Below are 72,089 nucleotides of genomic sequence, written 5' to 3' on the forward strand. Positions count from 1 at the left end.
TCAGTGACAACTAAAATCTGCCTGAAGGCCTTTTGGTGTGTCAAAGCTGAGCTGATCTGCACAAGATCATATCACAGTGTCCACCCTAGCAGAGGTTGGTAGTCAAAGATGGGTAAGTTTTCTCTGGGGTGTATGAAAATTCATGTACAAATATTGACCTAAAAATGGGAACATAAATAAAAAATATATACCTTTCGAGAAAACCTAAGACAGGCACAATCTTCTGCTCCATAACTATTAAGTTATGGCCAATTTTAATAATATAAAAAAGGGGGACATGTCGGGAGCCGTGACTCAACGGCCTGCTTTGATATTTAAATCTCAGCGGAGAGATGGCTTTTAGCAGGTCTTTACTAATGGCAGAGGAAAACTTGCAAGTCCATCTTCTTTTGTTTGTGACAACAGGTGGGATAGCTTGTGAGGGTTACACCTCTTCCTCAGGCCCCTTGTGCAAATTAACCTATTGTTCTGAGATGTTTTACTGGCTAAAGTAACTCCTCAAAAAATAAAGTGGTCAGAAGGCTGGAGGCAGAGGAGGAGGCAGAGTCTTGAGACTGGCTGCTGGCACTGCTTGCTGTAGCAGTCTGCCTTTTGCTATGGCTGTCGAGTCTGGATCTTTAAAAAGTTTTCTGTGTGTTGTGTGTTTATTTTATTAATATTAATCCTCACACCCGACTCAAGAACCGTTCGACTCTGCCCGGCTGGCCCCGGCACTTAAGCCTGATGCTTAACACAGTACCATATGCACGCGATCCTTCTGGTCCAGTTAAGGAGCCAGGCTTAGGGATGTGACTCAGAGACCCTGTGATGAGGCTTAGAGACCTGGTAATGCAGCTTAGCTGAGCACTCATTTTACATGAGCACTCACTCATTCTGTCTCCCCGTGTTTTGCCGTTTCTTTTTCTCCTTGAGATTGATAATAAATTGTAAAAAATGTGTCCTGGGCTTGGAAAGATGACAGAAATTGAGAGTGCTTGTACTTTCTTTCTTTCTTTCTTTCTTCTTTCTTTTTCTTTCTTTCTTCTTTTTCTTTCTTTCTTTTTTAAGGCACTTTATCTTTTTATTTCTTTTCCATTTTTTACATGTTATTCATTTTATATTCTGATTGTAGACTCCTCCCTCATCTCCTCCTGGTCTCACCCTCCCTTCCCCTTCCTTGTCCACTGAAAAGGGAGAGTTCTCCTCCCCTGCTGTCTAACCCTAGTTTATCAAGTCTCATCAAGACTGCCTGGATCCTCTTCCTTTGTGAGGAAGAGATAAAAAAAAAAAAAAAAAAAAAAAGCAGGCAAAAAAAGCAGCACCTGCTCCCTAACTTTGGGACCTGCATGGAGACTGAGCTGCCAATCAGCTATATCTAAGCAGTAGGTCCAGGTCCTTCCCACCAATAGACCTTGGTTGGTGTATCAGTCTCTGCAGGGCCCCCTGGGCTCAATTTTTTTTTTTTTTTTTTTTTTTAGCTTTGTTGGTCTCCTTGTGGAGCTCTTGTCCCCTCGGGTCTTCTATCCCCTCTCCTTCTTCCATAGACTCCCTGTGCTCTGCCCAAAGTTTGGTCTCAGCACCTGCTTCAATCTCCTGTTGGGTGGATCCTTCCAGAGGACATCTATGGTAGGCTCCCATCCTGTTCCTTCTCTTCCAAAGCTTCTGGTGTCTGTCCTGTTTGCCATTCTGAATGAGATTTAAGCACCCTCCCTAGGGTCCTCCTTGTTGTTTGTACTTTCTTTAAAAAATTATTATTATTATTATTGTTGTTTATTACAGTTTATTCACTTTTTATCTTAGCTGTAACCTCCCTTCCCCTGCCCATATTCCTCTCCTAGTCCACTGATAGGGGAGGCCCTCCTCCCCTACTATCTGACCCTAGTCCGTCAGGACTGTCTGGATCCTCTTTCTCTGTGGCCTAGTAAGACCACCTTGCTAGGTGGAGGTGATCAAAAGAACAGGCAACCAGACAGAGACTGCCCCTGTTCCCATTACTAGGAAACCCCCGTGGAGATTGAGCTGCCCATAGGCTACATCTGAGCAGGGGGTCTGGTCCTCTCCATGCATGGTCCTTGGTTGATTCAGTCTCTGCAGGCCCACTGGGACCCACATTTGTTGGCTCTCTTGATCTCCTTGTGGAGCTCCTGTCTCCTCCAGGTCTTTCTATTTTAGAACAGAGTACAGGTCCCTCACCCAGGGCATTTGGCTCAAACTAGCTCCCTCTGCTGGCTGCTAGCAGAACTGGCACTCATGATTGCATGCATCCTGACATCACAATAACATACACATAATTTAAAATGAAATGTCTTCAAAAATAATAATAATGTGCCCTAACAGATTATACATATATTAAATATAACATATATATTATACATCATTGTATCATTTTGTGTCTTTGAGTCTATGAAAGCTTATGAATTATGGAAGCAAATATGAACAAATTAATAAGTAATCTTAATTTATTATGACTGAGAGGAGTTTCCATATCTCAGAAGTGAAATTTTTTACATTATGCTCTCTTTATGAAGAATTTGTCACATGTATATACATGATTCCCAGATTAATCTGCTTTTGGTAATCTCCATTTCCCTTTCTTCATAGAGGACATGAAGTTGAAATAATATTCAACCAGTAAAAACATATATTAATGAAAGAAAAAATATTGACTTTCTGTCTATTTGACAGGACTCAGGAATCATGAAGTTCTTCATTTTTACTTGCCTTTTGGCTGTTGCTCTTGCAAAACAGGTAAGTACCATGCGAAAATTAAGACCAAGTAGTCTTATTTACATGTATGAAGCCTATGCCCCCTGAACTATAGGAACAGGCACGTGGTCATTTGAATCTGTAATCAAAGACAGCATTCACCCTGTTCCATACCAGACACAAAGGTGGGCATGGCTTCTATGAAGTAGTCTCCTTGCAAGTTTAAGAAGATTCCCTTCTATACCAGCTTGAACTTAACGATGAATTGTTTTCATTCCTCTTAAAAATTTCTCTAAAATCACAAGAAAGACATGGTTAAAAATGAAGATTTTGACTAAATCAGAGATAAGTCACAGTTCTTGACTATTATGGTTCAGAATCTAACTTTGTTAGGCAAGCAATGGGGAATTTTTGTACATTAGTTTCAGTATCCTAATGTAAAGCAATTCCTCTAGTGGAGATGTTACTGCTATATTCATGTCATAAATTATAAACTCGGGCCTAGATACTTCATGAGATATATATTTGGATATACATACATATACACACATACATATACACATATACAAAGATTTCATTCTCTCTGTCTCCTCTCTCTCTCTGCATAGTGTCTGGCTGTGGATCTGTCTACATATTTGTTCCTATATGCTTTGGGAGGAAGCCTCTCTGATGATAAGCAGATAAAGCACTGATCTACTGAATATAGCAGAATACCATTAGGAGTCATTTTATTGATATATTTTTTTAAAGATCAGTAGTGTTCGGTTTTACCCTAGGAGTCTGGGCTAGCTAGTCTCTGGTTCTTGGTCCCTCAAGATGGGTTACATGTATGGGTTACACCTCATGGATGGACAGTTAAGTCAAATCAGACATTAGTTGTTTGCTCCTACAAGCTCTGTGCCAACATTGCCCTAGCATATTTTGAAGGCAGAACAGATTGTAGATTAAAGGTATTGGGGTTCAGCTGGTTTTTATGTTTCTCTTTTTGTAGCCTGCGGAGTAGTTTCCCATATCAAAAGCACTAAAATACAGTAGTGATATTTCTATGTAGGCACCAGCTTGACCTCTCCATGTTCAATGAGTTGTGTGTGCTGCCTTCAACATCATAGTATATAATATATTATAATATGTGTTCTATTATGCATATCTTTACTTTTCAGATTATATACATATTCTCATACAAGGCAATCTAATGTAATAATCATAACCCAACTACAATGACAGCAAATAATGAAGTAGGTGTGACAGGCTGTCACACTAAAGAACCACCAAAATATTATGTTATGTTAACCATTCATTTCTGTAATGGCCTGAACAAGATGGTCCCCATAAACTCACATTTTTTTTTGAAGACTTGGTCCTCAGGTATGTTTGGAAAAGAATAGGAAATTAAGCCTTACCAGAGGAGGTTTGTTGGTGTTGGGCTTTGAAGTTTCAAAAGACTCAGTCCCTAGTGCTGCCTCTCTCTGCTTCCTATTTGTGGATCAAGATTTAAGTATTCAGCTGTGCGTAGTGCCATCTTTTTTAATTTTTTAATATTAATTAGTTTATTTACTTTGCATCCCTGCTGTAGCCCTTCCCTCATTCCCTCCCAATCCCACCCTCCCTTCCTTATCTCCTCCCTGCCCCTCTCCAAGTCCACTGATACAGGAGATCCTCCTCCCCTTGCATCTGACCCTAGTTTATCAGGGCTCACTTTTTAAATTTTATTTTATTAATTACACTTTATTCATTTTGTATCCCCCGTAAGCCCCTCCCTCCTCGCCTCTTGATCCCACCCTCCCTCCTCTTTCTGCATGCATGCCACTCCCCAAGTCTACTGCCCTCTTTTTGCTATACCACCATGGACTCTGACCCTGTGTAACTGCAAGCCCAAATTAAATGTTTTCTTTTATGCCTGTGTCAAATAGTTTTGTTACACCAATAGAAAAGTGACCAGAAGAATTTGTAAGAGTGAGTGACAAGAAAGGATCTTTTTGGGTGGAGGTTGATAATGGCATCCTGATATTTAATCTGAGTTGTGATTACACAAATACCCACTTACATTTATTTCTTTGAGTATTTACGGGATCGGTGTGAATGGTGAATATGTGTGTATGTGTCTTCTCATACCTGTACAAGTCAGGAAAAAAAACGTGGGAATTGGTTTTTCTCTTAGTATGTTGTCAGGCTTGGCAGCAAATATCTTTCCTGATGAGTCATTTTACCAGAACTTTCCATTAACAAATACTTATTTTTGAAAATTTGAAAAACAGACATATGTTTAAAATGACATAGCATATATATGAAATATATATGTTTACCTCCCACTTTTTCTCTATGACATTCTGCATATTTCTCAACACACCTCCTTCCAAATTCTTGTGGGGTTTGCCCATTTTTTAGTGAAAGTAATATAAAATATGTTTATGTGACATGGATTTAAGTTAAGTGCATGCCTAATTTATCAAATTGCTTAGAGGTTTGTGGTAGAGTAACCACCAACACCTTAAAATTTTTGTTGCTTTAAAAAAAATGAAAGAAAGTTTCCCCAAAATACATCAGGTTACAAAATGCAAGATAACTTCACATTATAAATAAGTCATAAAAGTAAAAATTTGTATTTTTTTGTGTTTTTATAGAGGATGGAACAATACTCCTCCAGTGAGGTAAGACATTTTAATATGAAAACAAAATAATTTCACTAGGAAAGTATATGGCATGGAATGCAACAGTCCATGAGGGGCAGAGTGGTGACAGTGACAGAGTCCTCTTCCCTTTCTGGAATAAAAACCCTGCAAGCATCATTGGATCCAGACTAAATGTAAATTTCTAATGACCTGACATCTAGTGATCATTATCACCTAAGGACTTCCTCGTTGTTTAGTGAAATCATACATGTGCAAATAACGTTATATTGCCTCATAAGATAATATTTATATATTTAGGATTATATATGTGTGTGTGTGTGTGTGTGTGTGTGTGTGTGTGTGTGCAAAAATAATTAAATAAAAAGAGTACAGTAGTGGTGAAATTGAGACAGAGCAGAGGGAGGGTCACATGGAAGAACTTGGAGGGAGGAAAGGCAAAATGATGCAATTATATTTTTAACGTGAAAAAATGGCGAAAGAAAAACGTCAGAAGGAAACAAAAGTAGAAAGAAATTAGGAAATGTTCAGGGGAAATAAAAAATATTTAAGTGCTGTGTATTTTGATGTTTGAAAGTTTTTGTTTCAATGCAGTAAAGAACATGGTTATCTGGAACATGATAAGCTCATTAGAGAGTAAAACTTTTGTGAACTTTGCTCTACAGTTCAGACAAATGTGTTATCTACCAACTAACTGATGGAACGGACTGAAACTTTGTAAGTAGTGGAAATATTCATGAGGCCAATAACTCTTTTTTTTCTTTCTAAGGAGTCCATGGACATCTCTCAGGAAGTAAGTTTTTACTTTGCAAAATAAATATATTTTAGCATTTCATTTTAGCAAAATTTTAAAATCAAATTTTATTTTTCAGAACTTTAAGAAGGATGTGGATGTAGTCGTTTTCCCCAGAGAGGTAGAGTTTGATCATCTGTATCTATTATTTTTGGCAAATACTTGTTTCTATGAAACTATGTCACTTTCTCTTAATAAAAATGACTATTTTATTTATAACTTTCAAAAGAAATATGTTTATTGTTTTACAAAAATTGTATAGCTTATTATGAAGAAGATCCAGAAAAAGATTTGTGAGCTATTCGTTAGCCCTGTTTTTAAAGTAGGAAGTATCTAAATTTCTTAGAAACTCAAATCCTGTGCTTTGCTGGTTCATTATACAAAAAGCTCTCACAATTCAGTTTAGAAAGTGATATATCACAGTTCGTTTGTTTCCTTTTCAGAACACCACATTTAAAGCACATCAATAAGAAATACCTTGCTTTGAATCAAATTAAAAATTAATCTGAAAATTAAAAATTAATTAACTGTCAAGCAACCAAATTTGTAAACCAAGATCATTATAAAGAATGAGATGCTAATTACACCATTTTATTTTAATTCTGTGATACAGTAGAACACATATTTACATAAATCAATTAATATATTTTGTTCACAGACTTCTATTGGTTCTGGAGTTAAAATTCTTAAAACCCCCAATTTCTACATTTCTCCACCGTTCTCTCTTCCTATTTAGATTTTTTTTTACTTAGGTTAAAGCATAAAGTTTTCTTTTTAACTGGCTCATTTAATTTCAAAATAATATGCTCATGAAAAAGCATTCTATATTTGCTGCCAAAGATATATTGGTGGCCCTAGTGGTATATTTTTATAAATACACAGCTTAAAAATAACAATGTCAATTTTTTTTAACTTTTATTAAATACACTTTATTCATTTTGTATGCCCCCATAAGCCCCTCCTTCCTCCCCTCCCTTTCTGCATGCATGCCCCTCCCCAAGTCCACTGATAGGGGAGGTCCTCCTCTCCTTCTTTCTGATCTTAGTCTATCAGTTCTCATCAGAAGTGGCTGCATTGTCAGGGTTCTAGATTATCTCCATGAATAGTCCTTGGTTGGAGTATGAGTCTCTGGGAAGTTCCCTGTGTTCAAATTTTCTTGTTCTGTTGCTCTCCTTGTGGAGTTCCTGTCCTCTCCAGTTCTTACTATTTCCCACTTCTTACATAAAATTCCATTCACTACAATGTCAAATTTAATGAAAAATTACGAATAAGTTGTCTGAACTAATCTTGGGTACTCGTTCACTATCTAACAAGCTTGTGTGGCCTCCTCTGGTTCTGGGGATACTATGAATATGCAGGTAGAATTTCTTTCTCTCCATGTTCAGATTCCATGTACCTAACTGGTTGTGTGTCTCCTACCAAATGAGAAATTACAATGTAAATCAACAAAACTCCTGCAATGGTGGAGAATCCATTGTGATGCTTGCTTTATGGAAAGGGGAATTTTCCCTTGTACCTATATAGGAGAAAATGATTCATGATCAACACTGTAGAGAAAATAGTCATAATTATTTTTCTTTTTCATTAAAGGAAACTGTGAAGAACATTCACATTCCCCAAATGGTGAGAATTTTTGTTTATTTAGAAGTTTTGATTTGTATTATTATGTTCATAATACAAGATTCATGACATACTGGGAGATCTATAAATCCTTACTTTTAATAAATGAGTAATAATTTATGTTATTTTAAGGAAGGCTATTTCTCCCTCTCACTTTAAGAGTAGCCAACCAGATTTATCTTGTTTCTTCGAAACATTTTAATCCCTTTTACTTTTGTACTAAGAGATTCAGTCAACTAATCTGGTTGTGTTTCAAATATCCTACCTTATAGTAATGATTATAGAGGCAATATTGGACTTAAACTAAAATAATTTTTACATTTATAAATAATAGTAGACATTTAACTTGGTTTACACACTTCAATTTTTAATCTCATGAAATTTTAATAAGCGTACATTTATTATACATAGTTCTGGGTTTCATAACGACATTTTCAGCTAAATAATGTAATAATTTGAAGGCTGCCAGATTTTGATTATTTGCTTTTTTTCTCTCCAGGATGCTAATCTAAGCTTCAACTTTAACATAAAAAAGCAGGTTCATCCAAAAAGAGCAGATTTGTAACAAGTAGACTTTGCATGAAGCCCTTACTGAAACATACTGTCGTTGTGTGGGTGAGGGCTGACGGTGGGCTGTCTGCACAGTATCCAGGGATTCCTGCTTAGCGTTCTTTCATGGTAGAGACCAAGTATCTAACTCCAAGTAGGGTTCAGCTTAAGTCTAACCAGAGTCAAGTCAAGAGCCTGCCACTGACTTGTGAAGTCCCCCCCTTACCCCCTTAGAAACACCTAATACCAGCACAGTGAAGCAGCTCTCAACCACGCCATGAGCCCTATCGCTATAAGTGTAAAGTGAATCCTGCCCTGCTGGGTACCAGTGAGCTTATCTGACCTTCTCTCTAAACTGTAGACACCAGTTTCTTTTGGCATGCACCTCACCAGACTTGTGATTAGCAATCTTCTGTGTCACTCACCCATTGACCGTAGCTATTAGCTCTTTATAATGTGTGTAGAATTAATGAAAACTTAAAACATACTGTAGTCCTGCACCATTATTTGAGTGGTGTTTCTGATGATTAATGTTTTAATTTATTTAATTTAATTGATTACATTTCCAATAAATGGTATAATTGCTCAGTCTTAATAATTTCAACCCCAATTAAGCAATTACTTTCTCTAATACATTAGTATGACCCTAGGGTGACATCATGTAAGTAATGTTATTTATTCTTCTTTCCTAAAGGAATCCGCTGAAGCTCCCATGAAGGTAAGTAATTTTCTTTTGAGAGACATGATTACTTTAACAATAATTATAATTACTATAAAGTAAATAACTTCAAATTAAATTGTTTAGTAATAGGAAATATAAAATCAGCATGAACTGGTAGTGGCTTGGGTTTGTTTTTTGTGTATTTTATAAGCTGCTTGTCACAAATTTCAGTTTGCTATGGAAGAGAAACATTAAACGTCTCATACAAGTTATAATAGCAAGAAGACCATATCAAAGTTATATTTTTCTTCTGAATGCTTTCACAATTTATAACATCTCAGTGAGATGCTTAGCCCCTCCCATTTGTAAGCAGTAATATAGTTTTCCTATTTTTTTGTTCTGATTTCCAGCCAAGGAAGTTGTCAACTAAGTATGGATAGTTTTTAACATTTTTAATTGAACTAAAATTATATCACTTTCTTCTTTCTCTTTCCTCCCTCCAGGCTTCCCCACTATCACTCTCACATTAATAGTCTTTTTCTTTGATTATTATTATTACATACACATATGTGTATGCTATATGTACAAATATGTAAATGCAACCATATGAGTTTGTTTTTGTTGTGTGTATGTGCTGCATATTACTCCACTGACTTCATAATGCCACCATAATATTACATCATCGCTCATTAAACTTTTTCACAGTAGCATAGCAGACAGATATTTCAAAAGATTGACAAGCAATAGGAATCCCTGAATCCAACCATCCTGTACAAACAGAAAAGTCAGTGTTGGAGGTTGCTATTTTAATTCCAACTCAAGCTCTTAAAATACAGTTTTCTCAACTGACAGTGCAAAGTTTATTGACTCTGAAGGATTATGTTGGAAGGCAAATGTTTAAATTACATAAAATATTGTACATTGTATTGTTCTATGTACAATGGACATTTGTTCCAAAATCTTTATAGCTGAAATATTTGTCCTTGAAAACTTAAAAATTAAAAACTCCAAATGAGACCTCTCTTTTACAGAAATTTCTAATTGTTGTAAAACTCATTTTCTTTTGTCAAAATTCTTCCAAAATAATGTTTGCACTTTAAAGCACTTGTAATGCAACTATGAATTCATGTAACAAGGTTCCAGGAAAGTAGAAAGAACAATATATGGGCCAGCTATGTGGTTCACAGGGTAAAGTTGTTTGCTGCCAAGCCTGATGACATGAGTCATCGAGCTTCCAGACTAAAATGAAGGAAGGAAGGAACTGACTTCTGTAAATTGTTCTCTGACCTCCACACTTCAGACAGACAAAGTGATATACATGTGTCCACATACATACACACACTCACAGAAACACACACCTGATATAACTAAATAAATGCACATATACATGTCTGTTTATTGTGCATAAGCAATTTTCTTTCATACCTGATAAAAAATATTTTTTTTTTCCTGAAGAAAGAGGTCATGTGCTTTTATACATAATCTCTAAAAAAAAAAATCTATCAAAACAGACTTAAGGCTTTAGGGCTAATTACAATGGCATTCAAGTGTGCTAACTGCTATAAGTGTGGTATTAGACACAATCAAAGAGATTAAGCAATTTCTACATGTTTCAATGCCTGACGTCAAAGAAATTAAAGGTTGGTTCCTCTGTCTTCTAAGCCTTGAGACATATATGGAAAAGAAATTCAGTCTTCTACTTCTAATTCAGTCTTTTACTTTTGCCTTTGTTATATAACTTTGTGATATATATATATGCATTTACATATAATTTTGTGATTATATTATATATAATGTGTCTAGAAATATTTCTTAACAAAACAATATTTTTAATTTTCAATAGGCTGCAAATGTAAACGCTGTTACAGTAAACTTTATGCTAGTAGATTTCTGCCATCATGAATTATCTAATGGAAGTTCTACTTCATTTGAATCTGTCAATATCTGCTGTGATATACAGAAGACATAGAGCACTGAAGTGAATATTGAATATTTCCCTCTCTCTCTAGAACAAATGCTACCAAACTATTCAGAAGTTGCAAACACCCCAAGCCCTCAAGGCTCTTTACCAACATCACGTTGCAAGGAATCCATGGGGTAATACTGTGAATCGTGCCTTCCCCTCCACTCGCACTCTGGTAAGTTCCAGGTTGGGCAAACAAGAGTAAAGTATTAAAATACATAGAGTAATCAGAATTAAAACACCCAAGTTGTAATTTAGAAAGAAAGACAGCAGTGAAACTGAGAGGAGTAGAGGGTGAGATAACCGCAACCAGGAGATATTTTGCGAGGAAAAAGTCCATTTTCAATAAAAGGAGAAAAAAAGAAATTAAGTTTTAAACACACTTACTGTATAGCGTTAATATAATAACAATCGCCAGTAAAGGCAATAGTAACTAATGAGAATGTTATTAAGTTTACTGTGTATGTCCTCATTATTTGCTCATATTTTCTTGTACTTGGTTTCCTAAACATTCTCAACTGTAGAAGGAATTAGAAGTCATTGTCTTCATTTTGTAGAAGAATAATGATGGGTGAAACTATAAGACAGGAATATCCCAGCATCTCATCTAGTTAGAAATAAAGATGAGTCCCTCTTGGTATTCAATCAGAACATAAAATTACAGCCTTTTTCTTTTTCAGGCCTACAGAGAACAGAGAATAGATCTCGACTAGTGAGATGAAGCATTTTATTATAAAAACAATACCTTGTAACCAACAGGACTGTTAGACATTAGTAGATGTTCATCACCCTCACTTACAAAGTATTAAATATAAACTTAAAGAATCCACGAAATTTAAGTGAGAGCCTTGTAAGAAAGATCACTAAGAGCCAATGTAATCTTTTAAGGTGCAAAAAGTAGACGTGTACTAAGAGACACTGCCCAAAAATCCTACTGTGGTTTCCTCTCGTAGACATGTAACAATACTGCTGTTATAGCAGGAAATATAGTTCTCAGGCAAAGCATCATAAGCAGGGTGAGAGGAGCCCAAATCAACCTCAACAAAGAACTCTCATCCAGATCCATAGAAAGTGCAATCACTCAAATGCTCACCATGTGTCAGAGATGCCAGAGACATATCAGTCCCATGCAACAAATAACCTAGCTTTATCCCTGTGAATGAATAAATAATTAAGACATATTATTTTATTTTAAAGGAGTCTGACATCATTTCTCAGCAAGTAAGTCAAATTATATCAACTGTAATCAGAATATTGTTTTATTTTGTTTTCACTGCTCATGTTTCTATTAGAATAATAATTGTTACTTATTTTACAGCAATATAACCAGAATATGATGGACATGAGTATGAAAGTCAGAGAGGTAATTTTTATCTTATATTGCCTCATTAATGGGATGCAACTTAAATGCGTGTATGTTTTCTCTATTTTACACTCACCATCTTTTAAAATCTAGGACTGTGAAAGAAAGGTGATGGTGCGTTGATTTACACCTGATGAATATATGCGAATGTCCTAATGAGAAATAGTTGTGATCTTCTGTGTTCATATTGTAAAAGTTAGGGATAACTGAAAGGATTTCTTGTTATTACTCCATCACTTTCTATCATCATTTGTTCCCAAGATTACCAAAGAGTTGTACATGTGCTATACTCTTTTTTAATGAGGAGATACATGTATATTTTATTCCTCCCAACACTTCAAAATCACTAAGTTGGAACTGATGAAGACCCTCATTTCCATACATGAATTAGAGAAAAATTATAAATAGGAAAGATTTGGAAACAGTATATAGCACCAAATCATTTGAATAGAGGAATAAGCACATTTGCAATTTTAAATTGTTTTTTGTTGCTTATGTGCATTCTCACTTCTCTATCAGAATAAGTTTTAAAAAATGCATTTTTATCCAGCATGAAGGTCCTATTTACTGAGAGTAACACGGAAAAGTCAATTGTTCAACAGGATCTTGGTCAATTCTCCTGTACCAATATACTCACACTGGATTTTTTTATGCAGCGTCTGAAAATTAGCTTACACATTAGCATATGCATTGGCAAGTTTTATGCCAACCTGACGTAAACTGGAGTGCTTTGGGAAGAGGGAACCTCAACTGACAAAATGTACCCACTAAATTGGCCATCTTGTGGTACATTTATAAATTGATTGACATTGGGAGGGCTCAGACGACTATGGTGGTGCCATCCTGGGCTGATGGTCCTGGGTTCTACAAGAAAGTGGGGTGAGCAAGCCTTGAGGAGCAAGCTAGTAAGCCGCACCCCTTCATGGCCTCTGTATCAGTTCTGGCCTTAATTTTCCTTCCCTGAGTTCCTGCCCTGCCTTTCCTCAGCGACAATCTTATAAGCTAAAAGATGAAATAAACCCTTCCTCCCAGTTTGCTTTCGGTCATGATGTTTCGCCGTAGCAATATAAACTGAAAGTAAGACCGGCTATAAAGTCAAAAGGACAGAGTGACCTTAATTTGAGACCAACAGACACTTTGTTGAATAGGAAATTTTCAGTATTTTGTAAATGCATTTTTTATGAAGTCAAGAACTATTTAATTATCTGAGTATATCAGGGATCTTGGTCTTTGAACACAGAAAAATAAAAAAATGACCCTTTGAAATGTCACTATCAAAAGATCTAAAATATTCCACTCTATTATCAATAGAATAGAATATGTGTGTGGAGGGTGAGGTGGGTGTAGTGCATGGACATGTTTTACACAGTTTATGTGGTTCCATTTACAAATTTTCACTAAAACACATTTTATTTTATGATCTTGCCTCTAAGTCTTCTTCCAGCAAGTGATATCCAAGCTATATATTTCATTTTAGATATGTTAAGTTCATATGGTGCTAAGGACTACCAAAAACTTGAAAACAGAGATGCTGATTAATAATGACAACAATTGCTTTTTGTTGTACTTTGATCAATAATCAAGTAAGTGTTTAATATGGATTTTGATCATGAGTCGAATTAAGTTCCTGAGTAGTTCCCACTAGGAACAGGGGCCTGATTGTTTAGTGATTTCATTATTTTATGTATTATTTACTTTTTACAATTAGTCTCACTGCAAACGCGTTCATCTATTTAGTCTCTTGCGAGAATATGCCCCAACTTTTCTACTACAAGTAGAACTGTATGAATATTATTTTTAAAATGTTTTAATTCTCAAATAATTTCCTACATATATGCAATGTACAAGATAGTACTTTTTTCTCAACCCTCTCTCTCCTTATCTCAGACCACTCCATCCTTCCTATCTCCCAAACTGATGTCCTTACATTTTGTTTGTTTATAATCCACTGAGAATAAATGCACTTGGGTGTAGAGCCATTCACTGGAACACGGTATCCACCATTGACTCTATCACTGAAGAAAGCTGACTCCTCCCTCTTCTAATAGCCATCTTAAATGCTTAGGTAGGGATATCGCCTCTCCACTTTCTACTCAAACATTACTTGGCTTGATTTTGCACGAATGTCCTTGTTTTATGGTAGAGCACCTTTCAGCCTCTTGTGCAAGTCAAGTACAAGCAGCCATGGCTGCTGCGACTTTGTGTCAGTAAGTTCCCTGCCATGTCTGGAGGACACTTTGACAGAATATTCCCCTCGCCTCTGGTTCTTACAAAATCTCTGCTCCCTCTTCTGCAGTGTTTCCTGAGCTATTTGGGGGCAGGGATAATACAGATGTTTTATTAAAGGCTCAACACCCTACCTTCACTCTCTGCAGTCTGACCAACTGTGAGTGCTCTGTTAACTAACCCCTGTCTATTGCAAGGGTAAGCTTTTCTGAAGAGGGTGAGAGTGTAGGAGCATAAAGACAATTAATGATATGACGGTTTGACCCAGGGCTTCTCTGAGTAGATGATTCCCTGAATTAGATTTCTTTTTTAATTTTGGGTTTTCATTCTTTCACATCTGTAAGCTTACTGATGCTGTTTTCTTACCTGTTTATTTTAGCTAAGATTTATTTAACATTTTTCTTAAAGGTACTCTATGTTAAAGTTATTGTTAATGCTGTGCACACTTCATTTCACTCTACAAAATGGTTGCATGTTTCTATACTCAATACAATCATATATATTTAATTTATTAAAATCAATTACTTTGCTACCTAAAAATTGATTAATTCACTCCAGAAATTCACTCACTCATTTATTATTCATTTGTTTAAAAAGACATATTTTGCAAACATTATGCCCCTTATATACTTTCATATTGGGGGATACATACAACTGTGATTAAAGGAAATAGTACAAGTTAATTTATATTTCTTTTTATTATGTCATAATTGGAAATATATATATATATATATTTCCACGAATGAGAATAATGTGTTTAATTCTTCATTTATCTTTTAAGAAAATCCTAAAGATGACTACTGATAGGATATTGGATTGAATTTATATGACCTCTATTTGGTTCAGGTTTCCAAGAGATAACTAAAATGCTGATGAAATTTCTCTAAACCCCTTAATTCTGAATCTCTTAACTGAGTTGAAGTATTTCAGTTAAGATCTTTCATATAAGCTCTTTATCCACGGAACCTAAATATATAATTTCATCAGTTTCTTTTTCTCTTGTTTACTTTAAAGTCAAAATTTTACTTTTTTTTTACAGGGTTCATATATTATTTTATTATGTTCTTACCCTCTGAAACGGGGTGATAAAATAACAGACTAATAAGACAAATTTAAAGACAATTGTACAAATTTAAAATTTATATATAAAGTCAGAATCACTAAAATCACAGCAGTCACTTAGAGTGATGGTAGAAGTTTGACAGCAGACAATATCTACTGCAAATTTTCTCTCTTGACAAAAATCAAGAGAGACTAATTAAACAACCTTTGTGTCATCGTCATTGTATCTTTTAATAACAAACTCGTATCAAGCAATGGTCCCTTATTTTCCTGGGTCAATCAATTTAACTGTGTACTTCAGAATATGGTGTTGATGCAATAAAGTTGCATCAAAATTTTACTCTTTTTAAGCTACAAGCTTTACTGGAGTTGGTCTCTGTCATCCTTACACTGTTGTCCCTGTCTTATAAAAAAGATCTTTAAAACCATAGCTATTGAGAAATACTTAAAAGGACACAGTACTCCTCTTCATTGATTTATTATTATCATTACTATTCATTTCTCAAGAAGTCTTTTAGTCCTTGATATAGAGAGATAGACAGTACCTCTAATCAAATGAGGTATTGTTATTTTTTACATTTTTTATTTTTTATTTTTTTATTTTTATTAATTACAGTTTATTCACTTTGTATCCCACCTGTAGCTCTCTCCCTCCTCCCCTCTCAATCCTCCCCTCCCTCTCTCTTCTTCACCCATGCTCCTCCCCCAGTCCACAGATAGGGGAGGTCTCCCTCCCCTTCCTTCTGATCCTAGTCTGGTGTCATCAGGACTGGCTGCATTGTCTTCCTCTGTGGCCTAGTAAGGCTGCACCCCCCTCAAGGGAAGAAGATTAAAGAGCAGGCCAATCAGTTCATCTCTACCCTGCAGGGTATCAAAACAGATGCTGAGACTTATAGCCAAACTTTGGGCAGAGTGCAGGGAATTTTATGAAATAAGTGAGAAAAGTAAGACCTGGAGATATAGGAGCTCCACAAGAAGAGCAACAGAACCAAAAAATCTGGGCAAAGGGGTCTGTTTTGAGGCTGATCCTCCAACCAAGAACCATGTATGGAGATAACGTAGACTCCCTGCACAGATGTAGCTCATGGCAGATCAGTGTCCAAGTGGGCTCCCTAGTAAAGGAAACTGGGATGGTCTCTGACATGAGGTATTATTATTTTAACAAACACCAGAAAGAAAGAAAGAGAGAGAGAGAGAGAGAGAGAGAGAGAGAGAGAGAGAGAGAGAGTTTTGTCTGTGTGCGCTGGGAACTAAACCCAGGGCCTCACCTCACGCCCATTAGGCAAGTGTTCTACCATTACATTACCCTCTCCTTATCCGTCAACGTATCCAGTAGAAATAAATAGATAGTACCCTTGTAAGAAATAGATATGTACACAGGCCTGAAATGAATGGCCAGCACAGGCCTTCCTCATGGTCTCAAGTAGTGAACAGCTGGATTTTGCTACCCCCTTTGCTGCAACGAACACTGGGCCTTGTCCCCTGTCTTTATAATACTCTTTTGTGGACTGGGCAAAAGTTATGTAAATAAAACATAAAAGAAATACTTGGTGATGCAGAATGAGCCAAGTGAGTGAACAAATTGAGATTAAACCCGGAAGAAGGTGCAACCGGATATGCATCTTGTAGGCTGAGGCACAGTCTATGGTCTTCCTCCTCAGTGCCTGGAAAGGATACTTCCTCTCTGCATTACTGACCTGGCACTCCAGGCCTCTAATGAAATATTGGTCTTCCGAGAAGAGGCATGAAGTTTCTGCCAGATACCTTGACATACCTGCTATCTTCACTCCTTCCTCTTCACCCACCCCCTGCCTTCCTCCACCTTCCCCCACTCCTTGAAACTTTATAATTATAAGAACAAGGAAGATTAATTAAGAGTTTGAAGTAATACACATTTTCAGTAAACTACTATAATGCTGAGAGAACATAGTCTGATAATATTTAAAGTCATAAATCATTGTAAAATGTGACTTTTGCGAGTAGGGATATGGCTTTGAATTGTTCAAATAATTAGCCCTACCTCCTGACAATATTGCCATATTTTCCAAGTTAAGCAGATTTTCCCTCCAAGAAATTAACTGACGTTCTCACTGAGATTAAGTATTTTTTATTCAGCTAACTAAATATCATCCAAAAATTTTCTTTTGCATTTCAAAGAGCTGTTTTTATTCTTAACAGAATATGATGGCTGAAGAAGAAAAGAACATGCAAGACTACATGGTAAGCTTTCCATACAATCATTTTAGCACACTTTTGCTCCTGGACAGGGCTGAAATCTCAGTGACAAAAAGAAATTTTTAAGGAAAATTGAGGGTTGTGTTGTTTGTTAATTTGGGGGAGGGTTTGGTTTGGTTTGGTTTGATAGGGTCTGGTTTTGAGAAAGAGACAAAGCTGTCTTGGAACTACTAGTTACCCCAAGCCAAATCCAAACTCAAGTCAATCCTCCTGCCCTAGTCCTTTCCTACCCCTCCAACTCCACTTTCCATACTCACGTTAAAGTGAACACAATGACTATGAAAGTGTTTCTCGTGTCTTGTCAAAGATGCTACAGAAGAACTTGCTCTCAGAATATCAATTCTTTCCCAGGAAACATCCAGCCAAAAATCACACTGATGTCACACCTTCTAAAAATGAAGGGCCAGAAAGATGGTTGAGTGGATGAAAGGCTCTACCACCGAGCCTTCCAGTTCAACCCTTAGAAACCTCACACACATACAAAATAAATAAAGGTAGGTAGGTAGGTACATAGATAGATAGATAGATGATAGATAGATAGATAGATAGATAGATAGAGTACTACTGAGTTTAATGGAAGCTTTAATCCCTAAAATAATCTGTGGCCAGATTCACTTGGATGATTCCAAACAGAATATGAGTATAGAGGAGTTCAGAACATAGCTGTCCTGGCAAGAGATCACTTCCAAAGGCCTTCTAGGTCTGTGTGATCTGGTTGGAACACAAACATGCCTTTAATCCGGGAGACAGAAGCAAGCAGATCTGAGTTCAACTGCAGCTTGGTATAAAGCAAGTTTATTAGTCATGAATTGTGTGAATGCCCTGTGCAAAATGTTCTCTCTCTGTTAACTCCTCTAGAGACAAAATAGCTTGATGTTACAGATGTTTCTCAGTTACGTCAGCCTTCTGTCTGACCTGGGAATGAGGGTTTTACTAGCACACTTGGGAAAGAAACTGAGCTAAGACATTTATCTTAGTAAATTCACAAATGACCTTCTGGCTCTTGTACCTGTTTCTCTTTTACTTCCTTTTCTATTTGTTTCTTTCACTTCAATATCTTAGCTGATGGGTCTGAATTGACCATGAGTCCTCTACATTCTCTAGTTCATATGAATGTACCTTCTGAGTTACTTTTATTTGAATAAACAGCCCTTCTGCTAAGTCCATATTGATACCATGAAGGGCTCATCAGATGAGGTGTTCGTTCATTCCTTCAGTTATGTCCAGGTCTTTTCTGATGCATGAGATATTGAGATAATCACATGTGTTTTGTTTTTTGTTTTTTTTTCCCTTAGAACAAAATGAAACAATACAGCAAAATCACCTGGCCTCAGTTTGTAAAACTTCTGCGTCAATATCAGAAAACGATGCATGGTCGGAGCTATTATCCCTATACTCCCAGCATGGTGAGTGTGCCATTTATTTTTCAATATAAAGCTGAGTTAAAGTTTTAGCAAAAATAAGATTTAAAAAAATAAAAAAAAAAAATTTCACAAATTTTTTGGGTAAAGAAATTGAAAGAAAATTAAGTGAAATTTTGCTAAGGCAGAAAAACAAACTATGAATCATATAATAAAGCTAATTCACTTAGATGAAAACTGCACTAGCATTGATCTTTAACTTAAGTGTTTGCGTACAGGATTTTAATTGTTGATTCCTACAGCAATTCTTACATGAATCACAACATTTTTTTTAATTCCACAAAGGAAATGCATTTTTAATGTAAGAAATAAATAGGATATGAAACCCAGATAACTGCAATTTAATATTATCAACATGGCATTTCCTGTCAGAAATTGACCTTAGACCAGTGGTATCATTTCTCAATATTTTATAGCAATCTTTATGCCATGCATGTAGCATTTAAAGTTATTTTATTTTATATAAATAAAAGTTTTATTCCTGATGTTTGAATAGAAGATGGACAAAAAAGAACAGAATGTTGTAAATATTTTCATGGGAATATAAGTAGATTTTGTTTGTTTCTTCTTATAAATGTGACAAAATGAATTATTTCTTTATATTTTTAAAAAGAACTTTTTCAGTTTCTTGAAATAAATGCTTCTATTTTAATTTGATAAGTGTGCCTGTCAGTTAGGTGATAATTTAAGTCAGAATTTTCTATGATGAATGCGTTCTTATTATTTTTAACTAATGTATGTTCAACTTTAATGAAAAAAATTTGGCTGATTAAATATTACTGATATTATTTCATCTGCCTAAGAAACTAAAGAATAATTAAAAGGTTGCTTCAAAATTTACTCAAAAGATAAATTTGTGTCATTTAATAAATGCATAGAGATAGTATTTTTTATAATAAACTGAAGAAGCTGAATATTAACTCTCAATAATTAGTTTGCTCAAAGTTATACTTAAAAAAAAATGCCTCTCTGGACTTTCCATCAAATACAAGCAGAAATAGTTCTTAAAAATCTTACTGTGTTAGGCATCATCTTAGATGTAGGAAAATGATAACATTAGTTTACAAATACTAACTAGTGATGAGTATGTCTGCATCCTACATATAAATAAACATCATCTGAAACATAAATCCATTATTGTCTTTTGTTTGACAGGTTTGAGTGGAAAATTCAAACTCCAGTTTCTTTTGCATCATAACTACTGCTAAGTACCAATATATTGGGGCAGATGTCTAAATGAGACAGATATACTGAGCCAAAGAAATACTGCAAAACAACTTCTGAATGGCTTCTATTCTTGTTAAATTATGTTGAACTTGCTGGGTCTACATTTGGGTTTCATTTCTATAGGGTTGATGACTATTGAGTATGCTTTCACCACTATTCCTGTCTGTGTCAAAAGAACTGCATTCCTTTTCAAAAAAATAAAACTTCAAGTGCATTCTTTCATGTGTGATTGTAATTTGTGTTGCTTATATTAACCCAGAAGGTTACTGACAGTAATATAAAGTCCTCCAAATGAATCATAACTCCAAAAACACGGAGGTTCACAGTTCTATTAAACTATTAATTTACCCTCTCACTGCCTATTTCTACTTACTTTTTGCCACAGCATTAATCCCAACCCTTCATCAAATCCTTCATGTTCCCTCCAATTCTACAGTCACAGGAAAGAAGTCAGACCCTGAGAACATAATCCTGCTAGTGAGGTAATCTACATAAGAAAGATACAGACCTTTATGTTGATTAAGCCAATGAAAAATTTATAAGTCCTAGGTCTTTGGCTAGATGAAGAGTGGGCTAATACTTCAGGGTCTCTTGGTGCCAAAGCTCAGAAGCATTTAAAACACACACACACACACACACACACACACACACAATTATATGAATCTTAAATGAGGGTCAGAGTAGAGCAATCTTGTGACATTTCTCTTTGGCAGAACAAAGTAGTCACTCCAGGCATAACATGATTCTTCCATTCTTACTTATACCATCTTAAACTTAATTGTTTTGGTCAATACATCTGGACTATGGCCAAGGTCATGAATGAGTCAGGACAAGCTGGAATTTCCTGGGTAAATTTAACTCAAACAGAATCACCCCATTTGTAGTGTTCTCAAATGACAAAACAGCAAAAGCAATCACCCAGTGCCCACCTGAAGGCACCTGCACAGGTAAGTACTTCCAGAGAAGACAGAGGGAGGTGGAAGGGCTAAGAAGTAGGAAAAGGAGCAGGGGGAAAGGGTGGTGTTTATTTTAGTTTAGAAATTTGGTTTACATATTTAGCTATTATATTAAATATATATTATTTAGTTATTATATATTATATTACATCATAGGAGAGGCATTACATGGGTTTTGTAGGTAACACTGCACGATGTCTTTGCATCAAGGACAAGAAATTAATTTCTTGTATCTTTGACACCATAAACTACCTCTGTCTTTTATTCCTATCATAGTTCAGTCTATCAAGTCCCCTTAGCCTAAGCTCCTTCCCTGTACAGTGTAAATATTTAAAAGTTTTCCTGGAAAGGGTGACTCTTATATTGTGAAGAGGTGGTGCAGTTCAAAGCTGTGAGAACTCTTCTTTGTCTCCTTAGAACCTTCCATTCCTCAGCAATCTGATGATGCTGCCTTCTCTTTGTTACGTTCTTTGGTGGCCTCACTTCGGCCAGACTTCATCTCTGATAATTTAAAGTATTATCCTCATAGCTGATACAATTCTTCTGCCTTTCTACACTGGAGCAACTCTCCCTGGACAGGGTCTGGCCACTTAAGACTCTGAAATGAATGTTTACTTCCGTTCCCTCTAAGCCTCAGAGTCTCAAAGTAAGTTTCTTCTCTAAACTTTGGTCGTCATGAAGGACCTCTTACCAAATTCTGGTTTTGTCAAAATCAAAGTTAGCAGTCCTCTTAGAATTAACTTAAGTTTCAAAGATATTTCCCTTTCTATTTGGAAATATTGAATCCATGGTGTATAAACACTACCTGCTTAGGTAATAATGATTTCATTACCTAAAGTTAGCCAGGCAATACTTTTTAAAGTATCACATATTATCTGAACTAATCTTCCTATTAATAAAATTACTATTTTCTTAGTAATATAACTTGGTATTGTAGCTCAATGATGACAAATCGGAAAGGCAAGGTTTCTTAGAGGAGAACTGTACAACTTGACTTCCTGTCATGACATACTTCCTAATAACTCTTATATTTTCTTTTGATTGTTTCTCTGGGGTATTTTTGTGGATTTCCTTTCTCCACAAAAAGACTGGTATTTTCTAGGGCTTTCATCTCAGCTACATCTTTTCCTAACTTTACATGTTTTTGATGTAATCTGATCCACTTAATCATTTAAATTTATACTGATGATTCGATGATGAAAAACTAGTTTCCAAGGGGTATAGGAGGAGAAGAGGTAGGAAGGGAGGGATTGGAAGGAGATGGGGGAGGGGGGCACAGCCAGGATACAAAGTGAATAAATTGTAATAAATAATTAATATTTTTTTAAAAAAGTAGTTTCCAATTCTCTAAACCCATCTCAAATATGCTGTCCTTTCTCCAAATGTAGACACAATTATCTCCTGAAAAATCTTCCTACATGTGCTGCTTTCACAGAAAATTAGATATATGCAATATAAAAATTAAGAAATAGGCATAAATTCTCTCAAGCCTCCACTACTGAAGACATTATCTAGAACTGAATTTATTTCATATATTTGGGGACCAACATTTTGTTATAGCAGACCGAAGTGTAACAAAGCAAAAAGCATGGCTCCTTTTGTCATTGTAAGCAAGCTTTGAGGATCTCCAGAGTCCAGATTCAAACTGACCTTAGTGACATAACCGGATTGATACAACTGTTCTTCACCACTTGTTTTTGCTTCATTTAATGACACCACTGGAGATTTTCAAAGTATTAAAACATGAAGCACATTATAAAAACCCAACCATGGTTTTCATATTCATAGAAACATAATTAATGATATCTTTTCAGAACATTTACCTTGTAAATTAAGTCTCCTGACATTTTCAATAGTTTAGCAGTCTCCCATGGATGAAAAGGAATCATATTTCCATGACTACAAAATCATAAGATATGTTATGGTCCTTCAGTCTCCTAAAATCCAGTGTTTGTGGAATATGAGATTGTACGCAACAAAAGAACTTGACTCATGGTTACACCTTTTTCTACATTGTTGACTGTCACAGAAATGAGCTTGGTATTACACATTTTTTTAGTATTCTATTTTGAAATAATAGAACCAAGTTTACACACAGCTTTTCAAGTTCCTTATTGATCAATAATGCTTTGAAGTAATGAACATCAAGTGCCCCAATGTCACTTTTTCCAAGATTCCTTTTATATAAATAATTACATTTCTCATACACATCTCCAGGGCCTAAAGCAATGTTCCATAACTATTGAATAACTAAAGAAAGATAAAGGCAGAGGGAGGAAAAGATGAAGAGAGAGAATGAAAAGGAAATCTGGAGGAAGAAAATACGACAACATGACAGGAAAATGAAAGACAAAGGGCCAAACTATGAGAATGAAAGATTGTTGAGTGCTTGCTACCTGTGGTAGGAAAAGAAAGAACGGAGTCCAGAGTCCAAGGGAACCATTCAAGAAAAGTATTAGGATGATAGAATTTTTATGTATAGTAGTGGGTCTACAAGTAAGTAATAGAATAGGACATTTAATGACTAACAGTAAATATTACTAATAGAAAGAGAAGTGGATAAACCAAGATGGCATGGAAATCTAAAATAAAAGTGACTCTGACTATGACTCTCAACATCTGCTTTCCATACCCTGCTGGGGAGAGTCTTTCAGAGGCTCTCTGTGGTAGGATCCTATCCTGTTTCCTTAACTTTGGGTAGAGTCTTATGAAAGAATCTTATGAAAGAAGGCTGGGATAGAAAGACCTGGGAGGAACAGATGTTCCACAAGGAGACCAACAAAACCAAAGAATCTGGGCCCAGGCATCTTTGCAAAGAGTGATACTCCAACCAAGGACCATGCATAAAGATAACCTAGACCCCTTGCTCAGATATAGCCTATGGAAACTCAGTCTCCAAGTGGGTACCTTAATAAGTGGAACAGGAGCTCCAAGTGGATCAAAGACCTAAACACAAAACCAGACACTCTAAATCTGTTAGGAGAAATAGTGGGGAAGAGCCTTGAATTTATTGGCACAGAAGACAACTTCCTGAACAGAATAACAACTGGACAGGCTCTAAGAACAACAATTTAAAAAAAAATGGGGTTTCATGAAGCTGAAAAGCTTTTGTAAAGCAAAGGACACTGTCATCAGAACAAAGCGACAGCTTACAGACTGGGAAAGGATCTTCACAAATCCTATATCTGACAAGGGGTAATATCCAGAATATATAAAGAACTCAAGAAGTTAAACAGCAACAAATCAAGTAATCCAATTAAAAAATGGGGTACAGAGCTAAACAGAGAATTCTCTGTAGAGGAATATAGAATGGCAGAGAAATACTTAAAGAAAAGCTCAATGTCCTTAGTCATCAGGGAAATGCAAATCAAAACAACCCTGAGATTTCACCTTACACCCATTAGAATAGCTAAGATCAAAAACTCAAGTGATAATACATGCTGGAGAGGATGTGGAGAAAGGGGAACCCTCCTCCATTGCTGGTGGCAATGTAAACTTGTACAACCACTTTGGAAATCAGTCTGACACTTTCTCAGACAATTAGGAATAGTGCTACCTCAAGATCCAGCTATACCACTCCTAGGCATATATCCAAAATATGTTCAAGTACACAGTAAGGAAATTTGCTAAACCACATTCATATCAGCTTTATTTGTAATAGCCAGAAGCTAGAAATGACCCACGTGTCCCTCAACTGAGGAATAGATACAGAAATTGAGGTACATTTACACAATGGAATATTAATCAGCAATTAAAAACAAGGAAATCATGAAATTTGCAGGCAAATAGTGGGAACTTAGAAAAGATCATCTTGGGTGAGGTATCCAAGAAGCAGAAAGTATATAAGTGAGTATATACCATGTGTGGTATATAAGTGGATAGTAGACATATAATATAGGATAAACATACTAAATAAGCTAAGCAAGAAGGACCGTGGGTAAGGTGATCAATCCTAACTCAGAAAGGCAAACAGGATGGACATTGAATGAGGGAGAAAACAGGGATTAGGACAGGAGGCTACCACAGAGGGCCTTTGAAAGACTCTACCCAGCAAGTATGAAAGCAGATGCTGAGACTCAGAGCCAAACTTTGGGCAGAGTGCAGGGAATCTTATGAAAGAAGGGGGAGATAGAAAAACCTGGAGGGGACAGGAGCTCCACAGGAAGAGCAACAGAACCAAAAACCCTGAGCACAGAGGTCTTTTCTGAGACTAATACTCCACCCAAGAACCATGCATGGAGATAACCTAAAACCCCTGCACAGCTGTAGACTGTGGCAGCTCATTCTCCAAGTGGGTTCCCTAGTAAGGGGAACAGGGACTGTTTCTGACATGAACTCAGTGGGTGGCTCTTTGATCACCGAGCAGCCTACCAGGCCACAGAGGAAGACAATGCATCCAGTCTTGATGAGAACCGGTAGGCTAGGGCCAGGGGGAAGGGGAGGAAGACCTCGCCTATCAGTGGACTTGGGGAGGGGAATGGGAGGATATAGCATGGAATTGGGAGGAAATGAGAGAGAGAGCTACAGCTGGGATACAAAGTGAATAAACTGTAATTTATAAAAAAAAATAAACTTTTTGTGTAAATAGCAACTCCTTAATTCTATTGAATTGTAACATAGTTCTAATTATTACTTTAAATATGATTAGATCAGTTTATAGCCATAAATGTGGTTTACCTTGAGGTATATTCTGTACCACCATAAGAAAAAAAAATGATTTTCTCTGTTTGGTGGAATTAGCAATGAATTCAATTGCACCAAGGTATTAGAGAGTGCTGTTCAATTTCTGTTGTTATTTGAATACTTTCTAATTTCCTATATGACACTTGTTTTATAAAATATTTCTGCTTGTTATACATTGTGAATGGTGGTGCCCATGTGGAAAGGGAGCTGACAAATGAATCCCTTTAATGTTTTTTTAATTCTTTTTTATTTTTATTTTTTACAATTTATTCATTATATATCTGGATTGTAGCCCCCTCCCTCAACTTCTCCCAATCCACTCTCCCTTCCTCTTTGCCCCATCCCCTTCCCCTAGTCCACTGAAAGGGGGAGTTCTCCTCCTCTGCCATCTGCCCATAGTTTATCAAGTCTCATCAGGACTGCCCGAATCCTCTTCCTCTATGGCCTTGCAAGGCCACATTGCCAGGGGCAAGTGATCAAAGGTTAGGCAATCAAGTTCATGAAGAGACAGCCCCTGCTTCTCTTACTCGGAGACTCACATGGAGACTGAGCTGTCAATTGGCTACATCTGAGCATGGTGTCTAGGTCCCCTCCATGCACAGTCCTTGGTTGGTGCATCAGTCTCTTCAGGACACCACTGGGCTCAGGATTTTTAGCTTTGTCGGTCTCCTTGTGCGGCCCCTGTCCCCTCAGTGTCCTCCTACTCCTCACCCCCTTCTTCTATAAGACTCCCTGTGTTCTGCCCAAAGTTTGGCTCTGACTCTCAGCATCTACTTCAATGCACTGTTGGGTGGAGCCTTACAGAGGACCCTCTATAGTAGGTTCCCATTCTGTTCCCTATCTTCCACCGCTTCTGGTATCTCTCCTGTTTTCCATTCTGAATGAGATTTAAGCATCCTCCCTAGGGTTCTCCTTATAGTTTAGCTTCTTTAGGTCTATAGATTTTAGTATTCCTATCCTATATTATACAGCTGAGATCCACTTATGAGTGTATACCATGCATGTCTTTCTGTTTTTGGGTTACCTCGCTCAGGATGATCTTTTCTAGTTCCACCCATTTGCCTACAGATTTCATGATTTCCTTGTTTTTAATCCTGAGGATTACCTCAAGGCCACGCCAGGGCCTCCAGGTCAGCCGGGGAGCTTTCGACAGAAAAAGGACAATATTTGGATAGCTAAACAGGATTGGTAAGAAAAGAGAAGGAGAGGCCTCACTTTACAGCCCAAAGGGGAGCTGGAGGGAGGGAAAGAGACAGGAAGAGAGGGAAGGAGGGGAAAGAAGGGAAGGAAGGAAGGAACAGGAGGACAGAGAGGTGGGAGGGAAAAAACAGTACCAACAGAGGGACTGAACAGAAGCCAGAGGAGTCTCTTCAGATATCAGCCTTCAGAACAACCAACCCAGCAAATCCTGGGAAGTCGCAAAGCAATCCCAGAACAGTGCTACTTTTTATAGCCATTTAGGGGAACAGAAAGTCTCACATCAGTGTAGCACCCATGACAAGCAGAAGGATCCAGTTACCTAGGTTGAGACCTGATAAGCCTCAGCACACACAGCTTCTTTCTATCCTAGGAGAATGGCAAATTGTGGGGAGGAGAGAGCATGCCTCAAGCTGGGGATCTAGCCTCAAAACTCCAGGTCTCAGCTCTATAAGGGTTATAATTATATACTAACAATATTCTTCTTTGGGTCTTCCCAGGGTGCCATTCCTCTTTTCTTTTCTTCTTGTATACATGAATTCAAGCGATTAGTCCATGATAAATACGTTTTTCTGTTCTCTCTCTCTCTCTCTCTCTCTCTCTCTCTCTCTCTCTCATTACTTTTGGAAGATTCTCAGCCATTATTTCCTTAACTGTTCTATCTTGAATTCTCTTTGATTCTCCCATGATTATAACTACTTATGGGTTAAGACATGTACTGTTTAGATTGTGTTTGATGTTGGTAATTTCTGTGAGAAATATCTTTAGGTTTTCTGATGCTTTTCTGGGCTGTTTGTACCAACTATTTAAAAGCATTCTATTTCTCTATAACTGAACCTTTGATTCCTGGCATTCCATTTAGTTCTTTCTAATAGTTTTCATCTCTTTGCCAAAATTTCCTCTCTGGCCTTTTATCTTTTATTATTAGAATCTTCAAGCAATTAAAGTTATTTTGTGTGTGTTTGTGTGTCCATTTAAGGTTTTTTGTTTGTTTTTTTATTATTATTAATTAAAATTTATTTACTTTGTATCCTGGCTATAGCTCTCTCCCTCATCTCTTCCCAGTCCCACCCTCTCTCCCCTAATCCACTGATAGGGGAGGTCCTCCTCCCCTACTATCTGACCCTAGTCTATCAGGTCTCATCATGACTGTCTGGATCCTCTTCCTCTGTTGTCTGGTAAGGCCACCTCTCCAGGGGGAGGTGACCAAAGAACAGGCAACCAAGTTCATGACAAAGACTGTCCCTGCTCTCCTTACTAGGGAACCCCCCATGGATACTGAGATGCTCATGGGCTACATCTGAGCAGGGAGTATAGGTCCTCTTCATGCATGGTCCTTGGTTGAATCATCAGTCTCTGCAGGCCCACCTGGGCCTAGAATATTTGGCTTTGTTGGTCTCCTTGTGGAGCTCTTGTTTCCTCCAGGTATTTCTATCTTTCCCTTCTTCCATAAGATTTCCTGCACTCTGCCCAAAGTTTGACTGTGAGTCTCAGCATCTGCTTCTATATTCTGCTGGGTAAAGCTTTCAGAGGCCCTCTGTGGTAGGCTTCTGTCCTGTTCCCTGTCTTCTCACACTTAGGTTGTCTGTCCTGTTTGCCCTTCTGAATTAGGATTAAGCATCTTCCCTAGAGTCCTCCTTGTTGTTTAGCTTCTTTAGGACTATAGATTTTAGTATGTTTTCCCTATGTTATATGGCTAAAATCCACTTATAAGTGAGAATATACCATGTGTGTCTTTCTGCTTCTGGGGTACCTCACCCAGTTTGTTCTTTTCCAATTCCATCCATTTGCCTGAAAATTGCGTGTTCTTTGTTCTTAATTGCCGAGTAGTATTCCATAGTGTAAATGTACCACAATTTCTGTATTCATTCCTTGGTTAAGAGATAGCTAGGTTGTTTCTAGATTCTGGCTGTTACGAATAAAGCTGCTACAAATGTAGTTGAGCAAGTGTCCTTGTTGGATGGTTGAGCATATTTCTGATTATTTCAATCCTCAGGAAATTTTTTTAAGGCTTCCACTATTTTAATTCTGTATTGCTGATTATCTATTAACTCTTCTGACAGGAATAAATATTTCTGTACATCTTTTATGAAAAGTGATCGCTAGGTCTTTACTTGAATTGTTAATTCATTTGAACATCCTTAAATTTCCTCTTATTGAAACAATGTGGTAATTACACTGTATTGCAAAATAAAATGTAGATGTGTTAAGATGTACCTCCAGGAAATTTTGACATAATTTTATAATTTTAGGAAGATCACTTAACTACCTAACATCACTTTTTCTGTTTGGTTACAAAATGATCACTTCTAAAAGGATTTTAATGACTAATAAGTAGGTATTAGTATTCTGGGAAAAGATAAAAATTGAGTGGGAGAAAATAAGATAAATTCAGAAACGTTGGACTCCCAGCAGTGATTTTAGAGTGATCACCATGTAAACTAAATTTATATAGGCAGACATGAAGCCATCCTAATTATATACTAATGACACAGCATTGTTAGATAAAATGTAGATGTGTTAAGCTGTACTTTAAAGAGATTTTAACATAATTTTATAATCTTAGGAAGATCACTTAATTACCTAACATCACTTTTCCTGTTTGGTTATAATTTGATCACCTCTAAAAGGCATTATTATTCTGGGAAGGGATGAAAATAGGGTGGGAGAATATAAAAGAAATTCAGAAACGTAGGAATCATTGCAAAATGAAGTCCCACCTGCTGTACAGAGCACTAAACACAGGCACAGTAGATTCTGAAATTTTCAGTGAAGAACAAAGTCATTGCAAAACAAAGAGTACAGTTTCCAAAACATTGAAACAATTGAACCAATAGCTCACGAAATGCCTCTGAAGATTTTCACTAATGCTGCTCATGTGTAAACAGAGGATTTTCTCTAATGCTTCTCATGTGTAAACAGAAGACACATATGTTTGACATACATTATAATTTTTAGACAGCATTATGTTTATTGTTACTTTTTTAGTTTTATTTTTTATATTAATTCCAGTTTATTCACTTGGTATCCCAGGTATCCCTCATTCCCTCCCAATCCTACCCTTCTTCCTATCCACCCTCCCTCCCTCATCTCCTCCCATGCCTCTCTCCAAAACCACTGATAGGGAGGTCCTCCTTCCCTTCCATCTGACCCTAGCTTATCAGGTCTCACCAAGACTGGCTGCGTTGTCTTTCTCTGTGGCCTGGCAATGCTGCACCCCCCCTCAGGGGAAGGTGATCAAAGAGCCAGTCACTGAGTTCATGTCAGAGAACTTACTAGGGTACCTAATGTTTCAGTAAATCCTAGTGTGCCATTCAAGGATCACAACAGAATCCATGAAATATGTAGCTTATAACATCTTGAACATTTAAGTAGCTGAGTAAGAGTTGAAAATAGCAAGACATGGATACTGTGCATTTCTTCCATGTCTTTTTCTGTAAACATAGTCTTACAACCTTTACTTTCTTAAAGATTCAGCAGCAGCCATCCATGGTCTCATCCAACAAACTTGAAATTTCTTTATATTATTAGAATATACATAACATAAAATTAGTAGCTAGACCAAAAAAAATCATAGGTTACAGAAAATAAATAAAAATTATGGAAATAATTATCAAAATAACAGTAACATACCTTAGATATATTGATTATTTAAACATTAATTTCAATAGATCAAAGTTTTAATATTCTTGGTAAAACATGTCAGGTTGAATACTTTTATTTTTCACATTTGGGAACTCAAAATTATGTTGCAACATTGCTTTTGTATAAACATATTTTTTGTAAGAATAGAGACATTTTATGTTTTTGAAGAAGGAAATAGCTATAAACTTCAACTAGAAATTTGTTGTTGTTGTTCTATGAAAAAAGCCTAATCAAGACTTACACTTAAATCAAGCACTTCTTTATTCTTAGAGGCCAGCAAAGTTGAGGCCATTAGAAGTCCAACATGAAAGTGAGAAATTTTTCTAGGTAGATGGTACCAGTCTCCCTGTATCTTTAGGTACAAACTCTCCATAAGGCACCCCACAGTGTTATTGCTTAAAACAATTTCATTTTCTGGTACGTCCTCCAAAACAAACTAATTGCAAAAGATGTCCTTGGGTAACAAAAGGAGCTGACTTCCATGTCAAGAAAGTTTAGTCAGAAGTTGGTTAATTACTGAAAAGAGAAGAAAAAAAGATGAATGGGTTATAGTAACAGCCCTGTGGAGCAGTACTAATAGAGGTTAAATAGCAGGGCAAGCTTTCTGTTCAGTGTCTTCCTCATCAGACTGGCAAGCCCACTGAAGGTCTATTTCTTTCTCAAAGAGAAATAATTTTAAATATACTGTGTACATTCTGAAAATGAATTCTACTATTCATGCTCACAGGGTCAATCAAAATGAAGCTACTTCTTTGGGCCTGCGTCCTATGTGTTGCTTTTGCAAAGAGGGTAAGTAGCTGGACTCTCAGGACCCATAGCCACGGGTGTAGATGTCAGCTCAGTGTTGGCGAAGAGTCATCCTGGAGACGAAGTGAGTAACATGCTCGTACAAGTCATCAGAGGCTGTGGGGATAAGTTTGGCTGTGTCAAAAATCTTGAAAGGAAATTTTCAAAAGCAAAATAATATGGTTCTGAAACATGAAACAGATCAACAGCATGGAAAGGAGGTGAGTTCAGAGGCAGGAAGATGGAAGGAGAAAGCATTATAGGGAATTACAATCCAATATAGATAATTTTAGCAGGGTTTCTCTGGCAGGAAAATCCCATTGCTGAGATAGCTATGTAGAGAAGCAAAGGATATTCAATGGGGCAGAAGTAAATGGACACGATAACATCCAGTGTAATATGAACTCTTAAGGTTCTAGATCATTATTTTTTAAAATTCAGAATCCCACTATGTAGTTCTTGCTTACCTAGAACTCCTTATAAGGACCAAGCTGGTCTCAACTCAAAGGGATTTGACTGTCTTTGCCTCCTGGATGCTGGGACTAAAGGTGTGGGCTCCCATTGCCTGGTCTGAAAACAGTTTTAATTCTAGCAAGTGAGGATGTTAAACTTTCTCTTTTGGAAAGCAGAAACATCGCTTCCAAGTAATTGCTTTGAATACTAAATAAAATAATTACTGAACAATGCTTAGCAAAATTTCTTAGAGTAAAAATTCAGACTACTTGACTTAATTATTATTAGCATTTTGACTAAATTAATTTTAAATTCTTAAAATAGTAATGTTGAGTTTCCTACACTAGTTTCTACGCTGTGTGGTGCCTTATCTGGGATGAATTCTGAAAACTAATGAAGTTTCATTAGAAAACAATGTATAGGTCTACAAAAAGTGACATTAGAACACACACACAGAAACACCAGAATGGTAAAACAGAAGAGTAAAAACAAAATGTATGACTAAGAGCTGAATAACCTTTTATATGACAAAGATTTACCTGTATACACAATGATTTTCGCAAAATAAATTCTATTCAGCCAAAATGAGACTCTCTGTCCAAAACATCATAATAATTATGATGGCAAAGCAACTCAAATCAAACCTGTGACTCATATTCAGGAAGAAATTATGATGAGGCCATGCAAATTCTTCAGTAACAGGAAAGTCTGAACGCAAGTGCTCTCAAATAAATAACCACATTAAAATATTTTTCTTTTTTTTAGAGGCGTTACCCCTTCATTCATAAGGTAAACCTTTCAATTTTTATAAAATTACTGTTTATCATTAGAGTGTATTTGCAGTTAAAGATCCTCTATTTCCTTGAGAATGCAATTGACTTTAATCGCCATTAAAATATTTGCTTTATTTTCTTCAGATTAGATGACAAAAATTTATGGAATATAAATATACTTATTCTGAACATATTTACCAGCAAGCCTTTATTTCTGATGACCAGAAGCATGAAATGCACTCCTTTTACATTGAGATCAAAGTTTATTAGGTCTTGGTTTTATTTCTTTGCTATTTCTTAATTTGTACTTAAGTAATACAACCCATGAGACAATGATGACATGAGAGATTAGGACAGAAAAAAAACCCGAGATGCTGAACAGCTACATATTCTGTTAAACATTTTGTGAATGGTTTGCTTTATCTTTTAAAGAGGAAGGTTCCATGTAGCTGGCCTTGGACACGCTGCGTCTCTAAGCATGATCTTAAATTTTGATACTCATGATTACTCCCAAATGTTAGGAGTATATGCATCTACCATCATGTCTGACTGAAGTTCATCTGTGTACAGGAAGCTACAAATGGTCTGAGTGCATATTCCAAGGAGTGGGGTGATTTCTATGTGGCAAATAGTCATAAATTATTTCATGCAGGAGACAAACATACTTACCAATATTTGCTTTTCTTCAGTTCTTTATAATCTTTGTCTCAAATTCTGATGACAAGTGTGTACTAAGAAAGTTACAAGTGCTCTTGTCCAAAAGCATGTTACAAATTGATAGGAAAGTGTGGTAAAGAAAAACAACAAAAGAAATGGCCTGAGATGTAAAGACTTTTGAATAAAAATGACTAAACTTATGGCACAGCAATTGAACACCTTTGATAATTTTCAAAACTTTTCAAATGGTATTTTGAATTCTTAGTCTAAGATTCTGGGTCTTTTTAACCAAAAATGAAAATAATAGATTTTTGTCCCTGTACCTGTGTAAGATATTATTTCCTGTGCATATCTTGTACCATAGGGAATATGAAAAAAAATGACCCACTGAAAGACTTTAAGATTAGTACTTCTAGGAAATCAATCTAAAATTGGAAAGCAATATTAAATTTTAAATGGAAAGTTTAACTGGCGGCAAGTGTAGTATTCCACCCATTTGAAAAAGAAATCTGGTTGCATTTTGTAATAGCAAAAATCCCAATGTCTACAAAATATGTTTTTGTGTGTGTATATTATATACATAATTGTATTATATACATATATAATATATAATATGTAATGTGTAATATGTAATAGGTAAGAGGTAATAGGTAATATATATAATTCAAGTAAAAGCTAAAAATACTTCAAAGTCCCTGAAAAGAATGTGTATCTACAGAGCAGCTATGCTGAAAGTCTCATTTCATAGCTAAGTTTTGTAGCAAGCACAAATGATAATATGATGTGGCTATCTGTTGTAAATAAGAAACTAGACATAAAATTGAATCAAAAGTTTTGGCTCTGGTACTTGAAAGTCTCTCAATGGATTGTGAATAAACATTAAGTAGCAGTAAAAACACTGGAACTGGGTAAGCAGTAATGCTTTTGAATCCATGGAGTGGTGTGTATAGGAGGTATGTTCATGTGTTCATAGTGGGCTGTACATGTGATGGTGTGTCTGTGCACACTCATGTGGAGGACAAAGGTTGACGTGTGCAGCTTACTCAGTTGATCTCTACTTGATGTTTCTCCCCTTATTCAATGACTAGGCAAGGTTGGCCAGCCAGCAAACTATGGATATTCTCCTGTTTTCATGCCCCACCCTGTCCCCACCCCAAACTAAAATTCTAGATACATGCTTCTGTTGTCTGGCTTTAAAAAAAAATTCTACATATATAATATTCTTTATTTCTGTTAGTTCTTTGAGAGTTTTGAGATGTGTGTTTTAACAATATTTAGTCCTCTTCCCTCAACTCTATTAAGTCTGGCTTTTATATGGGTGCTGGAAATGAGAAGGCAGGTCTTCATGCTGTGTGACAGAGACTTTACTGAGCCATCTTCTCATCCCTGTATATCATATCACTCTTTAAATTTTATTTATTTATACATCTCTGTTATTTTTAAAATTTTTCATACAATATATTTTGAACATACTCTTTCTCCTCACCCAAGTCCTCCCAGATTCTCTTCACCTCCATACCCACCCAACTTCATATTTTCTCTTGCTCAAAAAACCTCAAAAAACCAAAAAAACAGGAAAACAAAACAAGACAAAACCAAGAACACAAAAAACACTAAACAATAACAAAAGAAAAGCACACACAAAAAAACACAGAGTTTGTTTTGTGTTGATAAAGTACTTCTGAGCATGAGGTCTGTCTTGGAGTGTATCACTCCATTGGAGAAAAACCAGTTTTTCCTTCTCCCAACAGGTATCAATTGCAAGTAGCTTCTTAGATTAGGAGGGACTTTGTATCCACTCCCTCTTCTGTTCGGGTCTTGTTCATGCTGTCACAGTTTCTCTGAATTAACGTGTGGATCAGTCTTCTTGTGTCTGGGGGACACTGTTTCATTGGAGTCATCCACCACCTCTGGCTCTTACATTCTTTCTGCCTCCTCTTCTGAATACACCCCTGATCCTTGAGTAGAAGGGTTTGATAAAGACATCTCATTAAAGGCTAAGTGCTCCAAGGTCTCTCACTGTCTTACGCATTGACCAGTTGTATGAATTGCCACCTGCTACAAGAAGCAGCTTCTCTGGTGATGGCTGAACAACATGCTGATCTATGGGCACAGCAGTATCTCATTAGAAGTCATTTAGCAGAACAGCTGTAGTGATTTCTCCCTGGAACCATTATCACACTGAGTCTCGGGTTCATTTCCACACTAACACTGTCAAGCCTCCTACCACATTTGAAGAATGTTTACTGAAAGCTAGGCACTGTGGTACATGCCCATGCTCCCAGAACTCAAGAGGCCCAAGCGGGAGGATTATCATAACATTAAGATCAACATGGGCTATATACCAAGGACCAGGTCTAAGGCCATATAGCAAGATACTATCTCAAAATAATAATACTAATAAATAATAAGAAGAGTTATAAGAAAACTGAAAACCAACAACCCTCTATGTCTTTTAAAAAAAAAGAAAATTACACACTCCTCCTACTGTAAGCAGAGATTTGAAGTTGTTATTTAAATGACATTGTTATTTCAATGGCATCAAGTTTAAAACAAATCATTTTGTTGTTGTTTCAGAAATCACCCTCATCCAGTGAAGAGGTAAAGTATATTTAGAAGTATGCCAATAAGTAGCTTGTACTATTTGTTCTTTGAGTTATCGTTTTCCATCAAGTAATGTTAAATAATTCAGCTGTATTATGCTTTTCCTTGAAGGACTAGAGCATTCATTTAGGAATATGTTCACTCATTTTCTTCTCATAGGCCCACTTACGTATGAATATGCCACCATGTTCATGGTTAGACATCATAGAACTTTTTATCCATATTGGCATCCTGCCCAGGATTGGGCTTGCATATTAGGTTGAGTGAGTTATAATGAAACATAATCTTATAAAGCTTGACATTATAGAAGGTATAGTTGACAAGGAAGGCAGCACTTTAAAAAATGTGAAAACTGAATGTATGTTCATGGGGACTCTATCATTAGGAAAACACCTTGGAATATATCTGAAGGAAACAACTCTGGGCACACATTAAGTATAATTCTTAGAATTATACTTCAGCTGTAGCTATATAAAAGACCAAAATCCTAAGATCCTGGTTTGTAAATCAAGTGTGGTCTTCTTATGAAAACATTTATGAGACAATAATTTTAAAAAAGCAATATATATGCATGAGTAAGAAAAATGTTTGTTTTCTGTGAATTCTTCCATAATCATGGGACCAGAGCTCCCTGACAGTTTTCCAGAATGGGACAGACAAATCTAGAACAGCAAGAGGGACAGGTGGAGGTCCTACCACAGGAAAATCTGAAATTTGATGATAAACTCATAACCAAAATCATTTAAAATGCTCATTTTAAAAAGGAATACCACTAAGAAAATATGTGAAAAGCTAAGTCTATTCTCCATGTTTTCTGCCTACCCTTCTGATAACAATTCCTTAAAGGAACTGGAGCCTGGAGGAAACGTTAAATCCAGGACATAGGTCACAAAGAGCCCTGTACTTGGGAGTGGAATACAGAAGTGAAGGCTTCAAGAAGGGCAGTTTAGAGACAAGGAGGGTGACAAGTGCAGCAGACATGGAGAAAGAACACGGATAAGAAGCCTAGAAGGAGCTCTCTCACCCCGTGTTAGCCTCCTAAACCTCACTCGTGTTTATCCCTTCTATGTCCATCCTAGCCTAGGCAGTGTACTCCGTAAAAGGGAGCACTCATTTGCCTAGAGACGAAGTACTTCTCCTTCAGATTTTTATTAGATTTTTTTCAAACTATTTTCATTTCAATAATTTTGGATACATATTGTGTTTTTTTGTTTTGTTTTGTTTTTAAGACCAAAGGGGTGCTCTTTAAAAAAACATTACTTGTATATGATCACAGTCGTAACAGAAATATTCTATAGCTAGGCCAATAAACAATAAACTACAATGAGCTTTCCTTCTATTTAGGATTACTATGGAAATCGCTACCCACTTAATCCATCTCTGAATATCCCATACGGCTTATGGAATGATAATTTGCCGCCTTTTCTTATGCCTCCTCTTGACACTCACCAAGGAAATGCCATCACCAAATTCCAGGGAAATAATCCTGAGCTTGAAAGAGGGCTATCTCCATACCCTTGGTTTCTCACTTCGTCTAAACTTCACTACATATACCAAAACCCTAACTACCCCTCTGATGTTTCACTGAATGCTCCTGCAGCAACTGCTCCTCCTCCTCCGCTTCCTCCTCCTCCACTTCCTCCTCCTCCACCGCCTCCTCCCAGGCCATATCCCTTTGTCATACCTCCAAAGATTTCTGTTGTCTCACCTGTTGGATCTGAGCCTGCAGCTGGCCCCGCTGCACCTCCTGTAGGCGAGGGTCTGGTGCCTGAGTTCGCTGTAGACAAAGCTATTTCAGGCCTGCCTCCTGCAGTCAAACTTGCACCATCCCCACCACCTGCTGACAACAAGAGTCCTGCACCTGAGCCTGCTGCAGGCCAGTTTGGTGCACCTGAGCCTCCCCCAGCCCAGTTCGGTGCTCCTGAGCCTGCCCCACCCGGGATAGGTGAGCCTGCTGCAGCCCACCCAATGGGAGCTGAACCTGGTCCGGCCCAGGCTGTGGCTGCAGCCCAGTCTATACCAGGTGAATCTGGCACAGGCCAAACTGCTGAAAGCAAACCTGGTTCAGGTGAGCCTGTTGTGGCCCAGTCTCTACAAACTGAGCCTGGGGCAGGCCCTGTTGCTGAAGTCAAGCCTCAGGCAGCTGAGTCTCCTGCGGCAGCCCAACCTCCTCCAGCTGAGCCTATCGTTAGCCAGTCTATCGTGGGAAAGCTTATGACAGCTGAGCCTACTGAACCGAAAACGGAGGTACCTGAGCCTGTTGAGGCCAAATCTACTGGCCAAGAACCGCAGCCTGTCCTTTTTTACCAGGTAGGTTACCTACTCTCACCACAGCAATGCGTGGGCTTTGTAGAAGGGAAAACAAACAATTTCTGTAAAGGAACACGCCCGCTTCAGGTTTAAGAGCTGGTCTTTTAGTGGACAGTAGGTTGACTTTTCAGGATTTGAGTATTTGAATATATCCACTGGAGTCCCAATGCCCCTTGTTTCCTCTCAGATCGTCTCATATTTCACATCTTTGATATACTTTCTGGTGGGAGCTAGAGATGGCTCAGTGGTTAAGAGCACTTAGTCTCTCAATGGACGCGGGTTCAATTCCCGGTACCAACACAGAGATTCACATCCACCTGTAACTCTAATTTCAGGGGCTCTTCTGGCCTCCATATGCCCATGCATGTGTGGCATGTGAGTGTGTGTGTGTGTGTTTATGTTTTGCATATGTATGCATATGTATGTGTGTGTATAATGTAGACAAACATTCATACACATATACTAAAAAAGTTTTAAAGTGATTAACTGGACAAATTTACCCTATCATATTGGAAAAATTAAGGTATTTTCCCCATATCTTATGCACACATAACACACACACACACACACACAGACATGTACATGCACATGCACAAACATTATCATGTGTAAATCCTGGAACTCTGTGCAATCAACATGCTAAAACAATTACTGGTTCATTTTTTCTGCTTCCTGTGTCTTAATAACAACTATTCCAACCATTCTTCCGAACATGAAGTTCAAATCAGGAGAAGGAAAAACAAAAACAAAACTCTTCTCCCCCATAACTATTTCGATTTTCAGACGAGGTCTCATTATGCAACCCAGGCTAACCTGGAACTCACAGAGATCAGCCTTCCTCTACCTCCTGAGTGCTAGGACCTAAGGTCTACACCACCACAGCCTGGAGTCTCTCTCTCAATTTTAAACACGTACTTATTTGAGACAAGAGAGGAAACCCACTTCATTCTATTCACTTTGTCTGGAAGCAAATTTCCCTTACCTATTTAGCATCTCAGAATAGCTAAATGATTTAGAAAAGAAAGCCCTGGTGCTGCCAAATGAAGTATATTTTTAATCATAAATGAAAATTTCCTTTTTCTTTTTAGGTGGAGAAGTGAGATTTTTTTCCAGAGAAAAGAGTGCTAGTCATTCTGTAAGTCCTGCATGATCATGAGATGGAGGAAGCTATAAATAAGTAAACTAATTTCCTCTGCTAAAACTACCTTTATGTGTGTGTGTGCATGAAAATGAAAAAGTGGGGTGTGGTTGCTGTTTATTTGTGCTTCAGAGGATAAGATGTGATGGATTTATGTCCTGTGTAAAATTTTCAGACTGATTTTAGAATAGAAAATTCTTCTTTAAACTGACCCTGACTCAACTAGCTTGCAATAATCGTCATTAATTTAGGAACAAGCTTCTATAAATGGAAAGGAAACTAAACTATAGAGGAGAAGTGGTGTGTGTTAGGGCCCCATGGCCATTTTGTACACTCTCAGCCTCCATTGTTACTCACTCCCTACTCCTACCTCTCACCTCACACACTGTCCTGAAAAATAAAGACACTGGCCACAAGGGTCTCCTTGTGAGCCTCTCCCCACTTCCAACCTAATCAAAAATAAGCAAAATAAGTAAAGAGATTAAACCATTTCCAAATCCTTCTTCCACTCTGCTACCCACCCCCAAACTATTACCAGGTTATGATTATAAATGTTCACTGGACCAGGACCTGGGGAGACATTATTTTGCCAGCCAAATCAAAACTCTTCTGAGGTGCTATCTGTGCCATTTAGCACTATTAGTGATGCACCATGGTGACAGCCATTCCCAAGGACATTAGACAGCTTCACTTTTCCAAACTTATTTATTTGTTTATTTATTACAGTTAATTCACTGTAATTAATCTCAACTGTAGTGCCCTCCTTCATCCCTTCCCAATCCTACCCTCCCTCCCTCTTCTTCTCCTATACCCCTCCCCCAGTATAATGATAGGGGAGGTCCTCTTCCCCTTCCCTCTGACCCTTAGCCTATCAGGTCTCATCAGGACTGGCTGCATTGTCTTCTTCTGTGGCCTGGTAAGGCTGCTCCCCTTTCAGGGGGAGATAATCAAAGAGCCAGCTACTGACTTCATGTCAGAGACAGTCCCTGTTCCCTTACTAGAAAACTCACTTGGATACTGAGCTGCCATGGGCTACATCTGTGCAGGATTTCTAGGTTATATCCATGCATGGTCCTTGGTTGGACTCAGTCTCAGAAAAAAACTTGGGCCCAGCTTTTACGGTTCTGTTGGTCTCCTTGTGGATCCTGTCCCCTCCAGGTCTTTCTCTCTCCTCCTTCTTTTATAAGATTCCCTGCACTCAGCCCAAAGTTTGGCTATGAATCTTAGCATCTGCTTTGATACCCTGCTGGGTAGAGTCTTTCAGAGGCCCTCTCTGGTAGGCTCCTGTCCTGTTTCCTGTTTTCTCCCTCTTCAGATGTCTGTCCCATTTTCCTTTCTGAGTGAGGATTAATCATCTTACCCAGAGTCATCCTTCTTGCTTAGCTTCTTTAGGTGTACAGATTTTAGTATGTTTATCCTATATTATATGTCTAATATCCACTTACAAGTGAGTATATACCATGTGTGTCTTTCTGCTTCTGGGATACATTACTCACTATAATTTTTTCTAGTTCCCATCATTTGCCTGCAAATTTCATGATTTCTTTGTTTTTAATTGCTGAGCAGTACTCCATTGTGTAAATGTACCACAATTACTGTATCTATTCCTCCATTGAGGGACATCTGGGTTGCTTCCAGATTGACACCTTCAATTTTTACTTAAACCTAGACCACTGCTAAATTATTTGACTAGGTTATCTTTCTGGAAAGTCTAATAAAATGGAGAAAGAATTCTCCTTTGCATTATTAAATATCAAGAGACACTGTTGATCTAAATTGATAGCTACACAAGCCTATGTTTTGGGATACCTATATACCCATTCGAATAAACTGTGACGTTGCATTTTAACTAAATTGTTACAAGGATGTTTATTAATGCCTATAAGAATGTGTAATTGTAAAAAACTGTATCTTGGGGCTGGGGAGATGGCTCAGTGGTAAAGAGCACTGCCTGTACTTCCAAAGGACCTGGGTTCAATTCCCAGCACCCACATGGCAAAAAACTGTATCTATCCCAATACTTGGGGAGGCAGAGGCAGAGGCAGAGGCAGGCAGATCTCTTTGAGTTCAAGGCCAGGCTTGCCTTCAAAGCAAGTCCAGGACAGCCAAAGCTACACAGAGAAACCCTGTCTCAAAAAACAAAGCAAACAAAATACTGCATCTGTAAGCAGACAGAAAGAGAAAACATTAGGTCTTTTAAATGCATGCTGTGACATGTATTTTTAAATTATTATATATTATATATAATAATTATATCTATAAAAATATTATATATATATGTATTATATAGTCCTATATCAAACAAACTCATGAGCCGAGAAAAGTGATTTTGCTTTATGCCTAAGAAATTTGACAATTCATTATACAAAACTGACATATTATCTTATTTTTTACAGATACTGATGAACAAATCAAAAAATCTAAATGTTCGATCTTTTCTCAACAAATAGTTACTACGTTTTATTAAAACTATCCTCATATTGATTGGTTTGTGCTGTATTTCTTTAGAGCATATAACAAAATAATATTGATGAAATGCTTTGCTTTCAGTTCAAATTATAAAATATGTACTTCATAGGTATGCCTACATAAATTCAAATGAATTTAAATATATGGTAATAGAGAAAGTATTTTTTTGAAAACAGTCTCTGGACTGCAACAAAAAAATACATATTTGTTTTTTGTGTCTAAAAACTTTCTCCTAGAAATCTTTTTGATCACTGACTCCTGACCCACCCACAACCATTTTCTTTGCTTCAAAATGTCATCAACTCTTCTGAATCATGCACTTGATAACAGTTCACATTACACTTGTGTCAGGAGCCATTCCATGTACCTTACTAAGATTAAGCCCCTCTAATAATCATACAAATAGATACTGTTCTCATTTTAAATGCAATGACTTGCCAACAATTAAAAGCTACGCAACATTTGCAGCAAGATGAAAAATACATATGGACTTTGAATTGAAAGTAAAAAGGAAAGGAAAGGTAAGGAAAAATTAATGTGAATACTGAACAGTGGTTTTAGTAGTTTCTTTTGATCGTTGTAACAAATTCCCACAAAGTGCACAGTTTATAAGAAAAGAAATCTATTTTCTCATGATATCAAGGTCAAAAGTTCTAAATTAATTTTACTAAGTTAAAATCAGTGCATTGGCATTGTGTGCCATGGATGGCCCTGGAGCAGTTTCTTCCAGTCCTTGCCTTGGGCTATCATTATTTGGCTTCTAGGCACCTTCAGTTCTTTCATATGCAATCACATGAACCCAGTGGAATAAAAAGGGAAGCTCATAAGTACTGGATTGGAGAACAGCAGCCTATCTCAGCACATCTTGTCTTACTAGTTAAAATCTAACCATCAGTCTTCTTCCCACAAATACAGCACGGTCACTTTCTTGCCATGTTGGAAAAAATTCAAGATCCTTAACTGTGTCAGTGTGACACTTTTCTTGCTCTTGAAAACTGAACGAAAAGGTCTAGTTACTTATGTTCTCATGATAAGCCTGAAAGAAGATAGCTGTAAAATATTTCCATTTAGAAAGTTACGACCACTGCAGAATTCAAAACGGAAACAGGGAAACCAGTGAGCATGATTTTCCTCTCTGGGAATAAGTACTGTAGCCACGATTTTCTCCAATAATACTAGGTTTTCCATACTTAGACTATCACTTCTGCTTGAAAGGCTGGAGCCGCAGGACTTTGTACTTTGCAGAGAATAGTGACATTTTCCACAGGATGGGGGCTGGCATAAATAGTTTTAAGAGGGTATAAACATACAGTTAGATTAAAAAATTCCTGAGACAAAAACTCCAGCTGGATGAGCAGGTATTAATGTAACATATGCTAGAAATTTATGGAAAGAATATACTTTAAGGGCAGTCACTCCCCCAAAAGCAACTATTTAAGGTGATATGAAAATGTCAATTTATTTAATAAGGGTAATCTTTTTTAATTAATTTATTTTTTATGTATTAATTACAGTTTATTCATATTGTATCCCAGATGTAGCCCCTCCCTCACTCTCTCCCCATCCCTCTCTCCGTCCCTCATCTCCTCCCATGCCCCACTGATAGGGGAGGTCTGCCTCCCCCTCCATCTGAAGGGTAATCTTTTCACTTTGTGTGTATACATGTCTAAGTGTGTGTGTGTGTGTGTGTGTGTGTGTGTGTGTATGTTTATGTATGTACATATTTTAAAATATACAAATACACATATCAAACATCACTGTACATTTTGAAAATAGACTTTTTGTCAGTCAACCCCCAAAAAAGTTTAAAGGGAGAAGAAAACAAAACAAAGACTATCTCAGGCAAGCAGTTAGTATTGTAGATTATAATTAAATATAAAGCCTATCTCTTTAAAGGAGTTAATTAGCTGAGGACACAAATACTCAATGGAGCCCTTTGCATTTGATCTGGGAATGTCTTTGACAACTAATTTATTAACGAAAGTCTTCAGGATGCTGATTCACTTGCTTTCAAGTAAGGCTCCTGTGCCAATAATTACAAGGAATGCCCCTTTTCTACAATAACTCTGTTAATCCATGTTGTTCCCTTAATTCACTGGCTTTCCTGATGAAGTCTTCATAGGGACAAAAAAAAATCACTGTGAATATAACTCCAATAGCCAGATCTTTTCTACAAGTCACTTTTTTAAACTGAAACTACTCATTTGACTTTCAGGATGTAGTAAGTTAAATAGCCTTTTTCTTATTCTTTGGGATGAATCAGAAGCCAGCTTCCTAGTTTTGTTGAGGTCTAAGCCTCTGCCCACCACTCTATTCATATCCACATCTACAAGGGGGAGTTCTTGAGGCAGCTTCTTGTCCCACCTCAGCACAGGCAGCTAGTTATAGCTCACATAATATAAAGTGCATTCTCAGCTAAAACGGACTTCCTAGGGTAAGAAAAGGCGAACTAGCCTACTGACATACATCATATCATCCCAGCGCTAGGAACACAGGTGCAAGGAGAGGCCAAGTTGGAGGCCAGTCAGGGTTACAAAGGAACCCATGACTACCAAGAGAAGCATGGGTGGGAGTGTGAAGGAAGGTGGGCACAGTCACAGGACATGACAAAGAGATGAAAATTATATCAAATTGATTTCTAGAAAAATATCCTGTTTTGAAGTTGAAGTATCACACTTGAAAATTCCTTGGAAGAGAATATGTCACACATAAATAAATCTTATCTTTTGGGTATGGGTGTTTGCCTGCACATGTCTGTGTTCCGCCCGCATGCAGTACCGGAGGTGCCCTGGAAAGGATGACAGAACCCCTGGGACTTGACAGTTGTAAGTCATTATGCAGAGATTCAACCACGGTCCTCTAGAAGAGCAACCAGTGCTCCTAAGGTATTGGTTATCTCCAGCCCTAAATCTGTACTTTTTTTTTGAACACTGAAGTGTGGTTTATCTATGGTCAGATGTTAAGAAATTTGAAACTAATTGCAAGAATGTAAGGACCATTTTGGAAAAATCTAAAGTTTAGTGAACCAAGGGTATAAAGGACTGCTCAAGGTGTTGCACATAGGAAAAAAAAAAAAAAAAAAAAAAAAGGCCTTACAGGAAACACTCTTCTCTGGGAGGTCAGGAAGGATATTTAGAGCAGAGAATGATGAAAGTACTAGCTTTATAATGATGGATGTAGACAGGGAGTATTCTGGGTTAGAAGAAAAAAAAATGAGGAGCCCAGTTAGAAAGTTTTGTTGGTCAATGATATACAACTAAATTATAGCAGCTCACGGGCTTATAGCACAGAGCAAGGGTCTATTCCTTTAAGAGGCCCCAGCCTGAGAAAATAAGAGAAATATGGGCCTGGGAGTCATTATCTTTTTATCTAGGTGCCTAATTCGGTCAACTATTCTTTATTCAAGCATCTGCTGGGAACAGTCTGTAAGCCTTTTCTCTCTCTCTCTCTCTCTCTCTTACTGTGCTAAATTCCGGTAATACTTCAGTGATCAGTGACCACCTTGTTCTCCAGCAGTGGATAGAGGCCAAGGTTCATGGAAATGACAGGAAAGAAAAAGAGAGGGAGAGAAAATGGGGGGGGGGAGAGAAGAGAAACATAAAGAAAGAAAGGAAGGAAGAGAAGAAAAAGAATCAAAGCAAGAAAGAAGAAAGAACGAAAAGAGAAAAAGAGAAGAGAAAGGGGAAAAGAAAAGTCCTCCTGGTTGGCCCAATATGCCTGGCTTTTCTCAGCTCGTTGATCTCTATGGAAACCACAGACAGCCCCCACTTCCACTCCCAACCACCGCATCCACCACAAAGACTCCCAAAGAGGGAGTATCATGGTCTGCAAGTCGCTGTAAGATTTTTAAGTTTTTCCAAATGCAGCTCTCCCTGTTTGTAAGGTCCTCTGGTGCAGTCTGGACGCTCGCAGGCAGACAGGCCTTGAGCTCCAGGATGAGGCTGCGTGCTGCCATAGCAACATCCTTGGGCATCTAGGTTTCAGGCTGCAACCGCTACGGCAGGGATCCAGGCCATCAGTCACCTGCTTACACTGGGTGTGGTGGCCTAGAAGAACAGGTGGCCTAGCAAGGTAATAGAGACTGTCCTGCTCCTCCAGCCAGTGTGTAGGCGGCGGGTTGGCTTTCAAGAATGCCCTTCCAGAAGCACATCTGCCGCCCTCAGTCCAACAACCCAGAGAAGCATGTCAGCCCAGAGGCAGGCGCAGCCACCAGGGCCTTAGTCACCACCATCTCAGCCTCTGGACCCCTGCCCTTCTTCCAATTCCGGCCTCGTCTGGAAAAAGTGGACTGGAGGCGACTGGGCGCTATTGACGTGGACAAGGTGGTGGGAACCATGGATGTCCTGACGCTTCAGGAGAACATCACGAACATCACCTTCTGCAAGCTTGAGGATGAGAAGTGCCCATACTGCCAGTTGGGCGTGGACCCACTGCTGTTGAAGCTCATCCGCATGGCACAGCTCACCATTGAGTACCTGATACACTCACAGGAGTTCCTCACCTCACAGCTGAGGGTGGTGGAGGAACGGTTGCACCTGAGCCTGAGTGGCTCTGAGGAGAACAAACAGCTGCTCACCAAGCAGGCTGACGAGATCAGACAGCTCAAGCAGGAGTGTAGGCACCGGAAAAAGATGCTGTCTGCCCAGCAGCTGATGATGGGCCAGGCCAAAGCCAGTCGTTACGAGTGTCATCTCTGCGACAAAGCCTTTATGAACCAAGCTTTTCTACAGAGCCACATTCATCGCCGCCACCCTGCACATTCTTGTCTCGGGAGAAATGCAAAGGCACAGAATGAGAAGCTCCAGAAGGAGATCGACATATTGAAGGAGCAGCTGCAGATCACCAAGTCACAGTTGAAGTCTGCCCAGCAAACCCACATCTCTAAGGATGATGAAGTACAGAAGACAAATGAGGAGGACCTTCAGAAGTTAGTTCGTAGATGGGAAGAGGAAGAAAAGCAGAAACTGGTGGAAGAAATGGAAAAAGTCAAGGAGAAGTTTATGAAGGAGTTTAAAGACTTGACTGCTAAGAACTCAGCTTTAGAATATCAATTGTTTGAAATCCGGAAATCCAGTTCGCAGGGCAGGCTCAACATGGGCACCTGGAGAGACTCCCCTAGGTTTAAGGACTAATTTCTGTACCCCAGCATTTCCAAAATACACTGCACCTACTTCAGTGCAAGGAAGCCAGTGGTCAGATGGATTTCAAGGTCTCAAGGAAGAATCATCGAGGAGCAGCGTCAGATCTTTCTCAGGCACGCACAGCTGCTCTGAGGTCATGTGTGGGACAACTGTCAGGTCCAGAAGACACTGCTTTGCAGCATTCTCCTGTAGTCTTTCCTCCTTCCTTCTCCATGTTGTGTGCTGAGTCCTGTGTGTGTGTATGTGTCTCTGTGTGTGTTAGTTAAATGTCTCAGGGCTGAGAAATCTGTAGGCACTTATTTTCTGCGCTATTCCCCACCACAAGGAAGTTTCTGATAAGAGGCTAGGAGGTTATCTTCTTTATCTATGAGTACAAAATACCATTTAGAAGGCAGTTGGATACTTTGTCCATTAAGCAAAATAAGCCTTGAATCCCATCACAAAGTACTTGGTTTCCCCATACATTCCTGCCACTATTACACTGTGATCGTAGCTAAACTTAACGTTTGTATAAATAATAGACTCCCTCTCCCATGTGTATATGTAGCCTTACAGAAATCTACATTTTCAATTCCCATGTTAGAGAAATATTTCTGTACGTTTCAAAATACTGTACGTTTCAAAAGCTTTTGAAATACGTTTCAAAAGCTTTTATTGGCTAAGTGGAGATTTCATGTGGATGCTGTTACTTAATCCTTCCTGTGTTGAAGGCTGTTCTCATTTATAGGCATAAGTAAACGAATGTTCACTTTAATAACAACAACAAAAAATGATAAGAAAAACATTTAGAAGAAACACATTTGATTCTATCTTTCATAACATCTGAGTCATATCCCATTTAGTTTCCCAACTTTGGGCTAAGAGTTAGACTGAGTGAAATGTAAATATTAACAGGTTGAACTGATCTCAATTCATTCGTAAAAAGCCAAAAGTATGAGAAAATTGGCTTTGGGGCTGATGAGAAAATTCAACCAAATCTGAATCCTGGAACCTGGGAACTTCCTCAAATTACTTTGTTATTTATCTCATTTAATTTTTCAAAATTCTTATTAACTGGATCTGTTTGCTTACATTTATAAAGCCTATGTTTTAGGCTAAAATCCTATATAGATGGATAATGTAATAATTAAATGTACATGAAACTAACATTGCTCAGAAAGGTCATGATAACTCATAAAATATCATTTCAGGCACTTAGTACTGGGATCCTTTTATCAATCTGTCTTCCTTCTTGTTCGTAGACTTAGAAATTATCTAGTTTTCTAGATCACTAATTCTAGTTTTTTATGTTTTACTGCCTTTGTTGAACTCCTTACTGCTCAGTTTTGTCCATATTTACAACTTTTATGGATACTGTTGTACAGATCATTTCAAGTCTTGCTTCTTTTGATTAATATTAAAACACATCTACAAGTCTTTAGTGTGTGTGTATTTTATAACATCCATTGCTATGCAGAATTCCATTTAGCAATGATATATTTACCTACTGCTGTTGTTTGTAGAAAGCATCTGATTCTTACCCATGCTAGTTCCTATGATCACATAATATTTTTTGATAGTTTTTAAGGCTATTCATACCCCTCTATGCTGCTATCAGAGGCAAAAAAAAAAAAAACAGTGTATGTTATTGGGTAATGACACACTGTCTTTTCCTGCTATGCCTTTTTTTCTGTGATAAGATTTTTAGGGATTTGAATAGTTCTACAGGTTGACTTATTGGATTGAGTTTTCTCACCAGATGTGAAAACATTTGGATCCCATAAGTATGCTTACCAAGAACTCTTACTTTAGAAGAAATTCTCAGGAATCAAGAGCAGACAATATTATGGATGCATCAACAGAAACCAAAACTGAGTCCTAATACCTGACATTTTCCCAAGGGTATCAATATAGTTATTTAATGATTCTTTTTCTTGTAAGGTGATTATTTTTTTCTCACAGCAATTGGCTTATGTATTACCTGTAGTTTACTTCGTCTTTGACAACAGTAGTCTTACAAAACATTATAAAAGACTTTAAAAAGTACAGCCTCTTTTCCAAGAATTAAACTATAACCAAACAGGAACAATAAGATATGACCAAAAGCTTCCTAGACCTTACCATGAAAGGTACCTTAGATGCAGCCATCTTACCAACATAATGAAATGGTAACTAACAACTCAATTGTGACGCTCATCAGCACATTAACATTACTAAAACATTAACTTTTCATTTTTATAAGTAGTATATATAAAACTTACAGCCTCTTATTCATTGGCCAGCATATACTGTTTATTTTATTCTTTCATCCAGACCATAACATATTGTTCCTGAACTAACTAGGTAGGAATACTAATGGGTTCTTTTATTATTATACTTGATAACCCAGATGTAAGACTTTGTTGGCATTAAATCTACTGTTCTGATGTTCTTATGTGCCATAGAAAGAATACTATTTTAAGACAGGGTCTGATTATGTAGCTTCCTTGGAAACTTCTGTATAGACCTGGCTGGCCTCAAACTCGTAGAAATCCACCTACTTCTGCTTCTGGAATTAAAGGATGTACCACCATGTCTAATGAAGAATGACTCTTTTAAGAACAAACATATTTTACAGTCCCCGTGGGTGACGTTGGGGACAGTGAGATGACTCAGCAGATAAAGGCACTTGGTGACAAGCAACACTGACATCCTGAATTTAATCCCCAGGTCCCACATGGCAGGAGAGAAGAGTGACTACTGTCAATTGTCTTCTTGACCTTCCCACATGCTGCACACACACACACGCACGCACGAGAGAGAGAGAGAGAGAAAGAGAGAGAGAGAGAGAGAGAAAGTAAACACATAAAAGGAAAAAAATAGAAAATGCTCCAAAATATTCTAGAAATCAAATTCAAATTTGTGGTGGCCTTCAGCCATTGACCTAATAAGCAAAGAAATCAGGGTGTAGTTAGACATTAGTATCCAAGTAGACTTGGTAATACTTCCTGTAATGAAGTTAGTGGGAAAGTATTACTTTAAAGTGCCGTATAGGAAGTGGGATAGTTATAATTCTGAACTTTCAGAAACACAAGTTTGGGTTACTTTCCTAATCTAAGTAGAACAACCCAATAATTTGAAGATTTCGTTGGAATCAAAATATCTGAGGAAAAAAAATGTGTTATTTTTATTTATATACATGTCCTGATGATACCGGATAGGCTAGGGTCAGATGAAAAGGAAGGAGAACCTCCCCTATCAGTGGACTGGGGGAGGGACATGGGAGGAAAGGAGGGAGGAAAGGTGGGATTGGGAGGGGATGAGGGAAGAGGCTACAGCTAGGATACAAAGTGAATAAATTATAATAAATAAAAAATAAATACATTTTAAAAAGGAAGAAAAAAAAAAGCAGAGGAAAGATTTTTTAAAAATTACTTATAGGAAAACAAGAAGTTCACTTGTTTTATGGAAACCAACATATATACAGAAGGATATAGTACATGTTGAATAATCCAAAGAGATGGATTGATGGATAGATAGACAGAATAGATGGGTGATAGACAGACAGAGAGATAGATAGGTAGATAGATAGATAGATAGATAGATAGATAGATAGATAGATGATATGTAGTCAGATAGACAGATAGATGTGGACACACACATACCAGCTCAAAGTCATATTTTCATGTTCTTTGTGTTGGTAAGGCAGGTTCAAGAGCACATTTTACTGTTCAGTCAGTATCATCCCCATTATTTCCTCACAGACATGACAACTTACCAGCCAGACTCCTCATCAGAAACCTGAGTGGCAGCCCCACAAGCCCTGACTCTAAAACTGTAAACTTTTGAGGAGTCCCCTTTCCTTCTTATCCTAACCCTCCGCCATACACTGTTCAGTACACATTTTCCCTAGTATCAAGACTATTTTTGTTAATCACTGAGACTAAACACTAGATGTTGTACATGGTTCCTTTTTTTTTTCTAAAATATGTATCTGATTTTCAATAGATCCAGTAATCTAAGGCTTTAAACCTTCCAGAATTTAATCATTTCTATGCATGCTTACAACAACACCAGCATGACTGAGGCCTTATTCCTGCACCATTGCTATAAACATTTACGTTGCTTCCTGTTTCTGTCACTGCACTCCATAGACACTAGTAATTACTAGCTTCTTTCTGTATAAAACTCAAAACAATAATGCAAAATTGTATCCAATCTAATCATCTTATTATTATGTTAGGGTCCTTTAAGTGTGCTCCTTATTTACTCCTTATTTTGATTATGTAAAGGACAAGAAATTAATTACACAAATCAGACGTTAATAAAATGCCAATGAGAAAAAAGCAATTCTACCATCTTACTGAGGATGCATTTCACCCTGAGTAGAAAAAACATTGGGTTTGCCTGTAAACCTTCTATTTACATTTCAGCCTAGAGCTGATACAATTCTACTCCATAATAGAAAAAGATCAAATGCCTGGCAACAGATACACATCAAGGAAATGGCTAAATATTAGCCAGTTATGGCAACACTTGAATGAGCATATTGGTGTTAGCAAGATAAAAGACTTAACTGAAGTATGAAAAGAGTTTAAATAGCTGAGCTTGAATCTGAGATCATACTGAGAACAATCTGCCCAACTCACATCTTGGAAATAAGGTAACACTATTAAAGTGACTCACCATGCCTGTTCTATTTTAGGTATTTTCTTCAGGAAGAAGTATTATTTATCACATGGAGACTAAAATCCAGGAGGCTGTAGATAGCATTTTTATTTCAATCTAAGTAGACCAGGAATTACTTAATACAAAAGTATAGACTTAAGAAAATGAAGTCAGAACATGAGCTCTTGGGAGATCTCAGGAAGTATTCTTAAATGGCAGCTGATTATTATGGTTACTTAATTTCAAGACTATCTAAGGTTCTAACATCTGAAAAGAATACAAACATTGAATTAAAAACATTATTTCATTTTCATATAGCATTTTATTTCATACATAAATACAATATGCTTTTATTATTTTCCTTCCTCATTCTTATGAGTCTCTACTAGCCACTGTCTTCAATGTTACCCGTTCAGTGTTATCTAGTAAGAGGAACAGGGACTGTCTCTTACATGAACTCAGTGGCTGGCTGGCTCTTTAGTCACCTCTCCCTGAGGGGTTCAGCCTTACCAGGCCACAGAGGAAGACAATGCAGCCAGTCCTGATGAGACCTGTTAGGCTAGGGTCAGATGGAAGGGGAGGACGAACTCCCCTATCCATGGACTTGGGGAAAGGCATGGGTGGAGAAGAGGAAGGGAGGGTAAGATTGGGATGGGTGAGGGGGGGCTACAGCTGGGATACAAGGTTGTAATTAACTAAAAAATAATTTTTAAAAAGAAGGAAAACATTTAAACATATTGTATTTATGTATAAAATTGTCAACAAAATCAATTTTTAATGTTAAAAATGCTAAATCATTTTTTAAAAATGTTTATACCAACCAATTAGATGAAGATACATTCTCACTGAAACTAAAGCTGAACAATTTATACAACCCACATACTGATGTTCCGGTTTGTGGGACCATGAGTCTCTAGGCATACATGGCATACAGAGGCAAATTCTGAGAGGTAAATCACATAATTTGAATTTAATGATTTGAAGGACTATTTGGAGGGTGTACAGGAAGGATAATGTTAAGTTAGAATGCCCCGTTATTCCTTTGGTGGGAGTTTAATGCCTCACAATCAGGAGCATGGAAAATTCATCTTTTCAACACTGACACCACAGATACATGATTGTGACTGTGTGTAAGAGAAGTGTAGATAACAAGGAATGTTAGCAATACTCAAAGCCTTGACATGCTCTGAAGAAATGGGGCCTCAACAACTGGGGGATTCCCCCCAAAAGCCTTGCAATAGAACAGAGCACCATTCTGCGTGGATAAGCTCAGCTATTCCCGTAAGTGCTGAAATGTAAGACTGAGATGAAGCAGTGACAGCCCTCAAGAACACAGTGCTGCTCAAGTTAACTGGCCTCCTCTCATCTGGGAGAATCTCAAAATAATGAAGAAATCTACATAAAGTGTCTTCTATGAGGAGAAACTTTAACTTTCCTCCCTTATTTTACTATTGTTCCCTCCAAGATGATTTCTTCCGTTTATAATACTTAACATTTAACAAATATGTCAATGTTTTTCTCCACAGAAATTGACAATGAAATTCCTGGTGTTTATGTGTATTTTGAGCATGGTGATAGAAGGAACAGTAAGTAAATAACCTAGATTTCCTTTGCTTTATAAAAAGGATAACAAAACAATACTGATGTTATGGTTAGGCTGCACATTAAGTTTTAAACTTAGTAATGGCAAATAACAACAGGCTGTCTTGTATACTTAAATAAAAGTCCTCCACTTGCCAAAATTTATAGTTTTACCAGTAAAAACATCTTACTGCAGTGACATGGATTCTTTAAAGTAAATAAATAATTATCAAGCCTGCTAAAATTTCCCCAAGCAAACAAATACCACTGTCTCCTACTCAAAATGTTAACCATTATGAAATTGGTGTGCATACTTGCTAGGACATTCCTGTTATTTTGCTATGCATTTAAATGGCACTTTCATGTAAAGAACACTAAAAAGACCCAGATTATATAGAGACAGAGATAGGTACGTAGATAGATAGATAGATAGATACATAGATAGATAGATAGTCAAATATATATACATACATATCACAATGAATAAGAAGGCATGAATCTGAGAGCAAGAAGGTGTGTCGGTGGGACTAATTGGAGTAAATGAAAGTGGGTAAATGATGTAATTATATCTTGATTTTAAATACAGAAATGGCACTGTGAATAGGTAATGGAATTTTTTATGTATTCTTTTTTAATTTATTTTTTATTTATTACAATTTATTCACTTTGTATCCCAGCTGTAGCCACCTCCCTCATACCCTCCCAATCCCACCCTCTCTCCCTCTTCTCCTCCCATGCCCCTCCCCATCCCTCCAATGATAGGGGAGGTCATCCTCCCCTTCCATCTGACCCTAGTCTATCAGGTCTCATTAAGACTGGTTGCATTGTGTTTCTTTGTGGCCTGGTAAGGCTGCTCCCACCCCTTTCATCGGTAGTTGATCAAAGAGCCAGCCACTGAGTCAGAGGCAGTACCTGTTCCCCTTACTAAGAAACCCCATTTGGAGACTGAGCTGCCATAAGCTACATCTGTGCAGGGGTTCTAGGTTATCTCCATGAATGGTCCTTGCTTAGAGTATCAGTCTTAGAAAAGACTCCTGGAGGAGAAAACAAGGAACAGGACAGGAGTCTATCACAGAGGGCCTCTGAAAGACCCTGCAGGGTTTTAAAGCAGATGCTGAAACTCATAGCCAAATATTGGGCAGAGTACAGGGAATCTTATGAAAGAAGGGAGAGATGAAAGACCTGGAAGGAACAGGAGATCCACAGGAGATCATCAGAACCAAAAAATCTAGGTAATGGAATTTTGAGTCTGTAAATTTTACGTTTACATTTAAGTTTAGTATATAATATTGCAGTGTTGAAAAACTAATTTGATATAACCATAGTCTTTATTTGAGGAATTTACAAGTTAGCCTGAGAAAGCTATTTTTGCTATGGCCTAAAATAGTTTAGTACTCAATAAAACAGAAATAATTGCTTATATAATTTTACATATATATGTGTGCGTAAGCTAAGTTCTTAATCCAAGCCAGAAATTTTAAAAATGTTCTATAAAATGTTGTTTTGTGTGATAGCATAAGGAATAATCTGTTTGAAAATGACTATATACTTAGGGAAGTTATAGAATTCAGAAATATTACAACTAGAGGATTTTTTCCAGTTATTTTGATCATAATTAATCATAAATAATAGTAAACATTCTAAAAGTCTTTTAAACTTAAACACTAACTTTCTTATTTTTAATTGTTTTAGTGGGGATATGTCTTTGATCTTTCCAGTGATGAGGTAATTGTTTAATATTTTAAAACTTAAATATGACATCTACTAATTTTACTACCACATTTAAAATGCACTTCTTAATTTCCCTAACCATTTACTAAATTTGTTGTAATTATTATGACTCCTGAACAAAAATCTAAGTTAGTTTAATATTCTATGTATCATCATTAATTTTTAAATATATAATATATAAAATTAGAAAGTAGAGTTTTACATGTTTGTTCAAAACAGTATTTCACTATGCAGCCCAGTCTGCTCTCAAAAGCAACAGTTCTCATTCCCGAGCTGCCAAGGCTGCATGCCACCTTGCTGTGTTCCTCATTTGTGATTGAACCATGCCTAGACAGAATATATCACAAAAATAGAAGCAGTTTAAAGACTGAACAAGAAGATGTGAAGACTAAACAAGAATATGTAAAATTAAATAATGAAGTGCTAATTTTTATCTGCTTATTTGAAGATTTGTCCTTGTTTGAAATATTGAGCTACCTATTTTTATAACTGGTTAAGGGGCCAGTGGCCCATGTGGCTCAAAAATATCTCACATTTCAAAGTGCAGAATTTTCTTTGCTATGGTGACCCCATCAGATGGTGTCTACTATCACATCATCTTTGTTCCAATCTGTACAAGAAGATATATTCCTCCGCAAAAATAAATATATACTCCCAAATAAAATAATGCAGTTATCGTAAAATACAATAAAACGTGCAAAGAGTATAGACATGATCTTAAAAGTATGGGCACTCTCGATTTTAGTTGCTCTGTCAATTAATGAATTTTCTCATATGAAGGAGAAATTTTTCTTCATATTTTTCTTCAAAAAGTGTATTATGATTCAATGAGTATGTAATGTGATGGGAAGTTCTGGGATGATATCAGAGAAGTCGAAAGATGCACTAGTAGCAGAAGTATATCTCCAGAGTGATTAATTTTTCACTTAATATCTTTAAATGTTACCTTCAACATCTACTGAATTCTGGAAAACACAAGGTAAGAGCTTTTACCTTGAGGCCTCCAAAAGCCCCAAGGATCTAGTACCACATCCTCAGGCTAGAAATAACAAATGTGTGTATGTATGTATGTATGCATGTATGTGTGTGTGTATTTATGTATATCCTACAGACCTGAAATTAGTGGGACTGTCAGGACGCTAATCTCGTTATTAACAAAGCATTTCATTTCTCATTTTTCTGTTGGAGGAATTTTTTGGTGCACTGTGTATTCATATCATGATTTCTGTGCCCAGAGAGATCTGGTTGCAGCCCAGAGGTTGGCATTGTAATTATTATGAAACATCTTCTGTCTTGGTGTTTTGTAAATATTGTTCTCCATCACCTTCTGGTTGGTTAAATAAAGAGCTGAACAGCTAGCAGCTGGTAGGAGAGCATAAGTGAAAGGGTTCACGTGGGGACCAGAGAGAGAGAGAGAGAGAGAGAGGAGTCACCTCGGGACACAGACGAAGAAGGAGGTTCCAGGGCAGGGCTAAGATGGCAGGTACCAGGCCATGTGGTTGGGAAGTAGGCCAGTATTGTCAAACTAGACTAGATCAGAATCTGTCCAGCTATAATGCCCTCAGCTTATGACAAATGTGTAAGCTCTCTGTCATTATTCAGAGCTAAGATAGGCTTAGAAAAACCATACTTTAGATATGTCTGTTTTATTTTTAGAAATTCCGTGACCAAAAGCTTTATGGTGATGATTTTCTCAAATATCTGCTTCTAAAAGAAAATATGAAAGATCTTAATAGTGAAGAAACTCCCCATGTTACACCTCCTATGAAGTGAAAACAAGGTAATATCAGGTGTTTGAATATATAATTCAGTATCTCAAAATCAACACTTAGTAAGAGTTAGCTCAGGCTAATTGCTGTTTATTATGGTATTTAATTCCCCACCTCTCTTAAGTAGAAATGATAGCAACTAAGAATGGTTCTTGCAATACAGATGACACCAGACTTTGATTAACATACAAGAGGAAGCAATACCAAATAAGCAAGTGATAAATGTAATTGCTATTGCTTCAAGAGTTTTAAAAGAGTATTTCTTCTGCAATGAATCATTTTATTTTAAAATGAAAATTATAACAATATAATTAAATAGGGCATGTATTCATTTTTGTCTTAAATCATTAGCATATTAAAAAGCAATGTCCAGCTTCAGAATACTATGTACACATGAACTAAACAAATTAATGTCATCTCAACAGAAATAGATTTTCAAAAGCAGTATTGACTTCTATTTTCTGCCCATCTACACTTAACCTTTTCCCTGTGTCATGTGAAACCAGGTCTCAACAGTGAATCTCTATGAAGCCCACTTAGGAAAAGCACCTGCGCTGTACATGCCACCATGTGCTTTGTCATTGACAGCTAGGTAGCACACACAGCGTGCCATCACTAAAGTTCTAGTTAAGGCAGTATGCTGTGCGTGGAGAAGGGCGAGGAGGGGAGGGGTTGGGAGGGGAGGAGGGAGAGAACTAGAGGGGGGATACAAAGTAAATGAAGTGTAATTAAATATAAAATAAAATTTTAAAAAAGACAAAAAAAGAATTAATAAGAATAAATAAAAATAATGATAATTAATAATAATTAATTATTAATAATTATTGATTATTAATAATTAATAAAAATTGGTAAGAATTAATTTTGCATGATCTGTACTATTTTCTTGATGAGGAAACTAAGGCAAAAAATGACTAATTTGCCTGAAATTACACTGGTTGTGAGTGACAGAGAACATACTCATACTGGTTTCTGAGGATTCTTGATATATATCCAAGAGCACCCACCATGTCCCTAAAAATGTGGGGTAAAATTGAGAAAAATATATTTGTAATAAAAAGCAGTATAATTAATAAAAAGTACTACGATATTCTAAAATAGTATAAAAAGTATATATTTGTTAGAAATAATGTAATTATAGTTTTGATGTTAACTCTTAAGCATTCTGTGTGTATATATATACATATATACATACATATATGATAACTGACCCCAAATTTAGACAAAAATCTAACTGTGACTATATTAGTTGCAAGAGACTCATCATGCTATGGAAACAAGTTATTCCCAAAGTATTAATGTCTTTGAATATTATTTCTTCCTCACACTAGGTCTATATGTGTGTATGTACACACACACACACACACACACACACACACACACACACACACACATATATATATATATATATACATATATATATATATATATATATATACACACAGATATATGATGCAAAAATCTTGTGTGTTCCCTCTAGTAGATATGACCTCAAAGTTCCAAGCCAAGAGGGGACAGGCAGGTCAAACACTCTTTATATTTCCTGCCATAGCCAGGAAATATAAACTATAATGAGATGAGTGCCCACCACCTGAAAAGAAGCCTGAAAACATGATGGAGGAATCAAGGCTCTTAGGCTTTATACCACACACCACACTGCACCTGATAGCCAAGGTTGGGAGGAGCTTGGAGGGTAAGACTCTGAAATCAGTAAAAGTGGTGGTTTATGTTTTGAATAACTAATATATTATTTTTCAAAATTTCAGGTACAAGTTTCTGAAAGGCCCTCCTCCTAAAACACTGATTTCTTTACCAACACCCCTTCTAACAAATCAAGTGTTTGTTTCTACTGTGATGAGACTGTGGCTTACAACCAGTAGATCCGTGGAGATGAATGACAACTGTACTGTCTTTTAATTGGAATCTCTTTACTTACTAATAAAACTCTTGGCAGCATTAAACTTTTTTGCTATATTTTATTTAATCTCTCTGGGGCGTATCTATAGCAGCCAAAGCTATATTCTGTAATAGTTTGGCTTAATTAATCTAATTTTCATGTCTTCATTGCCTGACCACATTCGTATCATACATGATATCACACCACTTACCAGTCATCTGCAAGTAGCCCATTGTTTTCTGCAAAATGAAACACCAAAAATCGCAGAGCACAGACAAAGGAACATATCTGATGGAATAAGGCCTCACGTTGCTGTTCCCTGGGCTCCACTCCAAATATAGTCATTAACAAATAGCTTTTAGTGCTCCTCTACTTCGGGAGTTATTCTATAGAGTGGGAACTGAAGTGCCAACAAAAGAAAACTATTGTTCTCAATCATATCACATTGCAGCAGAGATGTACAGAAAGCAAACAAACAGACAGACAAAATACGAAAGATAAAACAAGATGTGGATGAGGCAAGTGCCAAAGTGCTTTGGTAGAAACTGGCACGAAGCTTTAGTGGGCACTGGAAAATGAACTCTATTTAGTATAGATGTGCATTTTCTGGCTCCTCTCAGTGCAACAGAGGGAAGACATTTATTTAAAAGTTGGGCACAAATAGGGTTCTTATAGAAAGACTGTCAAGCAAAAGTATATCTCAGACCTATGATCTGTGTCACGTTCATTTAAACTTCCTGATGGTGAACTCTGTCCCATTATTACCTGGAAAATGTCAGCATACATTTAGAATGCAAATCATCATACTCTTTCTGTTTGAACAGCAAGATTGTCTAGGGTTATAAACACATACAGACACATATATATGTGTGTGTGTGTGTATACATACATATATATGTATACAGGCATATATACATGTTTTTTTGAGACAGGGTTTCTCTCTGCAGCTTTTGCTGTCCTGGACTTGCTTTGTAGACCAATCTGTTCTCAAACTCACAGAGATCCACCTGCCTCTGCCTCCCTGAATGCTGGGATTACAGGCGTGCACCACTGCGCCCAGCTAGGATATTATATTTATTAAGAATCCTTCTGACCTAACCACTATCAAATCCCCAAGCCAACAACTTCTGAGAATAGGGAAATAGAAAAGATTGTGTGAGTAATTCAGTCCTGGCTGTCTCATCGCTTTCTGCAGCATCTCTACCAGCCTAGCCAGTTTGCTTTCTGAAAGAAACTTCCAAGAAGCTGCCTATGTTCTAAAGCTGCCTCTTTTCTAGCCACTTTGTTTGTCCTGGTACAACCACTTTGGAAGTCAATCTGGTGCTTTCTCTGACAATTAGGAATGGTGCTTCTTCAAGACCCAGCTATATCACTCCTAGGCATATACCCAAAATTTGCTCAAGTACACAAGGACATTTGCTCAACCATGTTTGTAGCAGCTTTATTTGTAATAGCCAGAACCTAAAACAACCCAGATGTCCCTCAACGAAGGAATGGATACAAAAATTGTGGTATTTTTACACAATGGAATACTACTCAGCAATGAAAAACAAGGAAATCATGAAATTTGCAGGCAAATGGTGGGATCTAGAAAAGATCATTCTGAGTGAGGTATCCCAGAAGGAGAAAGACACACATGGTATATATTCACTTATATAGACCTCTAAGATATGACAGGCATAATGAAATCTATACACCTAAAGAAGATAAAGAAAGAGGACATGGGCGAAGATGATCAATCCTCATTTAGAAAGACAAATGGGATGTGCATTGGTTGTAGGAGAAACAAGTAACAGGACAGGAGCCTACTGCAGAGGGCCTCTGAAAGACGTTACCTAGCAGTGTATCAAAGCAGATACTAAGACTAGTAACCAAACCTTCAGCAGAGTGCAGGGAATCATATGAAAGAAAGGGGAGTTAGTATGACATGGAAAGGATAGGAGCTCCACAAGGGCAAAATATATCTGGGCACAGGGGTCTTTTCTGAGACTGACACTCCACCAAGGACCATCTATGGATATAACCTAGAACCTTTGCTTGGATGTATCCCGTGGTAGCTTTTAACCAATTGGTTTCCCATAGTAAGGGGAACAGGGACTATTTCTGACAGGAACTCAATGGTAGGCTCTTTGGCCTCCCCACCCCCCAAGGGAGGAGCAGTCCTGTAAGGCCACAGAGGAGGACTTTGAAGCCAGTCCTGAAGATACCTGATAAAACAGGTTCAGATGAAAGGGGAGGTGGTCCTCCCCAAGCAGTGGACTTGGAAAGGGGCAGGGAGGAGATGAGGGAGGGAGGGTGGGATTGGGAGGGAATGAGGGAGCGGGATATAGCTGGGATACAGAGTTAATAAAATATAACTAATAATAAAATTTTTTTTTCAATGCAGTTTATTCAGGAACCTTGAACAATCCTCAGACCCTGGGGAAAGCCAGCCCACAGCTTAAATAGCCTCTGGGTAGCCAACCCAGGCGTGCCACGGGGGCAATGCAGATAGGTCCACATACATGGAAGCAAGCCAGATCCTCGGCCTTAGCCAAATGTGGAATTGTTCGTGACAGAGAGCACTCACCATCGGGAAGGTGGAAGGCGGAAACCAGCTCCATCTTTAAGGCATAGCATTCCGCAGCTCTCTACAGTTCCCCCTTTTTGTTTTAGACGCATCAGGCAAGAGTAGAGGTCTGATCTCTGATATTAGAAATAAATTGGGACTTTGTACCGATGTTCATTTAGCCATTTTGATGTGAACTGACAGACTAAGATCAGAAAGGAGAGGAGAACCTCCCCTATCAGTGGACTTGGGGAGTGGCATGCAAGCAGAGGGAAGAGGGAGGGTGGGATTGGGAGGGGAGGAGGGAGGGGCTTAAGGGGGGATGCAGAATGAATAAAGTGTAATTGATGAAAAATTTAAAAAAAAAGGGAAAAAAATAATTTAAGAACCTTAAATGACTTTCAAAATTGGAGGAAAACATGGAGTTAGTCAATTGGCATGGAGCACGTCTCGCCCCTGGGGGCAATGGTCTCCTGAACCTACTCAGACCTCGGACACCACCACTGCTAGTTCTAGAACTGACGCAGGATGTTCCAACAAGGGGTTAAGGCTTCTCATAATATTTCCTATAAGCCCACACCTGTTTGTCTATATCCCCCATTTTTATTCATTATTAGCCAGATAGAGCCAAGTAATTGTGGTGATGATACTTGCTTTTTTGCCCAATGCTGGAATGCTAGTAAATTTAGGTATGCCCTGGTTACTCGCATGCCTCACTGGGTGCCTGTGCCCGTTGATGCCCCTCACACTATGACTCTCTTCAGACAGAAAAGGGATCTTGGAACTACAGCCACCATTGTTACTACCATCTAAAAATTTAAAAATTAAAAAAATATTCTACAGAAGCTGTAAGGTACAATTATGTTTGTGTAGAGTGTTGAAGTGCTGCAGCTACACAAACATACAATGAAGGAATTTGTCCATCTACTTCATGACTGTCTATTCTATTGGACATCAAGATTATTCAATTCAGTGTTGTGGATTTGTCCCTTAAAATTTTTCCAATTTTGCCTTATATATTTGAAACATTATATTATCATTAATGTTTAAACTTATTATACTAATATTTAATAAATTGAACATTTCCTCATTAAAAAAACTGCAAAAGAAAGAAAGAAAGAGAGAAAGAAAGAAAAAGAAAGAAAGAAAGAAAGAAAGAAAGAAAGAAAGAAAGAAAGAAAGAAAGGGCTGAATGCAGCCCAACAGCCCTCCCTGTGTGGAAGACCGAAGCTTCCCGTTGCCTCTATCGATAAAAACATCAGTTTCAGTCTCAATGCTGGGCAAACTGCAGAGAGAATTTTCTGCTCCCCTCCCGCAACTCCCATTCCACCCGTCCAAAACCAGCAATCCTCCAGAGTTTCCAGACCTAACAGGGAAAGAGAGACTGTGATTTCCCAGTAAGACAGGGGATCAGGAGAGGTGGCGATATGTTAAAAAAAAAAATACTAGTAGCCCCTTTCTGGTATTATCTCTCTCTCCTCCCCAACTTAAGTCTTTTAGCCATATAGACAACCTTATAACTCCCAAAGTCTTTCAGTGTTACCCCTGAAATCCTGACTTCCTATTTGTACTTACATCATTTTACGTATCAGTGGGGTTTCTTTACAACAACAGCAACACAAAAAATATCATTTTTTTTCAAGTAAAATAAGGCAATTGAATATGGGGTGGGGGTCATTTCTTCTTGTATCTCTAAACTACATATGCTATCAGTCACAACTACATTGTCAACAAGATTTCTTCTTTATACTATCTCAGTTCTGGGCTATACAACTCTTTTCACCAAAATGGAGTAGAAATATTTTTTCAAAACAGAAACAATTAGGCTGTGAAATTTTTCTGAAATGTAAGTCTTCCTGGGAGAGACTGGCCATGGGATATTTTTAAACGGATGTAAAACTTAAGTGAGTTGCATCTTTCTCAAACAGCTGAGCAGTTCCTAAGACCAAAGACTTTTAAATAAAGAAGAAGCAGTTCCTCACTGACAAACACAAGAGGAAATGTCATGTCAGAAAATCCTCTACACCCTCAAAATGTGTTACTAAATTCCATAATTAAAAAGAAATATGCAGCTGAATATATGTAAATAATGTACAGTCTCAGGTAAATCCCTACAGCCTTGTCAGGGCTCTATTCCTGTGGTTCTTCCTGTAGAAAGAAAGCAAACCACCAGTGGGGTTCCAGAGATGGCTGCGAGTGAAATTGGCCTTCACCTCTCAGGACAAGGAACAGGATGGTGGAGCAGAGAATACAGAACACCCCTTCAACTCCGTGCAAACTAGTTTCAAATACGCGCATCGTACCTTAAAACCCAATTCTGCTCAGGCTAAAAGACTTCATTCCTTTAGTTTATATGAGCTGATCGGCCTCCCAGGTGATTCATTACCTCTGTCATAACCCATAACCTTGAGGTTTTTTTTTTTGTTTTTTTTTTTTTTTTTTTAGAAACATTCCACACACTTCAGGTTGCAAATCAAGACACACGATCATCTAAGCTTGTTTTTTCTTTGGCTAGTTTACAGAGAAGTTTCCTTTACCTGGAGAAAGCTGTTCTTCAACTCCAACAGTATGGTAACAGTACAGACTGGGGAGTTTTCACTAATGCCACAAACAATTATAAACTGTCAGAAGCTGGCTTTGGTGGCCAGGGGTTCATTCGTAATCCTGTTCCCTTTCCGATATACGCTCACTCTCTTCATGTTCTTCTTTATTTGATTTTTTTTATTTTTTTAATTTATTTTTTATATTAATCACAGGTTATTTACTTTGTATCCCAGCTGTAGCTTTCTCCCTCATTCCCTCCCAATCCCACCTTCCCTCCCTTGTCTTCTCCTTGCCCCTTTCCAAGTCCACTAACAGGGGAGGACCTCCTCCTCCTCAATCTGACCCTAGCTTATCAAGTCTCTTCAGGACTGGCTGCCATGTCCTCTTCTGTGGCCTAGCCAGGCTGCTCTTCCCTCGTGAGAGGGGAGTGGAAGAGCTCGCCATTGAGTTCATGTCAGAAATAGTCCCTGTTCCCCTTATTAGAGAACCCATTCAGGCACTGAGCTACCATGGGCTCTATCTGAGCAGGGGTTCTAGGTTATATCCATACATGGTCCTTGGTGGGAGAAACAGTCTCATGAAAGACCCCTGTGCCCTGATATATTTGGTTCTTGTGGAGCTCCTGTCCTCTCCAGGTCTTACTACCACCCCCTTCTTTCATATGATTCCCTGCACTCTGCCAATGGTTTGGTTATGAGTTTTAATATTTGCTTGACACACTGCTAGGTAAAGTCTTTCAGAGGCCCTCTGTGGTAGGCTCCTGTCCTGTTACTTGTTTTCTCCTACATCCAATGTATGTCCCATTTGTCTTTCTAAGTGAGGATTGGTCATCTTACCCCGAGCTCAAGTACACAACAAGGACATTTGCTCAACCATGTTTGTAGCAGCTTTATTTGTAATAGCCAGAACCTGGAAACAACCCAGATGCCCCTCAGTTGAGGAATGGATACAGAAATTGTGGTACCTTTACACAATGGAATACTACTCAGCAATGAAAAACAAGGAAATCATGAAATTTGCAGGCAAATGGTGAGACCTAGAAACGATCATCCTGAGTGAGGTATCCCAAAAGCAGAAAGACACACATGGTATATACTCACTTATATAGACCTATAAGATAGGATAAATATACTGAAATCTATACACCTAAAGAAGATAAACAAGAAAGAGGACTCTTTATATTCTTGTACTTCTAAGTCTGTTTCTGAATGTGACCTTAACCATGAACGTGACCTTTCGCAAAGCATTCCAGCTAACCTCCTGAGACCCTAAACACTTGTCATTTATTCATTTAGGCAAATGTTTAAGGGTTCACTTTCAATGATGAACAACACTTATTCATACTCAACACGTTGGTATTAAAAGTCTGCCAAGCTGCAATAAAATAAAACCATGTTCCTCTGAGGAGCTTTCTGAATCACTAAGCAGAAAACACAGATGGGAAAAAAACTGACCCTTGAAATTGGCCATCTAAATAACTGGAAAAACTACACTTCAGTTTTGCCCCTGGCTACACAGGTGGCTGGCCTGTGGCTGGTCTTTTCTCAGCTCTGGTGCACTGACAATGGAAGGCAGTGGCTTGGTTAGGGTTGGACTGGCTTCGGACTTTCCTGGCTGGTTTTATTTCCTTTGGCTGGTCTCTCATTGGCAGACAAGGCACCCTGTTCTCAGCTGTGAATATACTGATTTCTTTCATCACGTCTAATTTCCTTGTACTAGCTAGACACGAATCCCTAGAATATGTCTTGGGTGAATCTGTTTCGTGTTGTTCTTAACAATAGACAGTGGACATCCTATGGAAGCTGGATACCCTTTGTCTCCTTGCACAGCCTTTAAGGCATTGTGGCATGTGCTCTGATTTATAAATTTCATCAAGTAAAATCCAAACAAATGACATGTTTCCTTTAGGAAAGCTTTCAACATTAGATTTCAATAGGAACAGCAGTCTCCCAAATAATGGGGCTTTTTCCAACTGATTTTACACATTACTTTACAGAAAACATGCAGACATATTTACAATCACGCATGAGTTCCATTACTACAAATAATTCAGAAAGGACTTGTTTTCTACCCATAGACTCCATAACCTTTCCAATTTCTTCAATGCATATCACTGACCAAGATGAAGTATGGGTTATCTTCAATTATTTTAGGGGTCAGAAAGCTATATCTATACAATTTAGAATGCTTCACGAAAATTTGAACTTTGCGTTTTTACAGGAAAAAGAACATGGGAAATTAACAAAACATCAACTGTATAGCTGATGGAGAGAGCGCCCTCGTGTGGTAGAGCTGACACTTAACCAGCTTTGAGCTTGACAGCTGCATTTCATAGGGCTTCGCTGTACCCATTTCAGATATTAAAACTGATTTAGCTCCTTAAAATTCACATCAGTGCAAAGTTCTAAGTTGCTGCTCACAATCATTCACGAAATGCTCTTAATGTATGATAAAATTCTACTTTTTTTTAAAAAATTAGCCACAAAAATATTTAAACAAAATAGCCAAAGAGTAAAAGGGCAGACTCACAAAGATATAAAGAGGCACATCTGGTCAATTCTATGGTTCCATATATCATTTTATTTTCTTCAAATTTATTATTTCTGCATGAGAGAGGATTTTTGATATCAGATAAAGGAGAAAATAATTGTTACAGGATTTCAGTGGGAAACTGTAACTTTTCAGTAACTGAAGAGAATACTCAGAGACTCGCTGTTGAAAATTGATCCCCTTACATTTAAGCCTACTCAGAATGAGAAATTGAGAAGAATGCATTTCAAACACCACTGTAATTAATGATATTTATGGACAAGGCTTCTTAAAGAGGGCACCCTGTACTTCAGATAGTATGTAAGATATTTCCTAGGTTATGTATTTTAATTCTCACGAAGTAATTCCACAAATCAAATGATACTCTCATAGTTAGCAGTTAGAGTTAAAGACAGGAAATGAGGTCTCAGGAGAGTAGGTTCTCACTAGAAATGCAGGTAAAGTATTTCAGAGAGGGGATGAGCCAATGCAGTAATGGCCCCTACTGGAAAATCCTGAGATAAAACTCTGTAAGATTAAAGGAAAAAGATAAGTTATTCGGTTGGGATATAAAAAAGGGTTCAGAACAGGAGACTCTAAAACCAATAAGAAAACTTTTTGAAAGCAATGATTCAAATACATTTGTACACACACACACACAAGCCACTAACTTTTTCATTCAGGTTTTGTCATCAGGTGTATATAACTGTATAAGTGCATGGTAGAGTCAGCTGAGACACTGTCCTGTGGAAAATAATTTTCTTGAAGATATCAGACGACTTCTTGACTATAGATGTAAGTAGCAAAATAAGAGTTTGGCTGGGTCCTGAGCACTTGCCAAAGCACGTTCCAAGCTGCTTGATTCTGTCTGCAGCACTTCTTCCAGAACGATCTTGCAAAACTCTAATTCTGACACTAGTAAGAAAGAAATACTCTATCTGTAGTGACAACCTAAAATCTCACCACTTTAAACTGTTTATCTCTCCCGTTCCCCTACTCTGCTGGTCTACGTTAAGCTCTGCTAAATGTTTTTCCCCTCCTGGGGATCCAGACTGAAGAAGTGGAGTTGATGAAGCTATCATCTGGAACATGGCCAGCGGCCACCGCAGGAAGAGAACACCACATTATCACAAAGCTTCTGGCCAGAAGTAACCTATAGTTCTCACTTATACTTAGCTGATCAAAGCAAATTGTCAAGTGTAACAGCTGAAAACTAGACCATGAAATGCCCCCGGATGAGGAACGGAAATGCTTACTAGACATTACTAACAGGTGATGCATACATCGCCTTGCTTAATTAATAGATGTAAGCTGCCAACAGGATGAAAATCAAACATATTTGTCTAAGACAAGATTTTGAGAAGTGACCCCTAACTATTGGTTCTATCTCACCTCCTACCAATTCACCACAACGGTCCTACATCCCAATTATCCCGAACTAGAAATGATCCCCAAACTGTGAAGTTATGTCACACCCCAGATGTTTGCACATGCTATGCACTCTGAACAGAGTGTCTGCCTGATGTGAGCTCTCCCTGCCTCTATGCCCAACTCCAAGGTTTTCTGAAGTATAAATTTTTACCAGAGGGATGGTTGAGCATACTTGTAAGCCCAGCATTCAGGAGACTGAGGCAGGAGGATGGAAGTGTACAGGCTTTCTTTGAATATAGAGTGAATTGCAGGTTACCTCTGCTGCTTATTAAGACCCTATCTCAAAAGGCATATAAAAAATAAACAGACTGATAGAAAAATAAATAAATAATAAATAAACAAATAATAGATAAATAAAGGCTTATTTGGTCTCCCTATCCCTAATGCATATATCCATAGTTTTATTTTATCAATCTTCACACACCAACAAATGACACACTCACTTGTTTGTAAAAAAATTCTCTGAAATTTTTCTGCATTATTACTAGTACTCAATAGACAATTTTGGTTGAAAAAAAACTTGTCTCCATTTTAACAGGGAATACTATGATTTAGTGAAGTGAGTGGCATCAGTGAATGTAAGCATGTGTACAGTACTGTTGGTGACTTTTGACTGATCACGTTGGTTTTTATCTAAGTAACCTTTCTTCTTTAAACCTGGTTATTTTTTAAACTGTGGTGGAGGTGCACATACAGATAAGTTAGTTTAGAGACATTTCTCAAACCCTCTCTCTCATGAAGCCTTCTCCCTGTATAATCAAGGAGTGTCAAGTTTCCTCTAAATGGGTTTAATGGGGGCCATTCCAATAGTGAACAGAATTCTTCACTTTCTGTAGATATCCTATACATTTATGGTTTGTCCCATTCTGCAGGGATGAGAATAGGTGCAAATTAGTTAGAATTTGCCCAAAATTACGTAGCTGTTAAAAGCATGAAATGGCATTCAGATCTAAGCTGTCGCAAGATGAACTCATGCTATCAAGCTGACAGCTACAGAAAACAAATTAGGTAGATGTAACAACTATGTAAGAACTTATCATATGCATGCATTACTGGGAACAGTATCCTAATGAAGAACCACACTGCATTTCACCAGTGTCTTCTATTTTTATTTAAATAGGATTTACACCTTACAAAGTCAGGCTGAAGCACTTACTCAGATGGAGGTTTGGAACTCAAAATTTTTGCTGAACTCTTACTTCTGAAACAGTAGCCATTTCTGACAGCTTTCCCTCTCCTGGTGCAGGTGCTGCATGGTGATCGAACTTCCAGAAACCTCAATGCTCCCACCCACTCAGACCTGATTGCATCATTATGGAAAATACACCCTTGAACTATTTAATATTTACTATTAGTTTGACCTTTAAAGCAAAGAACAGGCTTGCTTTTCTTTTTTTTTTTTTTAATTCTCCACTGAGAGTTTCTCAATATCATGAAAGAGCTGCCAGACATTTCTCAAACACATCCTTCTAAATGAATAGAATTAGTTCCATGCCAGATCTTAACAGTTCTTCCTCTCTGGACTCGACCTGTATCCATCTGCCTGAGCCAAGAGGAACTATCTGAAAGTGCATCTCATCTCATATTTAAATCTAAAAGTCATTTTCCAAAGTATCCATGAAATATATAAGAAAATGTAATCCTATATTTCAATCCTACACTCTTGTAAAAGCATATTTTATAGAGATATTCAAAGTACCTCTAAGTGTTTTTAGTTATAATAAAGATTGTGTGTTTATTTTAACTTTCTGTGATATTCTGAACTTAGAATTTTTTTTTAATGAAGTCCTCAAGCAAATCAAGTTGCTATTGCAACATGAAAACCTAATGGCCATGCTTTGCGGGGGAAGTAATTAACATACGCACTCAGTAAATTTTGCGTTCCACGGCATTAAGGTGAGTAATTGCTGGTGAGAGTACCTCAGCCATCAGGCTCCTCCTGGCATGCTGGCAACCAAACATCAACCTCACTACCACGGAACTATTCCACACCTGAAATAACAGGTGTGGAGGGAGAGACATTTCAGCCCAACCCAGCACTTACTCAAATCAGGGACTTAGGCATAATCCATCCACAGACAGCTCATAAGTCATTACACAATGTTTATCTGTTCTTTAGTCTTCTTTGTGGAAACTAGCAATCCACTTAGCGAACCTTAAGTGGTGATACTCTTTCATATATTTATACATTCCCTAAATTGGTTAAAAACATGCTCATTTATGCCTTCTGGGTTAGTTACTATTTATTAACACTTTTTAACTGTTTGTCTACAAGACTTCTTTTTTTTTTCAATTTTTGCAATGTGAATAAAATAGTGAGATAACATTTATCTAGCATATTTTAATCCTCAGAGAGCTGTTTTGGTAGTAAATTATCAGGGACATTTTAATGTTTTGATTCTTGTGTCTATGTGCAATGATAGAAGAAACACATATTCATAGGAATGGGGTCTTACATGCATTAAGTCTTTGCCAGAGGACCATCATTTTCTCAGCATACATGTTTTAATGTGATTGTCCAAAACAGGATTCTGGAGTAAGACTTCAGTTCTGATTCTGACACTGGATCTCATCCACATACTCTTGTTAAGAGTTTGTAATCCTAATGAGTCTTGTGTTCCTCACTTGAAAATGAACGCATAAAAAAATCATATCTAAATATGTCTTAAGTTGCGATTTAAAAAGTGCTGCAATTGAACTGATTTATACAAATAAAATATTCAAACAGGGCTTGGCAAGGTCCACATGTTACATAAATGATATGTTACTTATGTCCTAATGAGCATCACCATTCAGAAAAAAAGGAAAAAAAAAGGTAGTGGGTGTGAAACTTTATAGGAAAATTCAGGGAATGGTCTGCATGCCAGGGATCCACATCTGAATATGAAGAATCACCACAGGAAAGCCAAAGTATTCTTGAAAAAGATACACATACACATTTGAAATTCTTAATGTCTCCAATGTAGTCACAAAAATGATAGCAAAAAAAAGTAGTGATCTGGGAAATAATGTCATACATCAGTAGAGCTTCTTATTTAAGAAAAATAGAAATGAATACAATTTATCAATGAGTCTGCCCAGTGCTCTAAGAGATATTCTTGAATCCTGGCCTTCCCACAGTTTTTTGTTCTTTCTAAAAAGCATTCTAAGAGAAGGAAGTTGTCTTGTGATTCTGACTTATTAGTTCTTGGCTTTGGTTGCTTCCAGTAATTGTTATTGCAGGTGGAAAAGCTTCTTGGGAAATGAATAGAGAAATATCACGCTTCTTTGTTAAAATGTGGCCTGAACAATAAGCACTATTGCTGAGTGACCTTCATGCTTACTAATCTCAAATAAGTGCATTAATGGTTGGAACAATCCTGTATTTATTTCCTCCCTCATGGCAGATACAAGCTACTTAAGGCTCTTGAAAAAGCAAACTTAGCCTATCCAATAGCTATAGATTAGCAAATTCTGTAACAATCTAAGATATTAGCCACACAAAAAAGTAATAGTCAAATTGAAAGGTATTGATTACAAGAGTATATGGGGGGGGATTATAGTGTGCAAGATATCTGAGGAACTTTCGACAAGTGCTCAAAAGACATTTTAATCATTCTAAGAGTGAAGCTCTTGGTAAGCTCAATACTGTCTAGTGGAAGAATACCCATCTAAGGACTATCTGGGCAGCAGGAACTGAGCTCATAGGATTTATAAATAAAAGGACACTGAGTTGGTTGGGTAGAAAAGGGTTGTGTCTGGGAAAAGTTGGGAGAGAGGTGTATATGACCCAAACATCTTGTGTGAAACTCTCAAAATTCTACTAATAAAAAAGAAATATTAACTAACAATCAAAACTGCTTAAGCAAACTATCTAGCGTTTTGATCCCAAGTAAATACAGACTTGTGATGTTGAAATAAGTATTTGGTTTGCAAACAGTTCAAATTTGAACTCTCTTGCTGAAGAACATGGCTGCATTTACAACACTAACCTCTTAGAGTTTGTTTTCTTATCAAAATAATGGTGACAACCATACTTTTTAGGTTCTTAGGGGGATCCAGTGAAAAAACCACCTTTATACCACGTTGCCAAGAACCTGATACTTGGCACTTTGACTTAGAGAGCAGTTGTCACATTGTCTGTGATGCACCCCATATGTTACCATGACTCGTAACAAAAGCACACTATTGTTTGGTTGAAGAGTTTGCT

General features: G+C 37.5%; 2 protein-coding genes and 1 pseudogene across 2 annotated transcripts; all 3 read left to right on the forward strand.

The window, feature by feature from the left end:
• The first annotated feature begins 2,676 nt into the window (after positions 1–2,676).
• On the forward strand, positions 2,677–20,366 carry LOC132652880 (alpha-S2-casein-like B). Its single transcript, XM_060378813.1, has 10 exons — positions 2,677–2,727; positions 6,082–6,105; positions 6,185–6,226; positions 7,696–7,728; positions 8,969–8,992; positions 10,945–11,073; positions 12,217–12,261; positions 17,728–17,769; positions 19,080–19,190; positions 20,361–20,366. Exons 1-10 carry the CDS (start codon positions 2,677–2,679, stop codon positions 20,364–20,366), a joined length of 507 nt encoding a protein of 168 aa, XP_060234796.1.
• An 11,285-nt stretch (positions 20,367–31,651) lies between these two features.
• Prr27 (proline rich 27) lies at positions 31,652–38,589 on the forward strand. The gene is made up of 4 exons (XM_021629499.2): positions 31,652–31,702; positions 32,918–32,941; positions 36,160–36,183; positions 37,531–38,589. The coding sequence occupies exons 1-4, from the start codon at positions 31,652–31,654 to the stop codon at positions 38,587–38,589; spliced, it is 1,158 nt and encodes a 385-aa protein (XP_021485174.1).
• Positions 38,590–46,218: 7,629 nt separating this feature from the next.
• LOC110543052 (cilium assembly protein DZIP1-like) lies at positions 46,219–47,470 on the forward strand (annotated as a pseudogene).
• Positions 47,471–72,089: the final 24,619 nt, after the last annotated feature.

This window comes from Meriones unguiculatus, chromosome 3 (genome assembly GCF_030254825.1).
Source record: "Meriones unguiculatus strain TT.TT164.6M chromosome 3, Bangor_MerUng_6.1, whole genome shotgun sequence".
NCBI lineage: Eukaryota > Metazoa > Chordata > Mammalia > Rodentia > Muridae > Meriones > Meriones unguiculatus.

Bases quoted from the DNA above. Each gene is read 5' to 3' on its own strand.
- LOC132652880 (XM_060378813.1), top strand. From the start codon at position 2,677: ATGAAGTTCTTCATTTTTACTTGCCTTTTGGCTGTTGCTCTTGCAAAA. The intron at 7,729-8,968 runs GTGAGAATTTTT...TCTTTCCTAAAG, and splicing joins ACATTCACATTCCCCAAATG to GAATCCGCTGAAGCTCCCAT. The intron at 11,074-12,216 runs GTAAGTTCCAGG...CTTATTTTACAG, and splicing joins TCCCCTCCACTCGCACTCTG to CAATATAACCAGAATATGAT.
- Prr27 (XM_021629499.2), top strand. From the start codon at position 31,652: ATGAAGCTACTTCTTTGGGCCTGCGTCCTATGTGTTGCTTTTGCAAAG. The intron at 32,942-36,159 runs GTAAACCTTTCA...TTGTTGTTTCAG, and splicing joins GTTACCCCTTCATTCATAAG to AAATCACCCTCATCCAGTGA. The intron at 36,184-37,530 runs GTAAAGTATATT...CCTTCTATTTAG, and splicing joins CACCCTCATCCAGTGAAGAG to GATTACTATGGAAATCGCTA.